Source organism: Callionymus lyra, chromosome 17 (assembly GCF_982586985.1).
Source record: "Callionymus lyra chromosome 17, fCalLyr1.hap1.1, whole genome shotgun sequence".
NCBI lineage: Eukaryota > Metazoa > Chordata > Actinopteri > Syngnathiformes > Callionymidae > Callionymus > Callionymus lyra.
The window spans coordinates 14176823-14227483 of NC_141834.1; the positions used below are offsets into that span (position 1 = coordinate 14176823).

At 38.8% G+C, this 50661-nt stretch overlaps 1 protein-coding gene across 1 annotated transcript; it reads right to left on the reverse strand.

Annotated features, from left to right (window-relative positions):
• Positions 1–22294: 22294 nt before the first annotated feature.
• Positions 22295–44929, reverse strand: pitpnc1b (phosphatidylinositol transfer protein cytoplasmic 1b). The gene is made up of 10 exons (XM_087812903.1): positions 44581–44929; positions 35595–35743; positions 33793–33881; positions 32560–32567; positions 32421–32492; positions 31060–31152; positions 28843–28998; positions 26079–26142; positions 25885–25971; positions 22295–22644 (listed from the first exon to the last, which is right to left on the reverse strand). The coding sequence occupies exons 1-10, from the start codon at positions 44626–44628 to the stop codon at positions 22499–22501; spliced, it is 912 nt and encodes a 303-aa protein (XP_087669029.1). The 5' UTR covers positions 44629–44929; the 3' UTR covers positions 22295–22498.
• Between the last annotated feature and the right edge of the window lie 5732 nt (positions 44930–50661).

A 50661-nucleotide genomic window follows, 5' to 3' on the forward strand; every position in this document is an offset into this window, starting at 1 on the left:
CAATGCAAATACTTTCTACATACATATATTTACAAATAAATAAATAAACACCAGATACATTTTGATTCATGTTCTTAATGGTAATGCCCTTTTATAAAATGTTCTCTTAAAAACCTGTAACTTTATAAAGAAATACTTTTCGTTTGACATAAATAACGTATAAATGAATACCAGATTAATTCGATTTACGTTCTTAATGGTAATGCCCTTTCTTAAATTCTCTTTGGATAAAATCTTCTCTTAATAACATGTAAAGTTATTTAAAAAATATTTTTGTTTGAAATAAATTCGTTTATAAATCAATAAATAAACACCAAAATGTCTTCTGATAAAATCTTATTTTAATAACCTGTAATGTAATTAAATATACTTTTAGTTTGACACTGTTATACAAATACACATAAAAACGGCTACTGGATTGCTCTAATCTGTCATACGACCTCCTACCACGTGTGGCGCTGTTTCACGAGCGCAACACCTCTAATAAAAAACAAAAAACTTTTTTATTTAAATTTTTCCTGTTTAATGATATGTCAAGTGCAAACTCTTATCCACACTTTCACTCAGTCTGACCTTTTTTTTTTTAACTTTGACTTAACGTCACATTTGGAACTACTAAACGATGACGTCAGCGGCGATTGACAACTTGTGACGCGCAGGTGAGTCTGATTACGTTTTTAAAAACGAGTGACATATGACGTTAAAAGTGAATTAAAATAAATCATATTATCATTAATTTATTGATTTTACATCCTTTCATTCGTTTTTAAGTATGTTAAGAAACGTAGTTGAGTCATGATAATTTAAAATAACTAAATTTAGATAATTAAATATTTAACTCTTGTGTGACAAACAATAAATAAATGTATCACTTAAACATTTAAAAACTGGGTCAGTTGAGACAGAAGTGTTTATGTTGCACATAAAAGGAGTTTCCTTTGAGAATTTGCACCTTTTATACAAACCCATGATGGAGTCAATTCATTGAATAAAAACAGCCATTACAACTTTGATGCTTAATGTGGGAAATAAGGGGTTCGAGTGGATTCCACAGCAGCCTGATGAATGCTCTCCAATGAAGGATGGAAGTGCTCCAGGATTCGGTAAATGTTTTGAGTTCTTGCCAATCCAAGCCGTGTTAATGAAGCCGCACTCTCAACAAGCAGCTGCATAATGGTTTAAGCTTAAATCTCAGCACATCTGAGAACTATTCTGCTTTTTGTGTAAACACAACTCAGGCGGCTGGAAAAGAGTGAAGTTGTTATTGTTGTTCTTCTGCATGAGGATTCTGTTTCAAGTATATCATCAATGAAGAGAAGTCGAGTAGTTGATGGAGTGTTTTTTTAGATGAATACTCACAGAATTAACTTGATTTTTATCTGTTTTTATGCCTTTAACCAGTTTAAAAATGTGTGACTAGAATTGTGTCTCCAAAGATCATCAAATACAAATATATGTTTGTGTATATTTCTATTTCACAATACAAAGTGTAAGACATGTACACACTTTCTAATGTAATGTTTTAAGCTCTCTTTATTTCTATAATATATATATGTATAAATACTGTATATGATGCCAACATAACAAAATTGCAAGTGAAAGTAAATAGTATTTATTATATCATATATTTTCCAAATTCATTTAAAAAATATTTTGGGCACAAATGTAACTAATCGTTTTTTTTTTTTCATTCAAATTACAAATCATAAGAATAAATGAAATTAACTTCAGAGAAAGTATCAGAAAGTAACGATAAACATTCACTGATCAAGTGTCTTCAGGACATTACATGTAGTTGTTTTTAGTGTTTTAGTGTAGTTGGTCACATGACCACCTCACCTCACTCTAGTATTGAATTTAGGGTTATTTTGTAGCTCTAATCAAAATTATTTGGTATGACCGAGTATCTAAACATGCTGTTTTAGTACATACGTGTGATCATAATTTATATTGTGCAAATTTAAAAGATATGATGTGTGTAAAAGAAAATGAACATCAGATTGATTTATCACTTTTCTTTCGCACTTGAAGTAGTTTAAAAATTTCATTTTTTTTCTGTAACAAAACGGCTTGAAATCAAATTCCCCCAAGATTTGTACCATATGTAATGTCTTTCTCTTTTTGTAAGAATTGATCCGGTAAAGTTAGTATTGGAAAAGAGTATCGTTCAGGAAGCTTTTATCGAAGTTAATGTATCAATTTCATCACCGTGATTGAACATTTTAGATTTTCATCTTTTTTCTGAAATTTCTTAAATTGACTCTTTTTACTGCCAAACCCTTGTCTTGTTTTGGGCAGATTTAGGAGAAAAGTTTTCAGTGCCTACATTACATCGTGATTAGTGCGTCTCAATTCTTAGTATTTGAAATGTAGTGTTCCATGCACACTAAATTGGCGTACTAAAACGAGTATGGATCGATGGACACTTTTGACCCTAAACGGCCGCCATCTTAGTGATTTTGACTTTGTAAACGGAAGTTACATTATATATATCTATATATTTATATATAGATATATATATATACCTGATACCGACACTGACGAGTGTCTTCAGGACATTGCATGTAGTTTAGTTTGTGTAGCTGGTCACATGACCACCTCACCTCACGTTAGTATCAAATTTAGGGTTATTTTGTAGCACTGACCAAAATTCCGAGTATTTAAACATGCTTCGTCTGTTTTAGTACAGTATATATATATATATATATATATATATATATATATATATATATATATATAGTGTGTAAATACTTACAGTTGCATTTTCAGCCAGCAGTAGGAGGAAGACACGTCTTCGGTGCTGATAACAGCGTAAATATCTCTTGAATACTTCTTGATCCAAACCTGTAAAACGTGCTGCCAGCAGGTGGCGATAGAGTTCCTAGAGCTGGTTGAAATCATTGTTAAATAGTAGTAGAAGAACAAGCTGTCTCATCATTTCCTGTTACAGTGCAGTGTTTGATTTGAGACATTCTATCTGTCGAGAATTTGCCTACTAGTTCGTAAGTACACTATCCTGATGCATACTAACTTCTAGTACACTAAGAGAAGTATGCGATTTGAGACGCAGCCTATGTGAATGGATATGCTAACTTGGCGTGAACCACTGAGCCCAAATTGTCATGATTACTATTTCCTAATGACTCGCTGTCTTTTCTTTGTGTCAATTGTTCCACCGCAGTGACACGATTTCCAATTCTGTCGATAACAACAAAAATATAATGAGAAACTGCTGCTACAGAGGCCGTGGCCGGGAAGACTTTAATTATTAATCACAGCTCCCAGTTCTGCTGAATGTCTTTGGTTCATTTACACCTCCTCGTGAGGATCGTGTGAGCAGCTCCTTCTCCAGTCGAGGTCTTTTTTTTTTTTTTTCATCCCCAAGGACGTCTGGCTGATGTTTTCCCTGCTCAAATATTGCTAAATCTGGACGTTGACAGGATTTGCACATGACAAGAAGCAGTTTTATGTCACAGGAGGAGAGAGTTCTCCAGTCGTCTGCGGCGGCTTTGAGGCACAAACGCACAAATTGCATTAAATTGCTGCAGCTCGTCTTTGTTTACACTTGTGAGAGATGTGGAAGTGGAATTTTAATAATAAGCACTTTCTGCTCTTTTGCAACCTCGCGTACACTGTGTTATGCAACACATTTTCGATATATATATATATATAAATATATATATATATATATATATATATATATATATATATATATATATGTAGTGGCATTTATGATTTACCAGTACCTATCACAACACACTACCAACACACTTATTTATTGAGATGTTTTTCAGATTACAGTATTGATTATAGCAAAACAATATATATATATACCTAATCTTTGGTTCTCAAATCATATTTCATTATTAACTGTTATGCTTTGGTTTATATTTGAATGGCTTATAGGGTTTATATGTTAATACAGTGTATATAAAATAAAACAACAAATACTAAATATTCACAGCGTTTGTTCATTTTTGTGTTTTAATTAAAAATCTAATTATATATATATATATATACTTTTTTACTTAAACATTTATGCTGGAACATCAGCAAAAAGGTTGCCAGTTCGCTTCCAGGTTGTATGTTCTCCCCGTGTTGCGTGGGTTTACTCCGGGCACTCCAGTTTCCTCCCACAGTCCAAAAACACACAGAGGTTTATTGGGGAACTTGGGGAAATTGTCAGTAAGTATGAGTGTGTGTGTGAATAGTTGTCTGTCTTTGTGTGTCCTGTCCAAAATAAGGGAATAAGCGATACATAAAATGAGTGAATGAATGAAGAATATATTGTTGTATCTTGACCTTTTCGTGGTGCTAGTTTTAGGGTCGCCCCCCTCTGTCTGCATTCTCTTCTTTACCTGTAGATTAATGTCCATTACTCTTGATGATCAACTACAAAAAGTACCTGAACTCTCCAATCTTCCTCTCTTTCTCCCTCCATCCATCAATGAGTTGCTTCTATTTGAAGTAAAAAAAACAATAAAAAACATGTTAACGGACTTATCACATGACAACCAGGACCAGCCGAGTTACCTCGCCAGTTTGCTAGCATGGACTCGCCATTGTGAGGAAATCTGCTTGAGAAAAACGGGCGTGAAGTTATGAAGAGACTGGAGGGCTGTAAATAATTCAAGCTCTTGAGGCGCATGCAGGTTGTTGGAAGATAAGAAGAAAGGCAACTTCTGCGTGCGTCTGTCCAGGAACGTATCAATCTTGTGTGTTCCTATAGTGAACAGAGACACTGGAGCTGGATTTGTGGAAATGTGTTTTTTTTAAATATTTTGCCCCACTTTATCAACCAACTGTCCACAGCCCCACGTTGCTCATGAATGCATGCAGCAGTTGACGAACTCTACTCGCCGTCTTCGGGGGGAAGAAAAAAAAAACCCCCTCCTACAATCTAGATTTGAGATGCTGGTTCGGTCTCTCAGTGGATGAAGAAGAAACAAAACCGGACTCGTCGGCGATGCTCTCGCTTTCTTCCAAAAAAAGGAACGGCAGCCTAGAGGCTTATTAGAAAGTGTGCCTATCTTGAAAATTTTACAAGCCCGCTGCAGGCTTTAGGAGGGGATAAATATAGACGTATTTTCCATTATGGTGGTTTAGTTTAATATCCAAATGAAACCCAGAAGCTTTCGCCGATTGTATGAATATTTTATTGCACCATACAAGGACTTGCATGAAAGAAAAAAAAAAGGAGCATCTCTTAACACAATTTGTGGACATGATTCTAATGACTTCTTAAACAGATTTGATATTATATAGAGTTATAAAGAGCCGACTGTGTAGTATAGAAGTGAATGTGAACTGGTTAAATAAGTACTTGAGGGATTCTCTGAAGCGTTTTTTCAGTTTGACAACATCTGTATCTCCACATATTGACCAAAAGAGGATACTTTTCATTACAAATTGAGCATTACCATATTTTCCACACTATAAGGCGCACATAAAAGCCTTTTATTTTCTCAAAAAACGACAGTGCGCCTTATATATGAACATTACCTGGTCGGTGACTTGTTTACAAACACTTTCGTGACTCTTCGCCGACTGAGCCGACACGCCGTGCGCGGGATTTCGTCATTGCGTCATCACGGGGTGGGATTAACGACGCACGACACATCATCGGCGGAGGTCTATGGAGTAAGATTACTGTCACCGTTTTGAGCGAGTTTGTCTTGGTTGTTGTACACTCAAATTTTTTTTTTTTGCGGAAACGTTTTTTTCTTAGCTAGTGTTTCCGTCTTTAACGTGGTTGTCCTTCTCTGCGTATCACACGAAGGAGCTTTTATCAATTATAATGAAAGTTTAAACCAAGAACAAGAATTAAAAAAAAAAGTTTCTAACCTTATCTTCATTATTGCAATTTTTCTTCTCTTTTTAAATGTTTTTAAATTCAAGGTAAAGTCTAATTATGTGAGTTTTGAAGCTCAGGCCAGAGGATCTTTTCTCACTTCAGGGGCTTTTTTAATTGATGTCAGCCCCCGGCGGAGCACTAAAGAAAAATTCTTTAAATAAACTACTCGGATGATTCTTGGCTTGTGTGCGGCAGAAGTGGTTCGTCCTCCACCGTTTTCTGTTGCTTGGTCAGAAATTTTAAATCAATAAGTCAGGAAGGACACTTAAAGCCAGCGAGTCAATACCAAAGATAATGCGAGACCGATGGATCATTAAATACTTTTAATTAAGATAAAGTCAGTGTCAGTAATTGACGATAATCAACATGACTTTAATGAAATAGGAGGTAAATATTTGGTTCAGGGATGAAACAAAACCCTTCAAATCTATTATAACAAATTGTTTGATTTCAGTTGATCAGAATCACAATCTTATGTTTGTACGGTTAAGATGTAGTCAAAGACAAAAATCATGTAGGATTGTTTACAATTTACACACTTAAAGTAAACGAATGTAAAGTTTACGCTGGAGTCAACTAACTGCCTAGCACTTAGAACATGCAAGGATGGTTTTTTTTTCAGATTCTTTATGGAAATTCAGAAATTCTGCCTCCTTACTTATTTATTTTTTGCTCCCAGAGTTCAGCTTATTAAGTATCGGCCTTCTTCCTCCACACTACAGATGTTCATGGACACGTTTCCTTGCAAAGGGCAAGGAAATATCGTTTGTTTAGTTGAAGGGCCTCTAGGCTGAGAAGGTACTTTATCCTACGCGTATGTCAGAGCTGTCGATAAATACAAACCATATTCTTGATCTGTGTTCTTTCTTCAACATGAGCATGAGAACACGACCCAGAGTACAATTTGTGTTATATAATCCAGTAAATGTGCAGTATTTCCTCCATGCTCATCCTTCATATGTCGCAGATATGGCATTAAACGGTTGTAGTTTCTACTATTTCCGCCGCCGTATAAAAGGTATCTAACCATACGCTGTAAATGCAACCTTATTTAAAGTCTGTTCGGCAAACGTGATGACTGAGGACGAGAGGATACAGTCAACCCCAGAAGCTTTTAAAGCTGATGTTTAGACATATTTTGGTTTCAAAACAAATGAATTTAGTTACGATGGTTTATAATTCAATATAGTGTTTTTTAAATAATACATTTATGTGCAAATATTCACAGGGATTGATCTTTTTTTTTTGTTGGAACTAAACCTCCTGCCGCTAGATGGCAGCGGTCATTACGAGTTTCTCAGCGAAAGGATTGATTCAATCTTGGCGATGACTGAGGATGAGAGGATACAGTGACTCCAGCAAGTTTAAAAGCTGATGTTTAGACATATTTTGGTTTGAAAACAAAGAAAAGCGCTTACGACTTTGGAAAGAGTCATGTGGTCTGTAAATTCTGCAACACCAGAGTCAAGTACTCGACTATACTACGAAGATATCCTCGTTCCTACGTTATTGCAATATATGTATATATATATTTGGCCTTATAATGCAGTTCGCCTTATCGTCTCAGAAACACGGTAAGCTTCTTTCATGTTATCGTATTATGAGCATCAAGAATGTGTTTTCACTTTCGAGATTCATATCTTGCCCGTTTCCATGACCGGGATGTTGTTACCATACAATCGTAGGCGAGGAATTACACAACTGATCCGTCTGTTCGCCACATCAGAATAACCCCCCGCCCCCCCGCCCTGCTGCGCCTTCATGCAGCAGCAACATTCGATCAGATACGGGGCTCACAGGCAGTCATGCGCACGCCGCGAGTCAGTCGGACGCTGCAAAAAAAAAGGTCAACGCCGAGTTCATGTCTAGGGGTCAGTTTTTACTGCGCCCCGTGGCAAGAGTTCTTGAGACTTTTGTTCAGGGGGGTGGGGGGGGGCGCCGAGACGCCAACCTTGCCTACAGCGAACGCCAGGTACGGTAGTAAATAGCTGGAGGTTCACGCACATCTGACTCCCGCACATGTACGTATCAGTTCGTGTCTTACCTCCTCGATTAGTTTGCCGGGATGAGCCGGTAGGTGTGTTCACCCCGTGGCAACGCTTCATCCATGTTAATGAGGATATAAGGGCTTCGCATCCCCTCCAAGGTCATCCACACCGTAGGGATTAACATTCCCCTGCATCCTCCCGCCGTACGCTCTGCATGCAACGCTCGGAGATTAGATTAACCTTGTCACATGTGGGATTCCGCCGGAGCAAACAAGACTTCTTGTTCGACATAACCCACATCTTTTCGGCTTCCAGACGAGGCGCCTCCTCCTCCTCCTCCTCCACCCCCCACGCCTACCATCAGCACCGCTCCAAAAATCCCACCTAACGGAGAATTACAGCTGATGGGACGTCACTGAGCGGCTCAATTATCTGCCTTATTGTGTTCTTGCAAACAGGTAATGGGAGCCGTTATCCCGAAAGTGCTTCCCGCTTCATTTCTTGTTCATTAGCTGCTGGAGGAGATCAAGCAGAATCCATCTGGGGTGGGAGGAAGTACAAAACACACAGCGTGAATTGATTGTCGACATGAATCCTAATGTCTGATATCGTTTGCTTTTTTTTTTCCGCCGGATTTATGTAACGCCGGCCTCCGTCACGATGATGGCGAGGCGACCCACCTACTCTTGACTCGCACTCCAGTCGTCACTTGTCGTAATCGATGTCACCGTTTTATCATTTAGCTCCGGAAAAAAGGTTCAAGGCCGAAACATGAGGGGGAAAAAAAAAACGCATGAATATAGATTTGAATCTTTAATATGACATGAATATTAATGAAGGAACTGTATTTTCCTGTATTTACTCTACTGACCTTAATATTTATGCTTGGTATGGAACTTCATCAAAAACATTACTAGTCGATGGAATAACCCAGAGGAAGCATATTTGCATTTTATTTAATTTAAAAATATGTAAAAAAAAAAAGTACAAAAAATGTCTGTTTTTACAATACTGGCGAAAAACGTTTTCTGATTGTGAAGTGCTAATGAGATGTGGAGAAACTAGTTAGCATGCTGCTATGCTAAAATAGTTTTTTTTTTAGCGGTTTCATTTTATTTTATGAATGTGAACGATGTTTAGAGACATATTGAAAACATACATTATAAACTTGATATCCTTCCAGATGCTAGAGTTTTTATACGTTTGTTAATCTAATGTTTTTAAATTCAAATATAACGTTTCCAGTCAAGTGAAGCAAAGGTTACCGCCATGAAAATTTGACACAGTTAGCTTGTCATTGGTTGGCGTCTACTTTTTTGAGAGTGATTTTTTTTTTTATTGCAAAGAATAGTTTTTATATTATAGCATTTTTACAAGACGTTGTTGAGATCTTTCAGGGTCATTGATCTGTTTATTGTTAGCATCAGAATTAGCAGCTACAATAACAACAGACTCGACTGACAGGCTAGAAAGTTTTTAAAAAAGGTTTTTGAATATTTCAAGACTAGAACTGTAACCACCAGACTGGATTAGCCAGTTCGCTCTCTTGAATCTTTTACTTGTTGTGATTTCATACAGAGTCGTGAACTCAAAAAACTATTTCTTCTCTTGTCTTAATCCAGCGAGGCCATTTCTTTTTCTTTTTTTTTGGGAGTAAAAAAAACTTGGCACGGCTACGTCCGCTTCATGTTGTGTTGCTAGCCTCGGCGCCTTTTCTCTTTAAGCCGCCCTCACAAACACTCCCAAGAAGAGATTGCCATGCTTGAGCTAATCTCAAAACCCAGAACCGAATCTTCCACTGTGGCGAGCTGGAAGTCTGTCGGGGGAGATTCTGCTCCCTCTACCTTAACAAGCAAGCCGACCAAGCATGTCCTGCACTACCTTCAATGAAAGACACACATCTCCCCCCTTGTCTGTCTCCCACTCTCTAATCCAAATGGATTCGCTGGGATGAGGGGATGCCACACAAGTCCTAAACGAAGGCTCCAAACTTGTTCCTGCATCAGAATTTTTTTCTTCTTTTTCCCTCCTCCTCTGGTTAAGCTCTTTGAGTTCCTCTGGAATACTCTGGGAGCAGACGAGGCTCAGCGAGGGAAGGTATCAAGTGGTGTTTCTGTCAGGCCGACGTGGAGCTCAAACAGCTGCCGATGCACTTTGTTGCATGTGGACTCCATCTTCCTCTCTACAGGTGCATCGGGCCGCGGCGTCTGGACGTCGTGGAGATTAATTTCCAGCGCTCAAGGACACTTGAGGCGAGAGTGTCGGGGGGGCGGGAGAGGGTTTTGCAATATGCTTAGCACTCATCGCTAAACCTGGTTAAGAAGCACTAGGTGGATTAGCTCGGAGCACCTTGAGTTAACCTGTGAATGTGGGGTACGGTCACTAAAATGAATATGAAAATTTGACGAATAGATGCGACGATTTATTGATGTACAGGTTCTAAAGTGGTTCAATATTGAGGGGAGCTTGACAAGATTGGGAGAAAAAGAAACAAAATTCAACAAGACGATGGTTAGCTTTCTATAACATGGCCAACGTGGTGAAAACACCTTAAAATACAGGACATTTAAAAGGTAAATTTAATCACGATGAACTCTGATTTGTTACCTACATGTGAGGTGTCCTGAAACACAGCATGGTTGTATCTTTTTACTTTTTCAGACGACATTTTTGCTACGGGTGTATCTGTAAAGAACGTTCAAGGGAACCATTACTTAGGAGACGGTAGCTCTGAAACATGGGGCGCTTTTCCACTCACTTGATTCGAGTTTGTTTCTGTTATTGTACTCTGTTATTACTCACAGTGGGCGGGGCCGTCATAACATAGCCCCGCAAAACTTGTAGGGAATGGTGTACTTCAGATACAAATAGTTCGGGACCTCGTCCACGGAAAAACTTTTTGGACTTACATACTATTTTGGTTGTTTTACCAACACAAACAGAGTAGAGTAGAGTAGAGTCGAGTCGAGTAGAGTAGGACAAGGACGACCCAAGTTTTCCTCTGGAGTTCTTATGGAGGTGAAGATTTGAAATGAAGGTATCATAGGGACACATCATGTGGAGATGTTTGAGACACACCTGGAAAAGCCTGTAATGGCAGTAAGTTCACATATAAACCAACAGTTTTTAATACTTTGATTTATTTTACTAAGGGTGTAAGAAAATATTTGTATAATAGTCTATTACAATATTTTTTTTTATCACCGACACTGTATTTATAATAAATAGCACTGTATCAATATTTAAAAAACAACAACATTTGAAATAACATTTTATTTTAATAAAAAAATATTTTATGGTTTATATTTCAATAGTTCATGTATTAAAGACAATCATTTGATGTTTTATTTTACAATTAACACTCAAATATTCATGGATGTTATTCATTTGTGTGGTGCAATTACACATCTGGCCACTAGCTGGCAACATTCACCATTTCCTTTGTGCCAAAGCAACAACAAAAACCAACGAAATGGCAGCAATGAGTGAAAAAGAAAGGATACACCAGACTCCAGCAGCTTTTAAAGCTGATGTTTGGACTCATTTTAAAACAAAATATAAAGTAAACAAATTAAACACTGACAGATACTGGATATTGCATGGTGTTCAAATCACGCAAAATCTATTGAAAATTGCTCATAGTTAAAAGTAAAATGTTTATCTACCAATCATTTTTTTTTATTCTTCAAGCACGGTTTCAGGCACAGTTTAGGGACGAACGTTGGTTCAGATTGTTTTGTTGACTCGTATATATCTCCGGATCACATGACCCCTGAAGCTATTACCCACCCCGTGTAGAGCCTCCACTCTCGGATGTAGCCTCGGACAAATCTAAACTTCCACCCTCAGGTGATTTTTTTTTTTTTACCAACGTAATGAAGCGATAGAAAAGCTGCTTGTGAATTCCGTATGATACACAACAATTAGCTCGGATCAGACGTACTTCAGGTAATCACCGGTTGTTGTTTTTTGACGCTAACTGCTCCCTAATGACTCCATTTTCCTGATGAGAGGCGGAAACTCATCTGTGAATGGAGGTCATTTTTACCAAAGAGCGGCTGATCAATGACGTGGTGTAGTTGTTGGCGATGTGTTCGGATTCTTTTTTTTCTTTTTCCTCTGATTCACACGTTCCCAGGCGGCGGTGAAGAGAGAGAGTGACGGGGCCAGAGCGGTCGCATCACAGGGCCCAGTATTTCACGGACCTGGATAACAGTCTATTTCACAGAAAGCGAGATCTGAGCCGGCGAGTCACGGGCCCTGCAGAGATGCGGATTACTCGGGACCGAAACCGTCTTTGGTGCTTCCCGTCCCCTCTGGTCCCTCTCTCCTTGTATTGGTCCGAAGTACCCGCTGCCTTCTTTTTCATTTCTCTGCGCATCCCACACGACTGAAGCATGGCTCTTTTTCTTTTCTTTTTTTTTTCTTTCTCGCCCTATCGTCAGTGTAAAATACCTCACCCCTGCAGACAGAGACAGATGGAGCGAGCAGCAGCAGCCGCCTGCTCAGCCCCAATGATTTATGCCACCGTATCAGCGACCCACACACACACCTATGCATACAGTTTGCATGTGATCATACATCAGAGGATGAGAATCCACGCATTAATACGCAAGGACTCGCCCGACGACACAGAGCCGGGGTCGAGCTGCCGGCGCCTGTCCGACCGTCGACATTAAACGCTTTTTTTTTTTTAAAAAGGACACGCGTGTGTCTTAAAAAGCAGTGGCAACAGACTCTGACATCATTTGTCCTCCTCTATGACAGTTAAAGAGGAAAACGCTCCGGGCGTATTCTCACCTCTTAATCTACCTTCACCGACGTGTCAACCCCGTAAAAGAAGGAAGCGGGTACACGCTCGGCTGCGGCGGCGGCAGAAGGAATATAATGTTCTTTCGGTTTAAATGTCAGGCGAGCAAAGCGAGAGCAATTTGAGCATTCCCACAATGCCGCAGAACAACAGTCTGCGAGTGTTTGTTTTTACGCCTCGTCGCGATCCGTCGCCACATACACGCTCATCAAAACGTTAGCAAGTAAAGTCGCCGACAAAAAAAAGGGCTTAAATATTAATTCTGCAAATTTGCATGGACCCCAAAAAAAAGGGAGGTCATGCTTCTGAAGAAAAGAAGGGTGAGGCGAGGATGATGGAGGGATGAAGATAGTGAGCAAGGGAAAATAAGGGAGGAAGGGCAGTGGTGGAGGGGAAATCGTTTATCCTCCAGCCCAGGTAAGGGTGACCTGTTTGTCTCTGTCGGCCTCTGTTACTCCCCTGATGTCTCTATAATAGGCCTGCGAAGCAGAAAGACACGACGGCACAACGCCGCAGCCCGGGCGCTCAACCCCCGGCTAGCGAGTACGATTCCACTCCGCTTGGATAACTTTGGGGAATTCGCCGAAATTTCTCAAGATTTCTCAAGAAATTGAAAAAAAAAACAAACAAAAAAACGTTTGTTTATTTCTTTCTCTGGCGCGGATGTTGTTCGGTTCACTGGCTCGCGGCTGTTATTAATCACTGTAATTACATTTTTTTCCTGCATTTGTTGCCGTCAAAGGAGTCAAGACATGAACCAGTGTTTCTCATTCGATTCATCTTTTATTTATTTAAAAAAAAAAAGTGAAACCCCCGTCGAGTAAAATCTCAAAAGTTTTAGTCGCGATGAATTATTAAGGATCCAAAAATGTTTTAAGGGGGAAGATTTTATTGGCGGATCTTCAGGAACAAAATGTTGGAATTTAACTTAACATTTTGAGTTTTATTCACTCATTGCAAACTTCACCCTGTTCGGCCAATTGGCAACTACTTGAATTGGGCGAAGTTTGAATTTTGTTCAATATTTTTGGAGGACATATGATATCTGAATGTACTATTAAAATAATGTGATTTAATTATGACTTTGAATATATACAGAGCATGTTTTTATTTTAAAAATTGATTTAGTTTTAAATATCTAGATTAAAAGCATTGATTCAGAGATGTTTGGAAGGTTAAAGCGGCAACCCTGTGATCTTTTCAGCATAAAAAAGATGATTACGTTATGACAAACTCAATATTTCATGATGAATAACTATTATTAGCCTCAGCCAGGTCAACCGTTCAATAACTATCAATACCGCAATAATGATCTGTTCATTCGATTAAACTCTCGTGATTAACTAGCGTGTCATTTTAACACAATCTCTCCTAAGATCGAAGCCAATAGAGCAACAGAATACTTGGCTAAGTATTTCCAAGTGATTTTTTAAAGACCACCCATTGTTGCCCAGTGGGTGAAATCCGGTGGCACCAGTCGGACATGAACAGAACCAAGACCGGTTGTAACAAATTCCATTTAAAAATACACCTTTCATTGTGTAACCTAAAGCAAGACTCCGCTCAGGAAGAGTCTGCAATATTGTTTTTCTGCTGGTTGCCCTCAGCCGAGGGTTTGTGGACCCCGACGGCCCACCTGCAGGCAGCACCGAGCAGCCATGTTCACTTTACAAATTGTTCCATTAGACCCTCCCAAACCCGGTAAGTCTGTTGAACTGACAACACTTTCGCTGGAGCACACCTCGCTCATTTTGAGAGGAGCTTGAAAAAATGCTCCTCTGTGAGCGGAAGTTTCAATGATTCACTTTGTTTTTTAACAGATCTCCTCGGCCAGGATGAGTCATTGAAAGTTAACAGTTTTGTTATTATCTTTAGAATTTCCAAGTTTGAATGGAAGCAAAGCCAATTTGTTTATTTAAAATGGAAATCCATCCGTACTTTCTCAAAATGTTAGAAATATAGTTTTTCATTTTGCAAAACTGTAATGGAAGCTCTAAGCTATTCTCTATGATTCAATAATGTTTAATTTGTGGAATTATAATGATGGATAAATCAAGTTCTGGGGAACTATCAAAGTCAACCTTAAGTCAGAAAGACCAAAAACATGTAATAAAGCATGGCCTTCCCTTCCTTGGCTAACATGGCTAGCAGTGATAGTGGAGATGATCAAGACGCTTTTGAGCAAAAATAAATACACACATAGGCCTCAAGAGATATAAAGAATAATAGGGAAATGGTCAAGGATTTCAATAAACTAATAAAATGTTCACATTGATCAACTAACCTACCTCTTGTAGTCAAGACACAAGACATTATTGAGTCTCGGGACAAACACTAGAAATTAACTGAAATGAACTAAAGAAAATCCTGTATCTTTCTATTGACAATGTTAACATACAGTAAATGCAACGGTAACATTTAGTTTTGAAAAGGAATATATCGCTTCTCTCCCTCCAATCTGTACAGTATATTTATGTCGGTCATATTGCCACCCCTCAAAGGTCCGTGACCCCCCCTTTGCCACCCCATAAATATTTCTCTAGTGAAAAACATTCACCCATAATAATACAACAGACAACCTGGGTGTAGAGATGCAACCGTTGCTGTTAAAAATGTTAACCATGGGAAATTTTCTCAAGCTAATTATTACCACAGCACGGCCATTTGAAATTAGCATATTGACTCTTTACTATTATTAAATGATTAAATGGAGATCAATAATAAAGAAGAGGTCTTAAACAGAAATCCAGAATCCACAAAGTCTGAGAATCGAATCAAGACCCAGCAAAATGCATTCTAGACCAAGACCAGACCCTAAGAAAGTGGATTGATCTTGAGTACTATAACACTAGTCACTGTACAATACAGAAAACAAAGTATTAAAGTATACATGACATTATTAGGTTAGTTTAGCTCTTTCTAGGGTTTTTTTTTTCAGGCAGATTTTGGTAAAATCTCTTAGCGCCTGTTTGTGTCACAGGTAAAATTTCGGTACAACCATTACGAACCCTTAAGTTCTAATACTGTGAAATGTGCTGTGTGGCGGCGATTGTGTTGATGGCCACAACAGCCCTTAAAAAAAAAAAAGTGTGTAGTAGAAGCTAAATGAAAGCGACGCGAGAAACCTCACCAGAGGAAGATGAATTCTGTTTGATATCTGAAGCAATCCAATACTGCGCATGAATAAATGGAGATGGATGTGTACGACTCCTGGCTCAGCGATATTAATGAGAAGTGATGGATCGAAAACTTATCAAGCTTTTTTTGGCCTCGTGCTCGTTCAGCGGCTGCTCATTACCCGAGCAGCGAGGGAAGTGGCAACGTTCAGAAGGACGGTCGGAGAGGCTAAAGAGCACGTCGGTACTGAGATCTGAATTGTACACGAAGGCTTCTTTTTTCCTCCGACTGCCAAGTAAAGCTCAAGTCGTCATTGCATCCAATCCAGTCTTTTTTCTTTTCTCCTCCTAATTCCAAAAGACTTCTCGTCTTCAGGGGCTTGAAATGATTTTATTATACAAAGCATCTTTTGTTGCTCTGCAGAATTATGCTTGCCTGACCGTATAGAAGTTTTTTTTTCTCTCCTGCAATAATAGAAGAGTAATACAATAAAGGCTTCCTGTTGTTGGCTTTAAGTGGTTCCTGGAGAGAAAAGACTGCAACGGTTCATCTCGGAGACGAACCGCGACTCTTTTGTGGATCAATAAAAAAACAAGAATTCTAATTTATTCCACTTTTAATTCAAACCCATCCTCTCCCATTAGCACACAGATAGACTCGCTGACTAATTAACAGTCATTGTGGGGCAATTAAAAAGAGGAGGCGTTACTAACGTACTTGCTGATTTAGATGTTTTAAACCAAAAAAAAAAAAACACCCCCAAGGCCTTCTTATTCTAGTGCATCATTCCACGTGTCTTTTGGATTCATTCCCTTTGTTGTTTCATCTTGAAACGGCATCGAGTGTGGAGGAGCCAAACCAACGGCGACCACTTTCAAAGCCCCTCCACCCCCCCACCCTCACCCCCCGTGCACAATTAATTACTACCCGGAATAGCAGTCATGGGATCAGCTGCCCAGGAAATGAAAACACATGGAGTCTGCAGGACCCCTCAACAGCCATCCGTTTGCGAAGGCAGTCATTACAGCGTGAAGGTATTGGTCTCCAACTCAATTCCAAAGGGGGGGACGTGTGTGTTCACAGCCCCTCGGTAATCCATAGTCACTCCCTTAATTGGTTCAATTAGTTCTCCCAGATACTGCATGAGTTTTTACACTCGGCCAGATAAAGTCCGGCGAATATTAGGCCGGGGTTACAAATGAGCCTCCCACGGGTGAGAAGAAATGCTCTGAGGATTATCGGTCATTTATTTGCTTGAGCGAGCTAAAAAACTGTAATGCAGGCATTGTAATGAGAAAAACCACCTGGATCATCACCCGGCTTGTCTGTTCCACTTCAGTCCACTTTTAATCTGGATTTCAGCTTCATCATCGACAGAAAGGCTGGGAAATATTTGCCAAAAACATAAGTCATGATCAAGTCACGATATAAGACTCATCTTCAATGTTTCCTTAGTCTCTTAAATGGGGTTTTCAGGTATAACAAATATATATATTTTCTGTCTGAATTAATCTAGACATCAAATTCATTTTATACAATGAATAAAATTAGTATATTCAAGAAAAACTGGAAACTGAACAGGCAAAAACTTTCAAGATTTCAGGGGCGCCAACAGTATTTGTATCATGTACAAATACATTTTGTTTTAATTACAAAAAAATCGTATATACTTACAACAGGGTTGTGATTCTACATTAAGTTTTTAACCTTTGGGTCACCTTGACCCTGAGATAACACAAGGGTTAAATAATTTAATTGTAAAAAATATAGTTTTGAATGTGAAACCACATTGAAAAAGGTGGGGGGGGTTGTTGAGATCTCATGGTACGAGATATTGAAAGGTTGAACCGTGACAATATATTTTTTATTCATTTAATTGAGATTATCATCATCAGTCAAAATGTTTCTGCATTATTTTGTGACTATTTTTTGTCATTTCCGTTTTCTAGTCTGTGTGTATTATTAAAATGAACATATATTAACATTTAAATCAGACACAGGAAAACATGTCAAATACTGTGATAAAGTACTTTGTATTCCTGGGTTCCTTACCGTACATCGATTGAATCTTTGAACATGTTGAGGAACATCATTTATTTTGTTGACAATCAAGTTTCTATCATTGATAGACATTTCAGGTACAATCAAAGCAAAAAATGAAATATTAATTTAACATCTAAACCAAATCTGAGAGTAAACCCTTTAAGATAGCTTGTTGCGCTGTGCATAGCAAAGTTAGCAGTGTTTGTAGCCACCTACTGTATGCAAGGTAATCTGCTTGGTTGAGCTAGTACGAGGCTAGATAACCTTTAGCTTTAGTTTCTTTTTTAAGGTGATGGTTTACCCATAATTCAATTTTCTTATTTTCTACTCAATCTCATGTCGACGAAGGGTTGGGATTATTTTAAGAGGAATCTGGAGTTATAGGCAGAAATTTATATTCCTTTAATGGTCGCGACCTGAGCCCACTTTTCTTCGTCCAAAAAGACACTTAAAAACATCCAAATACTTGTATTCTACTCGTCTGTAACGTGGCTCTTGTATTGAAGCCTCGACATGAGGAATTGTTAAAAAAAACAACTTCAACAAGTCTATATTTTAGGCTTGTCTAGCAGAAGCTAAAAGGCTAACATGCTACACAGGCAAGAAACACTCTTGGAAAATCTGTTTCTATTGGGATTTACCGAAAAGTGCCTAAAGCCGATGCTTCAATACAAAAGGGAGGTTAAAGACGAGCAGTATGGAGGTATTTGTATGTTTTTAAGTGTGTTTTTTTTGGACGAGGAGGACAAAGAATAGTGGGTCATTCCTCCCTATGACTACAAAAAGACCCTGATTACCGTGAAAATTATCCAAACCCTTAGTCGAAATGAGTAAAATTTGTGTGAACTATCACTTTAAATAAATATACCATGTAAAAAAAGTGGCACGACTTTTTTATTTCACAATGTTTTTGCCATCATTAGATGATGTGCCTTCATTTGTGACCTTAGTGTAGTCATCAGATATTCCTGCTGAAAAAATGTGTTTTACCACCTGTAGAACACACACGGACACACACACACACACAAACACACACACACACACACAAACACACTGATTCATTTGGGGATTCGGCCATTAGGCCAGTGACATGCTAAACTCTGTGACCTAATGGTGATTCTAGCTTAATGGCAGAGTTAAAGATAACACCCACTACAGGGAGCCGTTTGAAAGACACGGACCAACACACACACACACACACACACACACACACACGGACACACACGGACACACACGCTCACATCAAACAAATGAGGCCGCTGCATTAATGGTGAAAGTGGCACTCGTATCGATCCGAGCCGCGGTCAAAATGTCATTAATGTGCAGCCGAAATCATCTACACACACACATTCTTGCCGCTCGTCCGGCCCGTCTTACTCAATGAAACATTATTTTTTTGGTTGGAATTGAATTTCTCAATTGATTTTTTTTTTCTTTCCATTTTTTATATTCCCTCCCCCTTTTTTTTTTCCTTGTGCTACTTTCTCTCTTTTCGGAGTCCATATCTCTGGTGAGCCCAAGGGCTCAACGTTCCACATGAAAGCAACATCTTGACAGCTGATCGACTCTGGTTTTCTGAGAGTCTTTCCCTCGCTAAACCAAAGTACTTGTGGCGTGTGATGGCCAAACTGGGTGAAAAAAAAAAAAAAAAAAAGGGATGATACCGGGGACAGGATCTATGATGATTCACCACTGGAAACGTTTCCATCTAATGAACACAGTACATCTTCTTTAGCCTCTTGAGGAACGAAGATAAGGGAAAACAGAAAAAGGGGCAGATTACAAAGCAAAAAGGGACAAGAAGAGGGAAGCCGAGGAAGAAAAGCTGAGCTGGTAATAATAATGAGAGAGAAATTTTAATGGGGGGAGACAAAGCTGGGATGTTAATGCTGCTAGTTTGTGTTCGCGAACACTCCTGGCTGTGGAGCACTCGCTCTTTCATATCAGCCTCCTGCTGCTGCAGGAAGAAGGAACACGGAGAGACGAAAGAGGTGAATGAACGTCTGCAACTGTTTGTAGGAGAGCTAATAACAAACTGTCAAGCTGGTTCTTGATTTTTATTTTTATTTTTTGGGGCATGAAAGAAGGCACAATGAGCCCCATAATGGGAGCTGTTTAGCGCCGACTCTCAGAAGAAGCTGTCAATCAGGGGAACTTTCCAAGTTTCCGCCTCAAAGTTCTTCTCAGACGCTGTGATGATGGCGAACAGACATGCGTCGTCTCGCTTCCCCGCGTTAAACATTCACGATTCCGTCTCATGTGGCAGTTGAGCGGAGAAAACCTCTCCACGCCTCACTTTCTTCTCAACTAGTACTTCCTGGTCAAGTTGAACCATCAACCATCAAACGGTTATTGACTCGGTTAAGGTAGAAATTATGTTTATTGTGCAGTATTTCAGGAGAATATACAACAATTTCTATACACATAGTACATCTTTACAAGAGAAAGTTTTCATTTTGGACGGTACTTTTGCAATGTTGTCGCGGAGTCGGTCCGATGTTTAGCCCAGAGACGGTGTGTTCACACAAAACGCTTTGAAAGTAACTTGTTTATAAATCAAAGTTGATGTAGAGATAATTATTTTTGACATATAGATCCTGATGAGGCAATTGTAAGTTTCTTTTTATTTTCGAAAAGCAAAATTACTGGTCAATTTTAACCTTAAATCAATTTACCCTCCAAAAAACCTATCGGATCCTGGTATCGGAGAATTAGTCAAGATCCAGCCTCTCGAACTTTGATCGGGTATCGATTTAAAAACTACCAGATCTGCAGAATGTATTTCCATGTTTTTTCTGTGAAGCTGGAACTCGAGTAGCTACAGAAGCTTCAGGGCAAAGAATATGAGAAGTTTGACACAAATTATAAAGACTGACGAAAAACAGACATTTTGATTTATGTACAGTATGTATATAAAAAGCCTATTTAATATAAACGCTTTCGTTCAATAAAAGGGAATCTTTATGTTTATGTACGTGTTTAATTTCCTAACAAACTGTGTCTTTGTATATATTATATAGTTGAACAGAACTTATACGTTTTTTTTGCAGGTTTGCTATGGAATGAACAAAGTTAAAATGTTACTGCATTTTCTTTATGGTCCCAAAATACCAACTTTTTCGTTCCATATGTAGTATTTTTTCCTTTTCCAAACGAGACCAGTGTAATCTCGCAGTATTTTTAATACTGACAGATCATCAGCAATGGTCTATATTCAAAGCCAGTAGACGATAAAAGACGACTTGGTGTTTTCCTAGTTGATATACATTAATATATATTTTTTTAATCTGTAGCATCAACTTTCTAAAATGCAAAATCAGAACCTTCGCGGACAAACTGCTGGGTATGAACTAGGCCAGATTTTAGGGTGAGGTTTGCCAAGAGAGTGAATTCATTAAAAAAAAAGAATAATTAAAACATCAGCACGAATGCCGAGGTGAGGCGTGGCAACTATCTGGCATCGGCGTAGTCATCGTTGGTTGTTGGTTTTGGCCCTTTGACGATCCTGTCGCTTGTGCTTGAGATTGACGGGTGGACAGGTGCAGTACTTTCTCAAATGAGGACTTTGCATTCATCTCTCCCTGAGGCAATAGTCAAAAATCTATTCTTACAAGTTTTTCGTGGGAGAAGTTCGGCCATCTAGGAGAGGCTCAAAGTAGAACTTCTGCTCTTTAGCATTAGAATGTATGACCATCTTGTCGGCCGCCTCCTTACCCTGGAGAACCTTGAGTCGCAGTTGTTGGTACTGCTCCGAGAATAACTATAAAATATTATTTCTTTAGTTATTCATGTCACACACACCAGCGCTAATCTGAATTAAAGAGCCGTTCCGCTGTTTTGTGTTTTTTCTTTTTATGCATTTGTGCGACAATGGAGCCATGTTGTCGACACGACGAGCTCCTTCTCTGTGTGATTCGTCGTCGCTATTTTTAATCTGATCTGACCAGCTGCCCGAGTCGTTGGATGTGTTGTGCTCGACACGCACACACTCGCTCAGGTATGAACACTTCATTCATTTGATGTCCACAAAGCGTAAAGGCTTAATTTACAAATGCTACTTAAATACACAAAAACTAAAGGTGATTTTTCAAAAATATATATATATAGCAAAGCTAAAAAAAACAACATTTTTGATAATGAGAAACCTTATTTTCCGCTGAAGCTGTCGAGTCAATCTGGTGCGATTGGTCACATCATTGACTCATAATTGAAGTTTAGCCCAGGTTTGACCCGATTGCAAACCCCTCAGCTCAGCGATCAAGCGGCCAATACAAGGCGCCTTCGCTACCGTCCCGTCAATCCACCTGAGCTGACCTATTGACTGTGGCGCCGGAAAGCGAGCGGATCCATAGCATCGACGGTTCTTCTTCTTCCCCTCCGCGCCCTCATTAGATCCACTCTATTAAACTCTTTATGCATCTGTCTGTACGGTGCTGGCTGGGGGGGCTGGGAAATAATCATGCTGCCCTGCTGGTGGTCGCCGAGGATCACCGCGAGCTGTGGAACTCAAAGAAAAAGGGGATGAAATGTACTGCATATATTTGGCGTGGAACTGAACCCGGCACACTTGTGTTCCAGGTGTGAATTGGGAAGAACGATTGTCCGTCTCTGTGTGAGATGTATCGCCCGATGTGTGGTTCTTATGATAACGTTGACGGTGTTCTGTGCAGGTCCGCGATGGAGTCGTCATTCCGGCGTCGAGTTGAGCCGCATGGGACTGCTCGGGACGGACGGGTCTTCCATGGCCGACGTCGTCACTCCCATCTTCTTCAAGGAGCGCTCGTCCGTCACCGAGATGGAGCGGGAGAACACCGGCCTGGACGTGGACGCACCTGACAGGTAAACCAAAAAACATCTTTTAATATTTTCTGTAGCGTAAGAAAACATTTTTATACTTCAATATTGCAATGTTATTTTCACGATACTGTACCGATATCCAACAGCATATTTTACGTCGTAATTTTTGCTATATGACCAATGTAATCTCACACTAGTGCAAGTTTAATAATCAACAGTTGGAGCAGTTTAAGTTCTGGCCACTAGATGGCAGCAGTTATATCGTCTGACGAAGCTAAAGGACCAATGAAATCCCTTGAAATACAAAGATGGACTTTATCAATCCCTCTGGAGGTCTTCTTCGGGAAATTGAGTTTCTAGTACGCGGCATAAGTGCAAATAAAAAGAACAAAGTGCAAATGTAAAGACCATAGTTCAAAGAAAATAATACAAAGATTAACATAGAATAACATCCTTTTTCCTTCCGCTCCTACCCACGAACTTAGAATTATACGGTTCAATATCACAAGGAATGAGTCCCTGAGTCTATTAGTGTCCCTGCGATCCAGATCCCGGCGATGACTGAGGACGAGAGGATACAGCTGACTCCAGCAGCTTTGAATGTTTACGTTTCAAAACAAATCCAATTCTGAAACGCCAGAGTTGAATCCACGGGCAATTCTACAAATACTACAGTATTGTCTCGATAGTATCGCGATACATCGTATCGTCGCCACTGTATCGTGATACTGTGTCGTGTAATCAATACACGCCCCTTGTTCTGAATCATCCCTCTCAGCTGTGTTGACCATTTCATGTTGAAAATGGAGAAAGAAGAGGTAGAACCGTCCTGCACTGAAAAAAATTACAGAATTGATATTCCTCCCACGCGTTCACGACACACTCCACAGTCAATTACATCATTTGCTTTTTGCTACAAAGCATGAATCAAGTCGGAGGCGAGGCGGGCGCAGTGACCGTCCGTCACCTGTAGGTGCAGTCGGAGCAAATACTGCAGCTCGTCGGACACGAGACGTCTTCACACAGAGACCCCGAATTCTCTTTGATCTCTCAGATCCTGCTGAGGTTCACCAGACGAACCAGCAGGGGGCAGGTTGACCACATTTGAGGACAACCCATACACACACATCCACACACACACACACACACATACACAACCGTTGCACACGGATGCAGCGAGCCCCCATCAGGCCTGACATTTGCAGCTAAGTGCTGCAACGGCCAGTTATTTATGTTTAGAAGGCGGCTGATGGGAAGAGTTCAGCAGGAGCTGCATTACACTGTTTATCAGTCTGACGCAGTGGCATTATCACCTCGGCGATCCCACACGAGCCCACCTCCTCACATCTGCTGCCCCCCCCCCCCCCCCACACACACACTCTGTCCAGGCTACATGTGTTGTGACATGGCGTCATAACTGCTCTTCCCTGGATCATCAGATGCTCAGCAGGGAATGTCCTAAGGCAGATTTGGGAGCAAGTATTTTACACGTTTCCTGCTCATTCATATTAGTGCTTTAATAGTGTTTGATGACAGTTAAAATACCAGGACGGGACATTTATAAACACCTCTAATGGAGGATGTGAAACAGACTTTTCTAGTAGGATTGTTTTTAATCTGTACCTATTGTTAGTTTATTCAGATAATTCCATTTAAATGTATTTCCCTTTTGTCTTTCTAAGCTCTTTTAACTCACCCACAATTTTGGTGCGCATGAAATTAACCGATAATTTTGACAATAAAATGGATTAGTCATTCAGGTTATGTGTCACACTATGGGGTGTTTCTCTACTATAGTGTTGATGTTTGGAGAACATATCTATTATTATTATAATTATTATTATTATTAAACAAGTGAAAGAATAGCTTTTTAATTGCTGTATTTATAGTTTAACAATTGCAAGGCAGGGACTCTTATTTTTTATTTACTGTAATGTATGACCACTAGTTGGCGTGTTCCTCTGATGCCTTGTTTTTCTTTTTGTTCAAGCCCTCAACTCGAGTGACTTTTGTTTTAAAAGTAAATTGAGATTATTTTTTCTAATGCGACCCTGTTGTCGTCTTTCGTTTACTTTTATCTCCACACCGACCAAAAGCATTGTTACAATAGGTAATAAAATATACTTATTTATGGTCGTTTTATATTTAAAACTTTGGTGGAGATTTCTAGAAAGTGTTTTGCCATTGTAGCTAGAAGAAAACGTCGGTTTCGTTCCCACTCTGTACGTGTCATGCAATAGGATTGACAATAAGACACAATTAGGCCCAACATGTTCAAAAGAATTCAGCTGAGCTTATTGTTTTATTTGAGTGTCTTAAATAGTTGTTGACTCTATTGCATCATCAGTGTCTGTTTGTACAAAACTCTCCTTTTAATCGAAATATTGCCATTAGAAAATGATTTTAAGCCCCACTGAAGACACTTTGTTTTTCTGGAGATTAAATCTTGTTTACCATAACCACGCCCACTCTGCTGTGATTGGTCAAACATTGGGGTTTGTCACGGTGAATCATCAAGTCTCCACCTACAAGGTACTTCTTGTATAAACAAAGCAGGGCACGATTACATCTGGCTGGAGGAGGAGTGAATTCATTATTACACCATAATGGACTCTGCTCTCGTAACCTCTCGTTCGCTAAGAATTCAGACGGGGGAGAACTTTATAAAGTAATAAATTCAAAACAGCATCATGACGAAGGACTTACTGCATCTTGGTCAGGAGAGACAAAATACCTGACAAAATTTAAAGGTGTCTGGCATTTTTGAGCCTGAGTTGTGATCTCGTAACGCGTCAATAATATGATGTCGATTCTCCGATCTTGGTTTTCAAAGGCAACTTCTGTACAGGAACAGCAGGCGACCATATTGAGAACAAACGAACCCAACATACAAATTGGACCACCACAAGATCACCTCACACGCACAGTTGCCTCAAGCAGGATTCGACCCGCTGACCTTCATCCTGAGACGTTCCAACACTAACTACTCCATTGTGCTGCCATCCTAGACGTGTAATGTAATCACGGTATCATTTCTAAGGGGTGAACATTAGTGTAACGTTTCCTCTTCATTTTTTTCCTCTGGATAGCACATCTCCTAATCTTCCCTGGCACTCTGCTGCACATCTCTATCTTACTCTTCTTTTCATCATGAGTTATTTTCCTCCCTCGGACTCTGACGCCCAGCTGTAATCTCTCTCGACCCCTCCACCCCCCTCCCTTCATCTCGCCCGTGGTATTTCTGTCCAGAGCAGGTCAGAAGCAGCCGGTCTCACCTGAGTTGTTCTGACTGGATTTGACTTTGCTGTTGGTCTTCTCTTGCATCGCCTGCTCGTACTCTCTCACCTCCTCTAGAGTCAGCCCTAGAAGAGAAAACACGGTTATATATATACGGCCCATACGTTCTTCGGGACCGTATATAGCTGAGATTTTGGAGGTCAGTAGCAACCTGGCTGATGATGTTACCCACCGAGCCAGTCGTCCAGCCACGCCACCGCCTCGCGATGACCAACCAAAAGAATGTCTTGGATAACCTGTAATACACGTTACAATCTTAGAAGGATTGCTCCACGATAAATCTCCAGTTCTTTCATTTTCTTCTAAATATCAAGGTTGAGCAAATGACTTCTTCAAATGACATTGGCGCATTTTATTTGGATGAACTTTAAAAGATATTTCAGGATTGTCATATGATAAGATTTGTCCTCCTTAAAGAGATTGTTCATCCTGAATTCAAATGTCCATCTAAGGGTCGGGAATGGGACTCACTTTTATTTGCCTCAAAAGACAATTAATTTCACGTCTGAACCAAATCAGAGAGGAAACCTTTAAGCTAGCTTGTTGCGCTGTGTCTAGCCAAGTTAGCAGGATTCGTTTTTGGAGCCACCTACTGTATGAATTATGATAACAGTAATCTGAATGGTTAAGCTAATACAAGGCTACTAACCATTAAGCCTGACTTAAGTTTCTTTGTTGAAGATATTGTTTACCCAATATAAAAGTTGAAAAAGCAGGTCTTTGGTGCCTCGGGATTTAGATAAAATTTAAACTTTACAATGTTTGATTTTCAAGTTGGATTTTTGACAACAGATTTCTAGTTTTTTGTCATTACATTTCATGAAAATGGTAATTATTTAAATGGATAGTTAAACAATTTCCCGAAGGAGACCTCCTGAGGGATCAATAAAGTTTTACCTTACCTTACCTTACCCAAAATTCAAACTCTTTTTACACTCACCCTTATGCTACGAAGGGTTGGGATTATTTTCAGTTATTTTTGGCATTATATAGAGTCTATTTCACGGTCGAGACCACTTTTCTTCGTCTACAAATACACTCTTAAAAACATCCAAATACCTCCATGCTGTTCGTCTATAATGGCCCTCTTGTAATGAACCCCATGAAATGAGAAATGTTCAGAAAAAATCTAAATGAGTCTATAGTTTTACTGTTTCTAGCTCCCAGTCTCCCAGGGTAAACCATGTGCTTGCACACTGACACCTGAAAAGACACCTTCAGCTACAAACAAGCTTAGAAATGCAGACTTGTTAAATTTCTTTTGGACATTTTTTGGATGTTGAAGCTTCAATACAAGAGGCACAGAGTAAAAGAAACAAGTAGTATGGAGGTATTTGGATGTATTTGGTGTTTAGGCTAGGTTTTTGATGCATCTTTTTGGACCAAGAAAAGCGAGTACCACTTTCACTACAGAAATATGGACATATAGACCTCCCTGTTAGTCCAAAAAGACACAAGTTACTCAGAAACTTCTCCCACCCCTCAGTCAACATGAGGGTGAGTAACAAAAGGTGTGAAATGTTAATTTCGGGTGAACTGTCCTTTTAACGGCAACAGTCTAAAGAAAAAAAGGTCAGACTTGCTTTATCGAAAAATTCCGGAGATTTAAGATATTGTGGGAAGAATACCGAGGGGCTCCCAGGTCAACTGAGACATAGTCCCTCACCAGACGCCTGGGACGCCACCTTATCTGATTTCTTTCAATGCTGGAGAGGCTGTGTTGCCCGTCTATGATGCCATCTGTTTCCAGTGGTTCGGTTGTGTTGCCAAGATACAGTACATTTTTTCTAATCTGTCCGCTTTGTGCACTGTTAGGAAAATTGTGGTTCCAGTGACTGAAAGATTCTGGTGGACAAGGCCCCGGGTCTCTTTATGATGAACAAGCGTTCCACCTTATCTTAAAAGGACTGGAAGAGCCACCTTGTAAAGAAATCCCATTTCAGCTACTTGTTACTGTAATCTTGTTCCTTCCGTCTTACAAATCGTGACCTCAGGTGCGAGCAGGAAACGGAACAGATCCTACGCCGATAAGTAAGTCAATCTCACACTCCGTCCTTCCTTCGCTCGGTACCAGATAGGGGCGACCCAGGACTGCCTCACCAAGGACCCAATTACCGCTCGAGCTCTTTAATTGAAAGTAAGTTTCTTTTACTAAAAAACGTATCTACAACACGGCAGAATTGTGGAAATGAGAGTCACACGTCCAATAAAATGTGAGGGACAGTTCACACAAAATTCAAACCTTCACTCATTTTCTACTCAACCTCATGTCCACGAAGGGTTGGGATTATGTTCAGAATAATCCGTTCCTTTTTAGAGTTATAGACACAAATGTAGGTTCATTTTAAAATAGCGACTGGAGATCAGTCGTCATCGTCTTCATTTTTTCGTCATGACTGTAATGTCCATCTTGTATTGAAGTATTTCCTGTCTGTAGTGCATTTTATTCTTTACTTTACTTCTGCTACAAACAAACTTAAAGTACAGACTTGTTTAAGTTTTTCCAAAACAATTGCTCATGACGATGCTTCAATACAAGATGACGAGCAGTACGGAGGTATTTGGATGGTTTTAAGTGTCTTTTTGGATGAAAATAAAGATGAACTAAGCTCAAGTCGCTTAGATTTTTGCCGTTAACTGTAAAATAGAACTGATTACTCTGAAAATAATCCCAACCCTTAGTCCACACGAGGCTGAGTAGAAAATAAGTGTGAAGTTTGGGTGAACTATCTATTTAAATAAATTAAAATTCCCATGAAATGTAATGTCGAAAAACTGAAAACTGGTTTTCAGGAATCCGACTTGAAAGTCGAACACGTTTAATTTGAGTTTTAAATGCATCCTGAGGCACCAAGGACTGGAAATAGTTCCTTTTCTGGCATGTTTTGTTGAAACATCTGCTTCAATGATTACCGTAGGTAAAGTAAAAGTCTCACTCTGTGCAGAAACTCTTCCGTTCTGGTCTGGAAGCCGTAAACCTCAAAGCTGCATTGGACTCTCTTGTACGAGCACATGATGGGCATGTGGTTTTTCCTCCAGTCTTTCTCCAGGGGCCCCCTGCCTGTTTTACTGGACTTCCAACGACTCAGATCCTGCACAGCAGCAAACACAGCATATATACAACTTGTGGCTTCAACCCAAAAAAACATGGCCCTTTTGAAGCCTCTTCAGAGATCCTGAGAGTGTGTGAAAAGAAAGAAGTGTAACTTCGTCGGCGAAGATAGCCATTCAACGGATTGTTTACTTCCATGTCGGGGGAGTCTTATGTTTATTTCATGACGCCGCCTTTTGTTTACGTGCGTACATCTGTGTGGACGAGTGTTTATCTGCATGTGCCAGACGGAGGATCGACCTTTGTGTCGACCGTCTGGCGGCGTGAAACTTTGCTGTGGGAAGATGAAGATAGGCAGACCTGGAGAGGCTGTGTGGGAGTTTGACTGGTGTTTCAGCAGAGAAGACACAAAGGAGAAGAGCAGGAGGTAGAGACCAAGTGGGTAATGAAGGGGATCGATTTAGAAAGTCAAATACTGCGATCATTAAGAAGCTGTGAGATACTTTACAGTCGCTTCATCTAAAAGATAAAAAACAATATAATTGCAGTTTAAAATCTTCATAATACGGTTTAGTAGCAACATTTTACTTTCATATTTTCCCTTCAACGTCTTTTTTTTAATCCCCCCCAATGAGGGGTTCAATTATTCCTGTGGTCTTTAATGCCGGCTCTGAGACCCCCAAGATCATGAGAGAAATAAAGTAATATGACATGTTACTGTTGAACATGAACTTTGTTCAATAATGCATATCTGTATTTTAGTGTAATTCTTTATTAATATACATTAAAAATTGCATGTTTTCCCCTGAAATTCTTCATCTTTAACATTGATTTTTAATGTATCAATTTAGTTTACTTGTTCAAATATTTTCCAAAAACTGACAAAATCTGACAAATGTCCACCAGACCATGTAAAATAAACACTTTTTTAGACGAAGAACATGTGAACAGGAATCATACCGAGATCTGTCTTATTGAGGGGTTCAAAACATGAACTGTACTTATCTTTAACTGATAATGATGACAACAAAATTGTCAAAACCTTCGTTGGACTGATTGATAAAAATATTTGTTAACAGAGGTTAGTGTCACAACTGCTATATATATTTTTGTGGTGTGAGTGGATATTTGAGGGTCCTATTTTTTTTAGGAATGATGTATATTTTATGGTAATGAGTGATGGTGAGCAACAGTTTTGATGGCCTATGAGGTGGACTTTGAACGTGACTTCAGTGTAAATCTGAACCACCCAAGTTTGCAAAGATTCATTGTATCCTATTCCTATAAGAACATGTGGCCCTCAGTGGCCCCAAAGGAAGTTCGATTAAAGTAGTGTATTCAGAAACGATTTAACTACATTTATTATTCAACCAAGTTTTTTTTGGGTGAAAAAAACAATTTAATTGCATCAAAAAAAAGAGGCCAATCAGCTTGTTGGCGGGTCTAAAATTAGGGGAAAGTCACAGACAGAATTGTCACCTCTTAACTAATGCATTTTGAGCTTTGGTTTCTTCCCGTTCTTGATTAATTTTCCTTATCACTGTGAACTTTGGATCGTAATTGGTTACCACTTCGCTTCTTATCCCTGAAGTTCTCCAGAGTAATATTACTATCGCAGTCGGTTTGAGGTTATTAAGTAAAACAAAAGCCTTCAAGTCTGAAAAATACTGTAAATGAAGTTCTTCTATATATGTGTTACGTTGGCTATAATTTAGTATCTAATTGAAGTGAATCCACAAGAATAAATATTTCTTGACTGAAAACTACTGGACGGGCTTTACTGTAATGGGATTAGGAGGTGTAGCTTAAAGGTTACCGAAAAAACTGGGGTAGGCTTCATCTTCTCTGGGAATAAGCGATAGAAAAGCAGTAGAAAATGGAAAGTATTACGAGGTGTTTGAAGGCATATAGAAACCTCTAGTGGTTATATAGTGCAACTGCATGTCACCGGTTACCCAACGGTTACAACCCTCGACTACACGTGTAGAAAAAAACGATAAACGTTGACGCACCCCCACCGTATAGTATAGTGTTTCCTTTTCTAAAATGGGTAAACACGCCTCCTGCAGGCCTAGCGTGCTCTTCACGGTTCAGTACACACCTCCGATTCTTTGTAGTGCTTTTCAGGGATGGGGTCGTTCAGGATATCCAGGTAACTCACGTTGGCCGCCGGGGTCGGCTCGTCCCCGAACACCTGCGGGGGCCGACAGATGGGGAAGGTCATGTGGCATAATGGCACAACACATGCAGGGTCGCTCGTCGGGAAGGATACAACGGATGAGTTACGGCGCCGACGACCCGCCGAGGTCACAACCGCTCCTCACGGGCGGTCCAGCTCACCACGCGGGAGGCGTAGGACGCCCGGAGGGATTAGCAAAAAATAGGAGTCCGAAGAGTAGCGGAACTAAAACGCAGGGTGATTTTTTTTTTTTGGTTTTGGGGAGGATAGGACTATCCGTGTGTGACCTAGTTGAAAAACCGTCATAAGTATCGCCAGATAATAACCTGTCTGGCCCTTGTAAGGTAAGGTAAGGTAAGGTAAAACTTTATTGATAGTTAATCGTTTTTTTTCCAATAGCCAGCAATTTTTCATAAACAATACAAAATAATAAATAAAAATAAAATAAGAAGAAGAACATAAAGAGAAAGAACAAGATGATACAATCTAAGTCTAAAGATAAAGAACATAGATCAAAGAAAAACAACAAAGACAAAGGACACAAAGACTAACATAGAACAGAACATCCAGATACTCTCACTCCACTCCTGCCCCCGAACTCAGAATTGTACAATTTAATAGCCCGAGGGATGAATGAGTCCCTGAGTCTATTTGTTTTGCACCTGGGTAGGAGCATTTGTGCACTCATTCTGTTTCTCTGCTCACTGATGACAGTGTTCAGAGGATGACTGTCATCATCCATGATGGACAGTAGTTTGTTCAACTACTTATCTACTACTTTTACTACTTATACTTATATTTACTACTTATATTTACTACTACTTGTCTACGCCGCCGTGGAATGTCCCGTCTTTGTTCTCGCCATCTCGACTTGTCACCGATTCCTTTCGCAGAGGACCTCAAGAGACTCTGATTTAACACAACCGGCCTTTTGTTCGGAGCAAATAAACATCCAGAAAGCAGGCCGGTCCACATTTCTGTCTCCGTCGACAAGTCGGGTCTTGTTACCGGACTGACGGGCGACTAGACGTGGGAGTCTCTCTTTTCGTGCTCGTTGGCGTTCGGGACGACAACAAAAAAAACGCCGCATGGCAACCCGAGCATGTCCGGTTAATAGATCTGCCAATACTGTGTTTTGTGCCTCGCTTGTTTTCCTTGTATCGGCCTCATCAATTCGCAGAACATTTCATTCGCGGCGCGCGGGGAATTGTGATTCATCTCTTTTTGTTTTTCCCCTCCTCTCTTGAGCCGCCGCCGCTATCTTCTCTTTCCGTCGTACTCACGTTGTCGTTACTGCCGTTGTTGTTCTCGAACCGGGTCTCGATGCGAATGCTGAACTTGGGAATGAGCGATACCTGCGCCAGGTGATAAGAAACAGGATAAGAGGATACAGCTGACGCGCAGTAAATGACAGATACTTACCGAGTACTCTGCTCGAGCGGCGGGGGGGGGTGAATATGCATAAGAGAGAGGAGGATTAGTTACTCACACACGTGTGGAAACTCATGGAGGAATACATGCTTACACATACACTGCTGAATATTTGATGTTACTCTGGAAAGCAGCTGTTATAAGTAAATATGTTGTGATTTATTCATCAAGAGGTTACATGAAGACACAGAATTATGAACCATATGTGATGTCGCTCTCTACTCTTTTATCAGCTGATGTCAGCATTATTTTTTATTCACCAGATTATCCAGATAGAATAAATTGAAAATGTTGAAATCTGGATTTACGAATCCCTTTTGAAGTTTATCACGCCGTTCATGCTCTTATGTGTTGTGCAAGCGTGTTCTGAAAAGCTACTGCTACTCATTGCCGGGTTATAGCTCCGTGTTATAATTTCAAATGCTAAAGAAAAACATTTGAGTCCACAATAAATAAATAAATAAAAATATGGGTGTTGGAAAGCTTAAAATTGACTTAAAACTAAATTTGTTTCGGGGAATAGATTTGTCTCTGATGTATAAATTCTCACCAGAAGTTGTAGAAAAAAGCAATTGATTGTGGATCGAATCCAAAAGCACTCAGAGGTCTAGAGGTTAAAAAAAAAAACTGTTCCATAAGTTCAATATACAGATGATAATGTCCTATGCATGCTTTTTAACCTTTTAGTCTTGTTTTTATTTTAAGCCATTTTAACATAATTATATATTTATTTCCTATGTTCCTATTCTTTCTAAATTTTCATCACAGTGTGCTGTGATGAAAATTTCAACTCGTCATATAAACAAAAAGCAAGATGTGTAGATGTAAAACAACACAATGTAATGCTTAATATATTGCACATTTATTCAGTGTATTAAGGTAAGGCATCATTTCCCATAATTTTCTACATTAATAGTAACTATATTAACATGTTGCCTTTGTTTTATTCTTCTTTTTATTCCAGAATTCATTAACATTTTCTTATTTAAATATTTATGTTTTTTAATTTGTTATTCATATATGAATATAAACTATTTGAAAAAAATCTCAGGTATAATTTGGATTTATTGCTATTCAAAAAAAGTACTCGGAGAGAACACAACTTAGCTGCTCATTTACACCATTGTCAGGATTTGTAATGATTAAAGTAGTCTAATTTATTTAATCAATGTCATTTAAATCCCTTTTGAACATTTGAAATGAGCTAAAGTGCAGTCCAATGACCTGTGATGGTGAACGGGTAGAAGTTCCAGGCCTTCTCCACCACGTAGAAGAAGCGCGGGACGAAGGCTCTCGCCCAGGACGGCAGTTTGCTGGAACCAAAACAGAAAGTTCCGTTGTTGCTCTTTAACCGTTACAGAAGGAATACCTGGAGGGCAGTCTCGCCGTTTATTGGCATGACTCATGTCGAGAGAATCGAGTCGGAACTCGCGAGCACGAGCTATTTTAGAAGTGCAGATATTGTGGGAACTGTTGGCGGAGGGCGTGTCGGCAGTTAAGACGCTACATAACTCTCGCGCTTCGCTTTATAGTAAAAGTTTAATTCACTTCTGTGTGTGTGTGTGCGTGCGTGTGTGTGCGTTCACTTAAAGTGACCTAATAATGAGAACTCACAGAAAGATTAAGAAAATCCTTCTCAACGTTTCCTTACGTCCTTAAGAGTTTATTTTTGTATTGGGTTTATAGCGGCGATTAGCCGAGGTTATTCCAGGGTAATGAGTGAGGAGAGATTAGGACCGGAGCCGGAATTCTCGGTTAAATGAATATGACTTTTTTTTTTCTTTTTTTTTTCCAGCCTCAGTGGAATGTCATAATTACTATTCATTATTCCTTCGACTGTCAGCACAATCGTCTACAAATGATGAGGAGAGTATTCCAGACAATAGCGGACACGAGTCGCCCGGAGGGATTGTTTGGTTCGAACCGTGATCGAATCACTTTTTTAAGAAAGTCATTATAAACACTCGACGACAAGAATGGAGACGTAAACATTCCTTTTAATTACAACCAAAGGGTTTAGCATCATTTATTTTTTTGTCTTTTGACTTCTTCTCCTCTCCTTTTTAATATATACAAACACATATTTGAGTTTATTTCTTTTTACATTTATTTTATAGTTAAATAACATAATTTTATATGTTTTACTGACATGCATTAATAGTTCAACATTTTTTTTTTATTCATGTTATTTTTTTTCTTTAACAGAAGTAAAAATGACAACCTTTACCTTATCATAGTCTTTATATATTTTTCTCTAATAATTACTTGCACTTAGTCCTGGACAAATGAACATAGAAAATTGCTCCTTCATATTAGTAGAATTTTAATTCTCTATTTCTCTAAAAAAGAGTTGATTGTATAAATAATCACAACAAAAACATTTGAGTTAAAACTAAAAACCTGTAAACACTTAATTGTAGTTATTCAAATGGATTTTTCTAAATTAATAACTTAAATTCAAGAAAATATATCTAAGACTTTGAAAAAAAAAAACCCCAAAATAATGCAATAATAAAAAAATAAAAAAGACAAAGTGACAAAGATGCTAATAAGAACATAAAATTATAATAATAATTAAAAAAAAGTTATTAAAATCATGTGCGCTTGTATGAAGTAAAATTAATTTAATTTAAAAAAAAGGATTTAGATGTGAATATGTGTTGAGTTGTTAATTCATGGCTGATCCTGAAGCTTAAATGTTTTATAATAATCCAAAATAAATTCCTCCAATTAGCTGCTGTCGTGCTGAGTTCAAACTCTTAATGTATCGGGTTCGAGGGAGCCTGCTGTGATACATGAAATAAGATGTATAAATATTGCATTAGTCAATTTTTAAATATATTTTAATAGATTGACTCTAAAGATCAGATGGTTTCCGAGAGAGTAAACACATCATGATCTTTTGCTCGCTGGCGTGGCGGTTCAACCGCCGACCTCATCTTGGACTTTAACCTTAAATGAACCGGAATGATTTGTCTAATGGGGCATAGATCGCTCTCGACGTCATCACCTGAGATCAACGGTACCTGCTCAGGTAGATCCTCTTCTCCGTCACCTGTCCCAGGCCGTACTTGGGGTGGTTGTCCGGCTCGTTGCGGACGACTTCCACGCCCTCGCCGCCGCCGCTCTGCTCGCAGCTGTGCTTGCTGATCATGTACAGCTGCCCGATCCTGTACTGCAGCCAGAACACGCTGGTTACTCTCATGTGTGCAGGAGGCAGAGGAAGAAATGTAGCAGCTCTTCAAATATTTGTGGATTCCATTCACCGCTCGCTCTGGAGTCAACATCTGAGATGGTATTAAGAGTCTATATGTATATTTTTTTCACTTTGTAGACGGTGCAAAAAACATGCACAAAAGTCTATTCTATTAGTCTCAGTATATTCTATTTACTAATATTAATTTGAATTAGCATTACTAACTAGAAGAATTGAATTGAATTGAAGAATCTGATGAATCTGTAAACGTAATGCTTGAAAGTATTGAATTAGTATTCAAAGTAAAAATGAGTGGAAACAGTTGAAATGATGGAATAAAAAAACTCTGATGTGAAAACGTTGAAATAAACGGAAAAAGAAGAAGAAAAAAGTAGAATTTGAAGTAGAAGTAGCAGAATTATTAGTGGAAGTAAAATAAGTAGCAGTGGGAGTAGAAGAAGTAGTAGAATTAGTAGTGGAAATAAAATAAGTAGTAGTGGGAGTAGAAGAAGTAGAAGAATTAGTAGTAGAAGTAAAATAAGTAGTAGTGGGAGTAGAAGAAGTAGAATAATTAGTAGTAGAAGTAAAATAAGTAGTAGTGGGAGTAGAAGAAGTAGTAGAAGTAGTATAAGAATTAGTAGTATCAGTAGAAATAGTAGAAGTAAAATAAGTAGAACTAGTAGCAGTGGAAGAAGAATTATTAGTAGAAGTAGAAGTAATAGATGTAGTAGTAGAAGTAGAATATGTAGTATAAGTGGCAGTAGAATAAGTAGTAGAAGTAGAAGTAGTAGTAGTAGAATAGGTAGTATAAGTGGGAGTAGAATAAGTATAATTAATATTAAAATGAGAATAGGAAGTAGTAGAATAAGTAGTAAAGTAGTAGTAGTAGTAGTAAGTAGACAAAGGTGTTTTTAAAGTAGAATGACGTTTCTAGGTGTCAGTAGATAAATGTACCTGAAGGTCAAAGTGGAAGGAGTTGAGACATGAGTTGAAGATTTTTCCCATGCAAGGTAGAAAAACAGGAATAGAAGAAAGAGTTGAAGAGATAAAAAAAAAGCTAGAACCAAGCCCGCATTTCGGGAACGAGCTGAATTGATGAAAGTTTGAACGGTTCAAATCGGATAAAATTTGTAGGAGGAGATGTTGTACAAAGTTTAGGTCAGAAGAGAAAAAGTAGATCTCAATAGTGTGATGCCTTCAGCATTCACTCAATGATGCCTTCAGCATTCACACTATTACATATTTGGTCAACCCTCTTTTTTTTATGTCTAAATTTACAAATCCTATTATATTTTCTGGAGTTATTTATAGAGAAACCTTACAACTCAAGTTCAAACAACCCAGCCAGCTACATCTACCTTGAATCTCTCATGTACGGTCAAGCTCTACATTCCTTCTCTTAGCCAGAGCAGCACGATACAGTGACAACAACACGATATATATACAGTGATACTGTAGGAACATATTCGTAGTATTGTCGAGTACTTGACTCTGGTGTTGCAGAATTTACAGACCACATGACTCTTGACGAAGTCGAAACTGCTTTCATTTGTTTTGAAACCGAGATATGTCCAAACAAACCGCTTTAAAAGCTGCTTGAGTCGACTGTATCCTCTCGTCCTCAGTCATAAGCAGAATTTACAGACCACATGATGAAGTCGTAACTGCTTTCATTTGTTTTGAAACAGAAATATGTCCAAACATCAGCTTTAAAATCTGCTGGAATCGACTGTATCCTCTCATCCTCAGTCATAAGCAGAATTTACAGACCACATGACGAAGTCGTAACTGCTTTAATTTGTTTTGAAACCAAAATTTGTCCAAACATCAGCTTTAAAATCTGCTGGAGTCGACTGTATCCTCTCGGCCATAGTCATTGCCAGAATCTAGCGAAGCACGTCATGAATACTGCCATCCAGTGGCAGAAGATGTAAAATACAACAGAAAAATGAACAAACGTTTTGAATATTTGTATTAAAAATGTATTTGTTTTATATTATACACACTTAATTTAAGTTAAACCATAAAATAACTATTATCAAAATTAAAAATAATTAAAAAAAGAGTGCTGTTGAATACAGATATACTATCAGTATTTTCACGCCTAGTTGTCCAAGATTTAGTTGTTTTTTTAAGTTTCTACACAAAGGTCAAGCCCTCACATACATTAAAAGAGACGACCATCTTTTTAGACCGATTTAGGGTCCCCGAGCCCCTATTTCAACGCAATCCAGGAAAAGTTTTTCTTATCCTTCAAATCATGGAGTCTGTCGTCGATACTCCCCAATTTATCGCTTCGCTCTTTGATGCTTCTCCTTCCTCCCTTCAGAACATCCCACAAACACTTCACGAACCGCTGTCAAAAAACACAAACATGAACTGCGTCCGCCTGTTGCTCGTCCATCAATCCCGCCGCGCCCGCGACTCCGATGATGCGGCGATAATAAGCCGACGACACGAATCCCTCAGAAGAAAAAAAACCCCCAAAACCTGCACGTTCAGCTGGAGCCGGTCTCGTCTCGACAGGCACTTAATGCTGCTAAGGAGCGACGCTTGTTATTTGCTCTTCATTGTTTAAATAGTCACTCGCTGTGTATAATGATTTCCCTCCAGTGACCATATCAGACATCAAACCCTAATTGCAGTCAGCGAGCGTGAACGTGTAGCGTCTAATTTAGGAGGTGCACAACCAGGTTACTTTTTTATTTTTTTATTTTTGCACCTGATGGTGATGAGATGTTTTTTTTTTCCTCCTCCAGGAGATTTAGTGTCATTTACAAAATATAAACTTTTCCATGATGCCGCTGCTCAAACCTCTCTGTTACTTTCGTGACGCCGCTTTGAAGTAAATGGTGATGGGAATAATGCGCCTTTTGAAGGAAGCCGGATCCTTCGCACTCCAGACACTTTTGTCGTCCCACTTTTCTTTCAACCGTAAAGTAGAGGAGCCGGCGGCGGGCGTTAGACACGAGCCAGACCCCCAGAAAGTTTCTGCAAATTCAGACAGTTTTTAATGCATCAGACGGCGATGATGCGGAAGCTTTATTAAGATTCTTCAATTGACCATGAAGGCACGTAATCTGTGGGAAGACCTGCCAGACGCCAGTGATGCTATGATTACAGGCAATTAGAAGGAGTGTGTCGTTGACCTGATTATGACACGGACCCGTCGAGTTGGTGAACCTCCTGCCGGGTTCGTTTTCTGCTTCACACAGAGGTGGAAAGTATCAAAGAAAGAATCGTTGATTAAGCCTCAAGTTGTGCTATGCTAACTGCTAGCGCTACTTTCACTACCAGGGCTGTGTCCACTTCTGCACTTACACTCAATATTTTGAGTGCGCAAGTAAGGTAAGGTAAGGTAAAACTTTGTGAGTCCCGATGAGCTTTGTGCAAAAATGTAGTGCTAAATGGTAGGGCTAAAATGTAGTGCTAAAATGTGAAATGTAGTGCTAAAATGTAAAATTGAGTGCTTAAATGTAGGGCTAAAATGTAGTGCTAAATGGTAGTGCTAAATGTTAATGCTAAAATGTAGGGCTAAGATGTAAAATGTAGTGCTAAATGGTAGTGCTAAAATGTAGGGCTAAAATGTAAAATGTAGGGCTAAAATGTAGGGCTAAACTGTAAAATGTAGTGCTAAAATGTAGTGCTAAATGATGAGTGCTAAAATGTATAATGTAGTGCTAAATGATAGTGCTAAAATGTAGGGCTAAAATGTAAAATGTAGTGCTAAAATGTAGGGCTAAAATGTAAAATGTAGTGCTAAATGTAGAATGTAGTGCTAAAATGCAGGGCTAAAATGTAAAATGTAGTGCTAAATGTAGAATGTAGTGCTAAAATGCAGGGCTAAAATGTAAAATGTAGTGCTTAAATGTAAAATGTACAATGATTTCTGTTGAAGCATGAACATCAGGAATCCCCCCCCCCCCAAAAAAAAAAACTTCAGCCGATCCATATAACAAGTTTTATGGCTAAAACAACAAGTACTAAAACCACAGCCTTACTTTAGTATATATTTAATACATTTGATTTACTAATATACCATGAGTGATACTAGTTATTTCACCTCTCTACCTACTTTCATAACAGAGACTACTACGAACCGATACTTCTATAAGTAGTGTATCATCTCAATACATTGATGAGAAATAAATATATAATAAGTGAAATTAGAATGTATTATAGTGGAAACATTCTCCAAGCGTTTGTTTTTGTGACCTCAGGTGACCTGCTAAGAAACCACAGTGACATATTGTGACATTATTGACATTCAATGCACTGCTGTGATGTCTTCATCCTCCTGCACCGCGATAATTAGACGCAATAAATTTTGACGCATGCTCGTAAACCTTCACTTCATAATCTCTTTCACTTTGGGATGTTTGCAATTGGGCATCAAAGAAAATGGCGGTCACATATCCTCGCCACTCCTTCTTGTTCCAATTACTGAAGATGGTCAACATTCAATATTTACTTGCTGAGTATTCATGAAAGCTAATTAAACCTAACAATGTCGGAGGAGAAACCTCTGAAGGACGTCACTTTGTGAGGAAACGATAAAAAAGCCTCGTCTGCGACAGTGAGTCGTTGGTGTGCGAGGTGGCGTGTCAGGGTGACGGCGAAAATCAAAGTCGCCCGGCGGTGACAACGGACTCGTCGCTGCTTGTTTGTGCTTGTGATTCTTTTCCATTGTGCAGGATGATTGATTTGGTATTCCACTGTTGACAGCGCTTTTTCATGCTCTTGAGCATGAATTGAGTCAAAGGAACTTGTTGACAAACAGCCTGGTCCTCTGTGTGGAGGCGTCTTCTTGTGCGTGAAGATGATTGAGGCGTCCGGACAACTTTCTTCTACTGTCGGCCATTTTGACAATGTTTACAGCAAACGATCTCTAAAGACAAACTTTCTTCTTTTAGTTTCTGCTTGTTTTCCAGTGTTTACTACCATTAATACTAGTACTACTAATGCCACTTCTACTACAACAACGGCCACTATTAAACATGTATTACTACTTCCAGAAGTTTTTTTTACTACTACAATTAACTTTACTTTTACTTATACTATTGTTAAACTACTAGTAATACCACTACTACTATGAATACTAATACTGCTGTTACTGCTGTAAAATTGCTGGCTGTTGGAAAAAACAATTTCAATAAAGATTTACCTTACCTTACCTTACCTTACTATACTTTTATAACCACTTAGTGCCTTTTTATTTTATATCTACATGTACTTTCACAATTTATTTTGCTTTTCTAAAACTACAATTAATACCACCAGTACTATTACTACTACTAATGCTGTTACTAATACAACTATACCACAGACACTAACAGCGACTAATATATTATATCATATATCATGAATTCTAAATTATTTTTTTTAACCATTAAAAAAACCCAAAAAACTACTATTAATACCACTACTACGACTGCTATATTGCTACCGATAATACTTTTATTGCTACTCCTAAAAGTTTGTTTTATATTACTAAGTGCCATTATTGCAACATATACTAATGTTAAACTTCTAGTGATACCACTATGACTAGGATCACCTAAAACTTCTACTATATTTTTATTACCACTTTTAAAGTGCCTATTATTCTACTTCTATACATACTTCCACGACTTATTTTACTAGTGTAAAACTACAATTAATAACACCATATCACTACTTCTAAAACGACTTTTTTTTTTTACTAACATAAATAATTTTAGTGTTACTTCTTTTACTTCCCTTAAACTACTTTTAATACCACTAATATTACTACGACTACCATTCATACTACTACAACTGTACCACTGACACTAATGCTGCCGACACTGCTACTACTAGCCAGATATAGAGGAGCTGATACTCATCTCTTCTGCTCCAGACAATGGCAAGTGAAGTTTTAATATACTTTTAATGGTTTTTTTAAAAATCTGGGATATAAAGCTACAGAGGGAGTACAACTGCATACGCATCAGTACCTGCTCGAGTAGAATCTCATTTCTGTGGAGATGAATCAGAGATTGTAAATTAGATTTGGATCTATAAATACCATCAAGGGAATTTCACTTAAATGCTTTTAAAGTTTTAAAAATGTAAATGATCTTCATAAATTCTCATGAAATGACAATAATGTTGGTTCAGGATAAATAGATGTTAGTTGTCTGTGCCCAGGAGCAGGAATGGAACTACCAACCATGTTTCTCAGAACAGTACCGGTGATGGCCTCTCTTCCCCCCCATAGGCTAGATCAGAGATCCCCCGACACACCCAGGAAGGCTGCAGTTACAAAGGTGGTATTTAACACCCAAAAATCAACACTCCTGTCGTCGTGGCTCAAGTGCCGAGGATTAGACGGCGCTTCAAACGGAATATGACGCTCAGGTGAAAGAGGATTTGCTGCGAGCTGCAGTTCCTGCTCCTGCACTGATACTGTGAATCCTATTTTGGACGACTATTTGTCACTGTCACTGTTGTGGTAACAGGTAGAGTGTCGGGGACGGCAGAAGGTGACGAGGACACTCCTCTGTCATCAAACCAACCCCCCCTCGCCGCTCTTAAGGGATCTTCTTAATTGATAACTCTTTGTTTTTGAGACAACCCGTAAAACTAGTTTGAGGACGGTTGGTTTGGTATTGTCCTTTCTTTTTTTTTCCGCTGAGGTTGCTTAAGAGTGTGGCACTACCCATGAAGTCCCACGGTTGTTTAACTTCAGATTACATTTCATTCCTTTATCTTCTACAGCTAATGCCAGGATACACAGTGCTGTTGGTGACTAGTCCTTTCAAAGCCTTGTTTGGTTCTTGTGGTACTTTTATATTAACCTGATACACCTGATACGAGCGCTTGGAAAGTCCCTAAGATACTTTCAAGTAACAGGATACAGGTGGGATATTGAAAGTAGGTCTGTTGTGTGGTATCTTCCTTACAGTAGTACGGCAAATTTTAAGCAAGTTAACAAAAGTGATGGTAGCTAAAGCACAAAAGGAGTATTTCCTGAGGTATAAGAAACCAGATTAAGGGTTTAAGTCGTGTCTTCTGGAATCCTTTCCGAGAGACGTTAATACAAACTGGATATAATCTTATATCCATGACTTACTGATAGGATTGTGTATTTAGTTTGAATCTTTTTTTCCAATAAAAAGAGGTTGGTCTGGTGAAAATGTGGGTTTCCAGTCCGTATGCCGCCCTTGAGACCTGACTTTGGCAATTTTGTCGAGAGGCGTTTACTCTGGTATCTGAAGGAAATGTTTAAATCCACCACGGTGTTCAACTTTCGGGCCAAGATGCTGACTTCATTGCTTCGTAAACAACTGGGAACGGTGTCGGCCCCCCGACAAGTTCACTCATCTCGCCAAGGCATTCACCCTAATAGGCTGCATTCATCACAATGGCGGACAAATGTTCTTTTTTTCCATATTCTGAGTCGTCACATGATTCTCTTCCATCCATGGAAAGCATTTGCAGAATACATTGTAAGGACACAACATTGTGTGTATCTGGAGAACACCCATCGTCTTTAAGTTGCTTTCATCAGCACAATAGGCTGTTTTTTAGTGACCTCGCCTCTCTGTGGCTACTTTAAACATACCCTTGTTCACCACAAACCCTCTTTTGTTCAACCTTCCTTTGATCTACCTCGACTTTCCATTCTTCCAGAAAGATTGTTGACCTGGATAATCTGCGCTCGCTGCAAAAAAAAACAACCTTTTACCATGATCTAACACTGACTCTAGGTCACGATTAGAGGTGTGTATTGGTAAGAATCTTGTATCATGATGCAGACAACACTATGAATTATTGTGATACTGTAGTAACAAGGATATATTTGTAGTATTGTCGAGTACTTGACTGTGGTGTTGCAGAATTTACAGACCACATGACTCTTGATGAAGTCGTAACTGCTTTTGTTTTGAAACCAAAATATGTCCAAACATCAGCTTTAAAAGCTGCTGGAGTCGACGGTATCCTCTCGTCCTCAGTCATCGCATGGATTTCGCAATATTTTATTCTTCTATCAGCTGCGAGGACGTAATGACTGCTGCCATATGATTAAAACAAAACATGATTTTAATTGCAGAAAATAAAATATAACTGATACAGAATAGTAAAGTAATACTTCTTAGTATTGGTGTATTGATATTTTCCAAAACACCTAGACAAGATGGCATCAGAGGAAATCTACTTTTTCTGCACATTAAATTTGGATTGAACTTGATTTTGAGCAAGTATTTCAAATTTAAACAGGTCACATAAAAACACTTAGTTTGCCAAGTTTGGTCTCTTAGTCTTATCCATGATTTAGAGCAACACAGGGAAAATATTTTAAATGTAAAAGTGCAAAAATGTTTTACGTTTGAACGTGTTGACGAGTGTAGGGATCATGAAAACTTAACTCATTTAAAACAATATATCTTCAGCATATTTATGGACCTTTAACTTACAAAAAGTGGTTTAAATAAATGTCAATATTTGCAGCACAAAGTATAACATTTGGTCCACAAACACACACAGAAAAGCTTCCAACTACACCCTAGAGCAGACGCAAACAAACCCCCCGCACACCTCCAACCGCTGTGACACACAAACTTCCAGCTGTTTTACCTTTTCCTGAGCCTCTCGGTTTCGCACTCTACCTCTTCACACTGATCACATGACTCACACTGCAGCCTTCACACGCAGCTTAACGACAGACTTCAGGCAGAAAGAGTCGAGCCGGATGGAACTGATCAGTTGTTTTTTTGTTTTGTTTTTTGTTTTCTTCGCGACTGATTTGTTGTTTTTAAAAAGTGTCACGTTGTGTGTGTGTGAGGAACACTTACCTCGTCCACGGTGAGAGGCATGCAGATCCGGTACTCTTTCATCAACATGATGCCTGATTCTAAAGAGCTTCTCGCTGCTCGACTTGAGAAGTTTCTGTCAATGAGTAGTTTTGAACTTTCCCCCCCCCCGCACCTCCACCACCTCGTATCCTGAAACCTGGATCCTCCTCGACTGACTTTCCACTTGCTTTCTGTTTACTTTCTGTCACCGCAGCAGCAGCGGCGGAACATGACGACAAGCGAGGGTTTCAAACCGACTCTACCTGCTCTACTTCTTCCACGGCTTTTGTTTGATTCCTGGCCAGACTTCCCATGTGTGACCTGCTCCTCCCTCCAACCTTTTCAAATTCCTAAGCATGTAACCTCCTAATCTTTTTTATCTTTCAGGCCCCTCTCGTTCCCCCTCCTCCGGCCAGAGTCTCCGCTGACTTCCACGCCCATTGTACTTTACCTCCTCCTCACCTGTGTCACCTCCACCCCTCCCTTTCCTAACTCTTCTTTTTTTTTTTTACCCTCCGTCATCCGTCTGGATCGACCATTGTTACGCAACGGTACTTGAAAACCGGCTTTTTAAATAGCCATCGCTTGTCCTCATGAAGGGTTTGCGGCGAACAGAGAGGGGTCGTCTGGGTGGGCCCCGAGATTAAATATTACCCGGCTGAAGTCGCATTACGCTCAGTGACAGAATCACTTACATCGTATTACCTCGCGACCTTCAGCCGGATTTAATTGAATCCATGTTTAGTCAATGAGAATTCATATTTTTCTTTTCCCGCTCGCGTCCGTCCTTGAGTAATGGCCCGTTTAACCCTGCGTCTCCTCTGACAATACATGACCTCAGTAAATTTTACAAAAAAAAAAGAGAGAATATTGATGAGACGAGACAATCGTGTAGCAATCAATATTCACACTCAAAAGCGAGGGGGGAAAAAAGAGTCGTTTGACAAGGTCAAACATGGATAACTGAGTCCGTCTTTAGTAACGCATCCACCCGTCGGAATAAGTCGATGTGTTTTTACTCTTGGGGGTTGATATCGAACTTCAGTTCTTTTGTGGCACCTGCTTCGATAAATATGCATATATTATGTATATATGTTTATATATAATATATATTAGCTTTTTAATCACATTTTTACATTTTTGTAAGGTTTTTATTTCAATAAAATGACTTTAAAGTAAAATAATTCCATTTCTTTAATTTACAATTAACAGCTATTCATAGGTTTATTGTTGCAATTAAACTCCTGGCCTCTAGATGGCAGCAGTCGTGACGTCCTCCGCAGCTAAAGGAACAATGAAATCCTGCGATAGCTGAGGACGAGGGGATACAGTAGACTCCAGCAGCTTTTAAAGCTGATGTTTTATCATATTTTAACATGCTTTGTCTTTGGATCAAAACTTGATGATATGTAGTTTTTTTTTGATAATGGATAATACTCATTGAACACTAGATATATTCGTAAGAATGGTTTGTTTTGCACTGTCAAAAGTACTTTTGATTTATTTTCTCCTCAAAAAACCAAGTGGAAATTTAACAATCCGTAAAAAAAAATGTGTCATTTAATTTACTTTCTGTTAGAATTTAGCTCAATAAAAACGGTATCAGAGTCAAGTCCCCAACCTTTTGGCACCATGTATGTCAGCATTATATTCGAGGCCCTATAATAAAATAAATCATAAAGAGCTTTTATTTCACTCATTTTCACTAGTTATTTTTTACGGATTAATGTCGGTTCAAAGTAAATACCATCTTTTTACAAAACATACAGTAGTAATCAATAGAAGATAAATGATATAGATGATTTTTTCCATCTGTGAGGCCGGTAACAAATGCTTCACAGATGGTCCCTGGACCCCTGTATTACCTGATTTCAAAGGACCGTTTAAACCAAATATATAATCACACACATTCAAGAAACTCCATATGTCTATCATTTTAAATGTGACACCCCTTTAAATCACCCTCTAGACCAGGGTTGAGCTCTTCTCTAGGACTTCACAAACCGATTTAACCTTGTCTGGACGACATTTTCTACGTCGCTGTTAATCGTCTTTCTTGTTGACAGTTTGTTGACACAGGAGAGTCTCTGAACTTGAGAGTGACTTCAAGATACTTCTGTGCCGTCGAAATGTTGACTCTTTTGTCTACACGATGTTTCGATTTAAAAGGAAAACTACTGTCCAACCTCTTTGACATTTTGCACAGAATGACGACTTAACACCTCACGTACTTTTGCTTCTTATTTTTGTCATTTTGTTGTCGTCTTATTAATAGATGTCGCCGAGGCCTGAGGGTGACAAGATAATGACATCGTTGCCAAACTGGAATGTCAATGAATGATCTGTTAATCTTTATACAACAACAACTCTGACGTTTACCGGAGTCCAAACCAGTCAATTCGTCTTAACTATTTACTTTTTGTTAAGTTCAGTGCAGTCATTTAAAACCCACGTATGTTCTTGTTTACTTCATCATCGTAGCAAGTCAAATAAAAAGTTAATTAACATTGTCTATCCTGTCTATCCAGGATGTTGAATTTCAGTGCTTATTTAAACAAATTAGGGGATAAACAAAGCTAATAAATAGGCGTGTTTTTAAGTAAAAAATAAAACAAACCCATTAAACAGAAAATGGAGTATGGAATTTTTTTTTTCTTTTTATTCTCAAAAGCTTCATTTACCAAGCGTTTCTATTTAAACCACAAATGTCATTAGAATCTATTCCTGTATGCTTGTTGTGAAACCACCTTTTAAATTTTGGGTTAAAGGCTGGACCAGGTTGAGCCTAGTGATTCATGCAATTGGTACATATTGTTTTTGTCAATCCACCTGTAAAATGTATGTAAAATTACATTTATTTATGCACATTTTTATGTTTTAAAGCCTCATGACACAACGCCAGTTGAACGGTTAGCATGCTAGCTAAGTTTTATTGCACACAGGCTGGAGTTTGCTACTAGCTAACCTTGTAGTTTGGTCGATGCACTTCAAATTAAAGTAGAAATGTACAATTTATACACATTTCAAGGTCCTGTAACCTCCATCTGGTAACATAATTGGGCTGAACTTTAGATGTTTTTAAGAGCTAGATGGTATGTGCACACATACTACTTTAACAGTTGTCTGTGGGCTATTTTAGTTTTAGAACTAACATATACAAATGGTGCTTTATACCAGCAACATGTTGTTATTGTTGTATTTATGAATGATCGAGCTGAAGTACATGGTGTTCTTTTATTTTTCATAAAATGCCATTTCATGTATTATTTATTTATTTATTTGTTCCTTTAACCCTAGTAGCCTTTTAAGATAATGTGAACATGCGTTTTTCACGGACCGACCTTGGTTACATTGAATGATATAGATAGTTGTTTTTGACTTATCTTCACTAGTTTACCGTTTTATTTTTATATTTGAGGGGTCTTGACTTGTCAAGAGTAACCGGGTACTACAGCTATTTTTAAGGTAATCGGGACAGATTCTGAAACAAAGTAAGTAAGTAAGTCATTTGTATTTATACAGCGCTTTTCCAGACCAGGGTCACAAAGCGCTTAAGCAATCAAAACAATATTCAATAAAGTATATACTTTTAAAGGGCAAGTTAAACTGATAACACAACAGGAGTTCCAGAAAATCAAGGAAAAGCATGAACTAATAAAAACGTATTAAGATGTTTCTTGAAAGGCTCGTGAAGTGGCTAATGGAGGTTTTTGGACTTTTCAAAGAATGTAACTTTCTTAATATTTGATTTCTAATTGAGTTTAAAACCTTCAATGAAATTAGAAGAAAATAAGCCTAATAACGCACTAATAATAACTGTTTTTGGCCTTTTTTTTAATAGATTAGTCACTGATGAGTAACTTACTCATGCTAAGCTAGTAACATGTGGCAAAACCACTTGAATAATGTCAAACTATTTAGTTTTTAATGATCTTAATCCTTTTAAACCCGTCATCTGTAACTTCATTGTACTTGCATCAATTATTCAATTAAACAAACAGAGAAATTGCAATTAAATTGTATTTTCTTCGTCCTTGCATAGATGATGTCACGAAGTGGGAGCATACTGCCCCTGCTGGTCGAACCACATGGCACGCCGAGAGGAACATTTCACTCCAGGTATGATTTTATTATCAACATGTATATTTACCCCTCAAAAAACTAAATTGTTTACTGGGAATTTAAATCCACTAAAAGCTTCTGCTAGACCTTTGCATTTTTTTTACCAGTCTTGATGCAAAGGTATTGTTTCTTTTCCAAGACAGTGCCTCATTACTTGGATCTGTTTTGTCAGATTATCTTTTTTTGTTTGTGTATTTACCCAGTTTCAGTTGGACAAAATGGCTACTCGGAATCCCAGCAGATATTTTCCCAGATGGCAAACTTTATTGATTTTTAGTCAGATTGGTTATTTTTGGTTGACGTTGATCAATCAATATTGAATTACTATTGAGTCACCATTTTAACATTGAAAATCTGTCGTTAAATCAACATTGATTCAACATTAGACATAGATGGTAGGTGTCGGGGGAGGGGCATTTGTGGCGGGAATTTGGACGAACATTTTATCCAAGAGGGAGAGAAACTGGTAAGTCCTTTTAACACATTATTGTTATTTTATATATAATATTTATTATTATCCTCAGGTACTACCTGGTCATTGTTTTCCTACTCATAACTTGCATGTTACTGTACCGTGAATTCATATTTTCTTAGGTTTAGCTTGATAGCATCACTATTCAATAGCATGTTAGCTAAAACTGCTCATTATCATAGCATCTTGCCTTCATTCTTTTGTTCCACTGAGCTATTCGTTTTCCAGGTACAGTGGTGACACTGTCAGTTGTGACCTTAACTGCTACACTTACTTTCAAGTATTAACGCATCTATTTCTAACTACTTGTTATTGCAGTACTTGGAGTCTCAAACCAAGATGCCTCCGTTCCAACCCCTGGTTCAAGTACACGTATGCAATTACTATAATTTAAAAGCTTTTACAGTTTTTATGTCTATTCTTTAGCCTCTGATAACTGCTTAGAAACTTCTCAGCATTATAATGGTTAGTGAACCACTTCACTTCCTAGGTGTTGTTCAAGTTTAAACATTTTGTTCTTGCATTATAGGCTTAAGTGGAAGCTGCTCGGCCGAGTCAGTCCAACTGAATAATGATGGTAGGTAGAAAAACTTGGGTGACATTTGGATATGTGTCGCCTAGATTTGTTGTTGTTATATAGGTTCATTATATTTTGTTATCTTTGATAAAATTGTTTAAGTTACATAAGTTGTTCAAGAAATCATTTTATGTTCCTTAAATGTGAAAAAACATTAAGATGTTACAATGTGTTAATATAGTCATTTAGAATTATTGTTGTCTAAATACTTTATAAATAACTTAACAAATAATAGACATTTTGTCATTATACCATGCAGAAAAACAACCGTTACCTTTGTGTGTATTTTGTTGTAATGTTTTAGGATTGCTCCAAACTTGTCTGTTAGGCAGAAGTGAGATCACACAGTAATTGACTAACATATTTTCAGCACTATTAGACGCACCGGATTATACGGCGCACCTTCAATGAATGGCCTATTTTAGAACTGTTTTCATAAATGTGGCGCAGCGGATTATAAGGCGCATAGAATAAAAGATACAGTCGTACGTTTGACTGCGGTTGCCTTATGTATCCACTAGATAAAGCTGGGCTAAAGGGAATGTCAACAAAACAGTCACATAAAGTCAAACTTTATTAAGCGTTCTGACAACTCCGATCACTCCGATGGTAACAATGTTCAAATGACGTTTAAAAGGCTTCAAGCGAGACTAGTGTTGTGAGCAGACAAATGTCGATCACGCAGCAGTGAAGTTGAGCGCGTGTATGACGGCTAGAGCACGCAGCTCAAGTGAGTGATTTTGAGTGAACAACAACCAAGACACACTCGCTCAAATCGGTGGTAGTAATCTTACGCCATAGTCGTCCGCCATGATGTGAGGTGCGTCGTTAATCCCACCCCGTCATGACGCAATGACGTAATCCCGCCCACGCCGTATCGGCGCAGAGTCGCGAAAGTGTTGGTAAACAA

What these genes read in the sequence shown, in the direction of transcription:
- pitpnc1b (XM_087812903.1), bottom strand. Translation starts at nt 44,628, where the DNA reads ATGTTGATGAAAGAGTACCGGATCTGCATGCCTCTCACCGTGGACGAG. An exon ending in TGCCTCTCACCGTGGACGAG is followed by an intron (nt 35,744 to 44,580) that starts GTAAGTGTTCCT and finishes TTCTGGCTGCAG; the next exon opens with TACAGGATCGGGCAGCTGTA. An exon ending in GTGGCTGGACGACTGGCTCG is followed by an intron (nt 25,972 to 26,078) that starts GTGGGTAACATC and finishes TTTCTCTTCTAG; the next exon opens with GGCTGACTCTAGAGGAGGTG.